Genomic DNA, 72089 nt, shown 5'->3' on the forward strand with positions numbered 1-72089 from the left:
AGCTTTGTTTTCCCCAATGTCTGTTGCTTGACCTTGTTCTTATGAACCGCCATCTTTGAAATTTTCAGGAAGGAAGCAACCTGACCCTCACTGTATCCCTCTGCCAGTAAAGCCAGAATTAAACCCTTCTTTTCCTCACTCAAAGCTTTTTCTTTTCAACTCTTTTGTCATTCTGAATAGTCATTTTTTTAATACCTTTAATACCTTTAATACCTTTAGTACCTTTGAGGTACTACTTGCACTGTTTTTGCCATCCAGCTGGTCCTATTGCAAGAGGATAGTGATGACCAAAGCAGTGGTTTTTATACTTTTCCTCATTAAATTAGATGTGGTTGAGGTAATCACCTAATCAGTACCTAATTAAGTAAAATGAGGTGTGCCCGTGTGTGCTCCTAGGGGCAGAGTTGAAGTGTAAATCTAGAAAATAGCCCTTCATCAATGAGAAGCAAAGAGCCAGGGTGGAGTTTGAAAAAGACCATAAGGATTGGACCGTAGAGGAATGGAGTAAGGTCAGCTTCTCAGACTACCTGGTCATCTAATGGTTAGACGGAGATCTTGAGAGACCTACAAGCCACAGTGTCTCACACCCACTGTGAAATTTGGTGGAGGATCGTGATGATCTGGGGATGCTTCAGCAAGGCTGGAATCGGGCAGATTTGTCTTTGTGAAGGACGCATGAATCAAGCCAAGTACAAGGTTATCCTGGAAGAACACCTGCTTCCTTCTGCTCTGACAATGTTCCCCAACTTTTCCCGAACTGGTTTTTCCAGCAGGACAATGCTCCATGCCATATAGCCAGGTTAATCAAGGTGTGGATGAAGGACAACCAGATCAAGACCCTGTCATAGCCAGCCCAATCTCAAGATCTGAACCCCATTGAAAACCTCTGGAATATGATCAAGAGAAAGATGGATGGTCATAAGCCATCAAATAAATATGAGCTATTTGAATTTTTGTGCCAGGATTGGCATAAAGTCACCCAACAGAAATGTGACTGACTGGAGGAGAGCATGCCAAGACGCATGAAATGATTAATATAAAATCTGGGTTATTCCTCCAAATATTGATTTCTGAACTCTTCCTAAGTTAAAACATTTGTATTTTGTTTTTGAAAAATGAATCTAAATGTGTTTTCTTTTGATTCATGGGGTTATTCTGAATAAGTATTTTAAATACTTTAAATTACAATATTTTTATTTGGAATTTGGAACTAATATTGTCTGTTCATTTTACTCAAACCAATACCTATGAATAGCAAAACCAGAGAAACTGAGAATTTTGCAGTGGTCTTTTATTTCTTTCCAGAGCTGTATGTCTGGGGTTCAACTGGGGAATAAAACTGCATCCATAACTGGGTAATAAGTGTGAATGTGCATCATTATGGCGAGTGAAAGGGAAGGTTCTCTAGTGACTGGCAGGATTCGTTTTTTCATAGTTTGATTTAGTATGAATATCTGTAGAGAATCTGGACTATCCAAATTAAGTGTAACCATCATTTGTTTTATTGTAGATCTTTAGCATACAGGTTGATGAGAATGGTGAAGGTTGATGAGATTGCTTTCCAGTTCAGCACCATCTATTATATTAAAGTATATTAAAATATGAGCCGTTGTCCAGGTCAGCACATAAAACAAACTTCCGCGACACATGTGCTACATAGACAAATACAAAAAGGTTTTATGAAAATAGAATAGCTAATATCAACTTATTTGTTATGTTAAATGTTTGTCCAGGGTTTTCGTTTTGGCTACCTGGAGCACGTGAAAATCGGCTCGCGCTAGGTATGCATGAATTAAATAGACTTTTACATTGAAATCTTGCAGGATCTCCATTTACGGTTCCCTGACTTCCTGTTGTTCATACTGCCTATGCCTGTTGTAGCACTCCTGGAAAGTTTCGGTACATTTCTTGAGAGGAACTAAACTGTACGAAAACTCCATACAGCGATGTTGTACTTCAGATTTCTTGCAAGCAAAAAAGATTAGTCTGTCATCGTAACAGGATGTTTATACGTTCATAGATCTAATTTCACGCTTACTTTTCATGTTTCACGTATGACCTTTTTACAATCACCAATTAAGGTATTGGTTTTCTTGCGATCCTAACAATACGTAGCCTACGGTTAACCTTTCGGCAGATATCTAACTCCTCACGTAACATCACTACTGGGCGCGCCAAGGAGACTTGGAGTACAGGAATTGAGCCGTTCAAATTGAATGACGAGGCAGGGCTGAAACTACATCAGAAAACGTCGAGGTAAGCCGAGTCAATGATCCCATTTTCAGACATGAAGGCAAGCTGCTCTGTAATGACGAATACATATCATGCAACTGGTAGAACGATGAATGTTATGTAGATTATATCATGCGTCATTACAATGAATGGTTTTCGATTGAGCTGCCAAAGTCATGCACTCCAACACTAAGTCAGACTGTCTTTTAGGCAAATTAGGAATAAATACACTGTTTCAATTTAAAATGTTAAAGCATTGCACTTTTTAAATGAAACTACAATCTAAGTGATCCAAGGAAGTTTCGGAAAACCAAGGCTTTATTTTTCTTAAACGGTTTTTTCCCCTATGCGTTTTGGTCTTTGGTCCACACGCAAATTGCATTTTAGGTCACTGAAAACGGACCTTTTGAAAAACTCGTTCCAGGGTGAAGATATTCAGGAGCTCGGTTTTCAGTGTTGACGTGCAGGGACAACTGAGTTTTTGGCTTGTAACGGTAGTGTGTGCGCCGTTATCGCCTTTGTTTTACGTCAGGGTGTGCGCCGTTATCTCCTTTGTTGTTGTTTTTTTAATGCTTTGCCAAAATGTACAGAGAAGGCAATCCACCATTACAATGTTATTACATAAAACAGTACAACCTAAGCATTAAAAAACCCAGAAAAAAGAGAGAGAACAATTATTGTATATAGATGCTACGGGTTCTCATTAAGGTTGTGAGTGTTAATCAACTCTAAGAGCTCTTTTGCCTACTTGCTTTTCATGTATTTTAGTGTGGAAAAATAATATAACAGTTCCCTGCGAAAGGCACAGAATACAGGTTGAGTTTTCAAAATCGAATCTTGTGAATAAAGAATTTGCCCAGTGTGATTAATAAATTAAATAAGTATTTTCAGAAGTCAAAGATGAAATTTTCCCTGGACAATGGCTCAAGTTGTAAATTTTTACTTCAGCAGCCAATCATTAACATCATCCCAAACGGCCTAGGGAAAATGTGGAGGATTTTATTTCTATTTGATTGCAGAGGATACGAGCCATTACAAAGGCAATCAAGGATTGTTTGATTTGAAAGTTTGTCGCTAACAGAATCATTACCCTCAACCCCTCTACATCCCACATCCTCCCCTCTATAACCTTCTCATACAACCTCTCCCTGTCAATCATCCCACATCCTCCCCTCTATAACCTTCTCATACAACCTCTCCCTGTCAATCATCCCACATCCTCCCCTCTATAACCTTCTCATACAACCTCTCCCTGTCAATCATCCCACATCCTCCCCTCTATAACCTTCTCATACAACCTCTCCCTGTCAACATCATACTGTTCACAATACATCAACACATGTTCAACCGTTTCCTCCACTCAACACCCATCACACAGCCCTGTTTCATGTTCACCTATGACCTTCAATGAAGCGTTCTGTCCTGTATGCCCTAACCGTAGTCGACACCAATCAATCAATCAAATTTATTTATAAAGCCCTTTTTACAACATCAGTTGTCACAAAGTGCTTTTACAGAGACACCCGGCCTTAAACCCCAAGGAGCAAACAACAATAGTGTTGGATTTCATTGGCTAGGAAAAACTCCCTAAGAAGGCCGAATTTTAGGAAGAAACCTAGAGAGGACCCAGGCTCAGAGGGGTGACCAGTCCTCTTCTGGCTGTGCCGGGTGAGATATTAAGAGTCCAATTGGAATAATAAATACATTTATCTGGGCTAAATCCAGAGTGTATTTGATTTTAGACTAGGTCAGAAGTATGACCAGGTGGACAAGGGCCCCCAAACCAGGTACTCCGCAGGTGTGGACCAGGACCTCATCTCCTCCTAAAATGTAAAGGAGACTGAAAAAAAGTTAGTTGTGCATTCCTCATATCCCCCAGCACAATAATATAGCAGTGTAACACCTTGGAACTGAGACGGGGGGGTCCGGTGACACTGTGGCCCTACCCGGGGGAGGCCCCGGACAGGGCCCAACAGGCAGGAAATCAATCCACCCACATTGCCAGGCATCAACCAAAGGGCCACCCACCAACCGCAACCCCCTTGAATGAGGGCCGAGTATTGCCAGCAGCCCACCACATCACCTCTTCCCTCCTAAACCCCATATTCCTCACCTCAACCCTCACTGTCCGCTGCACCCCATAATACCCTCTCCCCTTCCTGCTACCATCCCACGTCCTCTACCTACAGTCAACACTTACCCCCTTTATCAACGTTTTAATTAAAACAGTGCTTGTATGGAAGGGATTTAAAAAACTAAAAAAATTGTATATATGTGTAGATATGTCAGTTCCGGCAGCTCCTCTGTCAGATGAGTCAGTTCTTCATCGGACATGTGGTATGGCAGCTCTGGGAGGTGATATGGCAGGTACATTGCTGCTAAAAAAACGGCCCAGTGGCCGAAAATGACGCGTCTTGCTGAGCGACAAATGGACCGCCGGAGTCTTGCCCGAGGGCTGAACAGAGCAGGCCCGGCGCTGGAACAAACGTGTTGGACAGGTATTTTATATACATGGGAGGGCATATTTTTCAGATTTACCTATATTGATTAGTAACTTCGGCACGAGGGACGCCAAGCAAATCATTTTTGCATGCATGGCTTACTAAGGCTTCTGAATAGCAAAATACACAGCTGTCGATCCAATTCAAAAGCTTTTACTAAATACAGTAGTTACACATTATTTGTAGATAAGTGCTCACATCACTTATAAAGCACATCTTTGATCGCATTTGCAGATCAAAACTGTGTCCTCTACTCCAGGTTTGTTAGTGAGTTCTCACGGAAACGTAATGAAGCATAATAAACTAAATAAACAATTCAGGAAATCAATATAATATACAGATCAAAAGTTTGCATACCCTTGGAGAATTGGTAAATATGTACCATTTGTAAAGAAAACATGAGTGAGAAGGCAAAACACATCTTTTATTTCTTATGGGATTCACATTCAAATGTAGGTCATAACAGAATGTCACAATCCTAAAACAAAACATGGCAACAAAGAAAAAAATTAACTGACCCCTGTTCAAAAGTCTGCATACCCTTAGTTCTTAATACGGTGTATTGCCCCATTTAGCATTAATGACAGCGTTCAGTCTTTTGTAAAAGTTGTCTATGAGTCCCTGAAATCTTGCAGATGGTATAGCTGCCCATTTGTCTTGGCTAAATGCACCCAGGTCATGCAAAGTCTTTGGTTGTCTTGTATGAACTGGACATTTGAGATCTCCCCAGAGTGGCTGTGGTGGCCACTCCAGATCCTTCACCTTTTTCTGCTGTGACCACTGGAGGGTCAACTTGGCCCTGTGCTTAGGGTCATTGTTGTGCTGGAAAGTCCAAGAGCGTCCCATGCACAGTTTTAATGCAGAAGAATGCAAATTGTCTCTCCAGTATTTTCTGATAACATGCTGCATTCATCTTGCCATACATTTTCACACGATTCCCCATGCCTTTAGAACATCAGTTCTAAAAACATCAGTGATCCACCACCATGCTTCACAGTGGGGATGGTATTCTGTTCACTATAGGCCTTGTTGACCCCTCTCAAAACATAGCTCTTATGGTTGTGACCATGAAGCTCTATTTTGGTCTTGTCACTCCAAATTGCAGTGTGCCAGAAGCTATGAGGCGTGTCAAGGTGTTGTCGGGCATATTGTAACCAGGCATTTTTTGTGGCATTGGTGCAGTAAAGTCTTCTTTCTGGACCAAGTACATCATTTTTGTTCAAGTATCGTCGTATTGTGCTCCTTGAAACAACCAAGGGTCTTTTTCCAGGTGACCTGTGGGACTTTCTTTGTATCCCGAACAATTCTTCTGGCAGTTTTGGCTGAAATCTTCCTTGGTCTAACTGACCTTGGCTTAGTATCAAGAGATCCCTGAATTTTCCACTTTTTAAAAAGTGATTGAACAGTACATTTTAAAATGGATTGAACAGATATATTAAACAATTATAGGCCAATATCGAACCTCTCGTTCCTCTCATAAATCTCAGAAAAATGTGTTTCCCAACAGCTGAATGCCTTCCTGAAGACAAATAACATTTAAGAAATGCTTTAGTCTGGTTTCAGACCCCATCATAACACTGAGATTGCACTGGTGAAGGTAACAAATGACCTTCTAATGGCCTCAGACAAAGGTTCCGCAGCCGTTCTGTTGCTTCTTGATCTTAGTGCTGCCTTTGACACTATTGATCACTCCCTTCTCTCATATTGCGCTATGCGGACACATTCTAGCCTGGTTTAAATCTTATATATCTGAAAAATATCAGTTGGTATGTGGGGATGGCACGTCCTCTGACAAATAAAAGGTATGTTTTGGTGTCCCTCATGGTTGGGATTTGTGCCCATTATTGTTTTCACTATGTATGCTGCCTGTGGGTGATGTCATCCGGAATCACAATGTCAATTTTCACTGCTATGCTGATGACACACAGTTGGATTGGGTTTTATAATGACTCTGCTTTTATTTATTACTACAATTCTTACATCTTTAAATGTTCACCCGGTATAGCCAGAATAGGATTGGTCACCCCTCCGAGCCTGTTTCCTCTCTAGGTTTCTTCCTACATTTTGGGCCCATTTACAGAGTTTTGTTGTTGCTTGCTCCTTGGGATTTCAGGCTGGGTGTTTTGTAAAAGCACATTGTGACAGCTGCTGATCAGGTAAAAAGCCCTCTAAATAGGGCTTTATAAATACATTTATAAAGCCAACCCCCACTTGCCTGACTGGTAAATCATCAAGATGCATCCTCTCACCAATGAATGACATGACCTCATGCATATCTTTTGTTGTGTTTTTGTAAGAAATCCAGAGCATGTAGTACACAGCTACCAGAAACCTCTGAAAGACTTCAACCAGAATCATAAATAAACAGAGGTAGGTACAGTTAAGTGGAAATCCATGCAAACACTCTAACATGAAATATGTGTTTGTTTTTATCTCGCCTAGTTTGCAATTATTATTAAATGTTTAATTAATTATTAATGTATGCTGCCTTCAGTCAGTTAATGCTAATAACAATGTTATTACTGTGAATTTTTACAATAAAATAATATAACACATACATTTATTAATGTATGCTGCCTCAGTCAGTTAATGCTAATAACAATGTTATTACTGGGGATATTTACACTACAAGATGTAAAAAAACCCATTTGTACACACTGGTGTCATCATAATCAAATGTAAAATATAATTTAAATAACATTTGAGCAGACAAAAACATGTTATTGTCCAGTAATTGTTTACTAAGCAACGCTTTTTACTGAAATTCTCTGTACAGGTCGAGATCTCTTCCGAGGGAGAAGACATTGGGTCTCCTCCTCTGTACCGAGCTGGTTAAACTGAATTTTAGCACACATTTTGGATATGAAGAGGACCTCTAAATTGCTTCCAATATAAAATCAATAAATAAAAAATATACACTTCTCAAAAAAATTAAGGGAACACATAATCATCACATTATGACACCAAGTCAGTTGAACTTCAGGGATGTCAATCTGTACATTTGGGAATCATAAGCGATTGTGAATCAATGTCACCTGTTTTGGTGCAAATGAAAGTGACAACAGGTGCACTGGAGAGGCAACAGCAAGACAACCCCCAAAAAGGGAATGGTTTTGCTGGTGGTGGCCAATGACAATTGCTCTCTCCTTATCCTTCCTGACTGATTCTGCTCTAGTTTTGCATTTTACTAATGTCCTTATCACTAGTGGAAGTATGAGGCGGTACCTGCAGCCCATTCAAGTTGCACAGGCTGTCCAGCTCCTCCAGGATGGCACATCCATACGTGACGTCGCAAGAAGGTTTGTTGTGTCTCCCAGTACAGTCTCAAGAGCATGGAGGAGATACCAGGAGACGGGCCGTTACACAAGGAGAGCTGGACAGGGCCGTAGAAGGGCATCAACCCAGCAGCAGGACCTGCAAAATGAACTCCAGCTGGCTACTGGTGTGCATGTTTCTGATCAAACTGTCAGGAACAGACTCAGTGAGGGTGGCATGAGGGCTCTACTGGAACCTGTGCTCAAAGCCCAGCACCGTGCAGCTAGATTGGCATTCGCCAAAGAACACCAGAATTGGCAGGTCTTCCATTGGCGTCCCGTTCTCTTCACAGATGAGAGCAGATTTACACTGAGCACATGTGACAGACGTGAAAGAGTCTGGAGACGCCGTGGTGAACATTATGCTGCCTGCAACATCATCCAGCATGACTGTTCTGGCGGTGGGTCAGTGATGGTCTGGGGAGGCATATCCTTGGAGGGTCGCACAGACCTCCACGTGCTAGCCAACAGTACCCTGACTGCTGTTAGGTACCGGGATGAAATCCTCAGACCCATTGTCAGACCTTACGCTGGTGCAGTGGGCCCTGGGTTCCTCCTGGTCCAGGACAATGCCCGGCCTCATGTGGCCAAAGTGTGTAGGCAGTTCCTGGATGATGAAGGCATTGATGTCATTGACTGGCCTTTAGGTTCCCCAGACCTGAATCCAATTGAGAAGCTCTGGGACGTTATGTATCAGTGCGTCCAACACCGCCAAGTAGCGCCACAGACTGTCCAGGAGCTCACTGATGCCCTGATCCAGGCCTGGGAGGAGACCCCCCAGGACACCATCCATCGTCTCATCAGCAGCATGCCCAGACGATGTCAGGAGTGCATACAGGCATGTGGGGGCCATACACACAGTACTGAGTCACATTATGAGTTCACGCAAGCTGAATGAATAACCTTGTAACTACACTGTAAATATGTGGGAACAGACACCGCTTCAAATCACAGCCCTCTTTCATAGTACTTACACCGTAAGTGTGCTTGGTACCATATAAGGACTCGTTTAAGATGATGGACTTACTAGGAACGTACATGGTAAGTAAGGGTGAAGTTCACAAGGTATAGGAAAGAATATGCAGATGGCATGAAGGTATGTTTTGGAGTATTAGCATTAACAAAATATTTCCACAGTAAAATGTATTGATCTGGTTATAACCCACATGTAACAAGTGTGTAGTCACTAATTTAAAAGTACATTTTTGCATGGTTGTATGTTTAGTGTAGTCAGGAAAAGTCAACATTGTATGGCAATTTTATTAAAATTTAAAAGGTTTTTGGCCATATCTTGGGTTTGGAAAAATATACAGGTAAGATACTTCAGTTACTACTTCAGGACTAGCCCCCAGTTGACATATCCAAAGCAGAAGTCTCAAATCCCAAGCTTTCGTATTTCACACAGAGGACAGGGGTTGTTTCATAAGATCAAATTGAAGTCTATGAGGGTTATATTGCAGGATCAATAACTAAAGAATTCCACAGTAAAAGTGTCTGATCTGATTACAACAAATGTGTTGTTGCTAATTTAGAAGTCCCCAAATGTTATCTAATGTTATTTTAGCATGTTTAGTGCAGTCACAAATAGTCAATATTGTATGGTGATTTCGATAAGACTTTTATAGATTGTTTCCCATATCTTGGGTTTGGAACAAGATAAGACTAAGCCACTTCACCTATTACTTCAGGAGTAGCCCCCAGTTGACATATCCAAAGCACAAGTCTCAACTCCAAAACCTTCATATTTTACACAGAGGTCACACCATAAGGATGCTTTGACGGTTAAAGGATCAATAACTAAAGTGTTCCACAGTAATTGTCTGTTCTGGTTACATCCTATACATAAGTGTGTATTTGCCATATTAAAATGTGTGACGGTGAGGCGACGGTCAGCCCCGTATTCCCCCGGTTTCCCATGGTTCATGAACTCACCCCAGACTCCTTCATTTGTCTTGTCTCCAATTGTCACTCACACCCGGTCCCAATTAAACAATCAATCAAATGTATTTGGAAAGCTCTTTTTACAGCAGCAGTTGTCACAAAGTGCTTTTACAAAAATTAAGTCATCAGTATGTGTTTACATGTTTCTCCTCTGCTCCCCTCATTTGTCGGTCATTGTTCCTCGTCTCTGCGTGTTTCGTGTATGTGGTTAGTGTTTAGTTTTCGTTCTGTTTAAGTCTTTATTTTCGATTCAGTTTGTGTCTGTGCTCGGGGTTATTCTCCATTAAAATGACAACATCAACTGCCACTCTGCCTGCGCCTGGTTCCTCCTCTCCACCACAACGCCATTGTGACACAACGTTACCTAGTTGTATCTTTTAGTGCAGACACGGATAGTCAGAATCTTATGACGATTTTGACAATATGCTTATTGTAATCAGAGTTATTTATGCTTAAGGTTAAGAGAGGTCTGTAAAAGGGCCTATTGGAATGTTAAGTCATGGTTGTCTAACAACAATAAAGACAATAAACAAACAATGAACAAAGCTTTTCTGTACGCCGCAGTGAATGTATTGTAGGAAATGTTGTGAAGACTGTATAGTGTGAAAATATGCTGGAAAATCAAGGGGAACTATGTAATTGCAAGGCAGTGTGTAATTGCAATTGATGCTGGTGAGTTTCCTTTAACTGTAACGCTGTCTGCTACATGGGGCGCCAAAAACAGGATTAGTTGACTGAAGAGAATATCAAGCAATGACGTGTCTGTATTTTGTCTAAGCTGAAAATGTGAGTTGAAGTAATGCTCATTGTGTGAGATGCTGTTTTTGCACATGTCACATCTATCAGTATGCATTGCACTGACCATTGTTATGGTACCCAACTGCTGTAACCAGGGGAGTTATTGATATATAAAATCTAGCAGGTCTTTATGCTGACCTAATTTCAATGATGGAATGGTGTGGTTTATCTCCATCAAAACTTGTTCTAATACACAATGACTAACTTTGTGTCCAGGCCTCTGAACTGCAGACAACAAGGGAGCAGACTAGTTCTCTTTAATATCTGAACCTTCTGTAATGGATACAGGACACATGGTTCAGGGTATTTTAATATTGATAGTGGGCTTAACAGTAATAGAATATTCTGATATATGATATAAAGTGACCAGACGTCCGAAATAATTGTAATTAAAAGAACACCAACCCTACCTGACACTCTGATTGGAGTGATCTTGGCTGAACCTGCAGGTGATCACATAACGCTGAACTTTGAGCAGTTCAGGAATCATCAGCATCAACGTATCGATATTGATGACAAATCCGATGACCGAAGTACCTGCAAAAGAAAAAAAAGTTGTATTATTCTGATCATGGCAAAAAAAGACCCCAAGAAAGCCCCATGTGATTTTGTTAATTCAAAGCAGTAGAGTGAATTTTTCATCACATCCATGTGTAATGTGTAATCACCCAGTCTTGAGTGCCTATCACAGGGGTGCAAACTCACAAAGAATAAAAATGGTAAACAGCTACTAGGGCAGATAGATTATTAGTTTGCATCCATGTTTTTAGGAATGGGATCAGTTTCTTCTTTACCTTATACAGTATACTTGTAGACAAAGGAACATTAATTTGGAACAATGTAATTGCAGAACTGGGATAACTTGAAACCAACACATACAATACTTACCATTCTGACACCTACATGTACTTGATGTTGTGTATAACATACCATTTAGAAGACATACACATATATACACTCACCTAAAGGATTATTAGGAACACCTGTTCAATTTCTCTTTAATGCAATTATCTAATCAACCAATCACATGGCAGTTGCTTCAATGCATTTAGGGGTGTGGTCCTGGTCAACACAATCTCCTGAACTCCAAACTGAATGTCAGAATGGGAAAGAAAGGTGATTTAAGCAATTGTGAGTGTGGCATGGTTGTTGGTGCCAGACGGGCCGGTCTGAGTATTTCACAACCTGTTCAGTTACTGGGATTTTCACGCACAACCATATTTAGGTTTTACAAAGAATGGTGTTTAAATGGAAAAACATCCAGTATGCGGCAGTCCTGTGGGCGAAAATGCCTTGTTGATGCTTGAGGTCAGAGAAGAATGGGCCGACTGATTCAAGCTGATAGAAGAGCAACTTTGACTGAAATAACCACTCGTTACAACCGAGGTATACAGCAAAGCATTTATGAAGCCACAACACGCACAACCTTGAGGTCGGATGGGCTACAACAGCAGAAGAGCCCACCGGGTACCACTCATCTCCACTACAAATAGGAAAAAGAGGCTACAATTTGCACGAGCTCACCAAAATTGGACAGTTGAAGACTGGAAGAATGTTGCCTGGTCTGATGAGTCTCGATTTCTGTTGAGACATTCAGATGGTAGAGTCAGAATTTGGCGTAAACAGAATGAGAACATGGATCCATCATGCCTTGTTACCACTGTGCAGGCTGGTGGTGGTGGTGTAATGGTGTGGGGGATGTTTTCTTGGCACACTTTAGGCCCCTTAGTGCCAATTGGGCTAAAGTGTGCCCAATTTAAATGCCACGGCCTACCTGAGCATTGTTTCTGACCATGTACATCCCTTAATGACCACCATGTACCCATCCTCTGATGGCTACTTCCAACAGGATAATGCACCATGTCACAAAGCTCGAATCATTTCAAATTGGTTTCTTGAACATGACAATGAGTTCACTGTACTGAAATGGCCCCCACAGTCACCAGATCTCAACCCAATAGAGCATCTTTGGGATGTGGTGGAACGGGAGCTTCGTGCCCTGGATGTGCATCCCACAAATCTCCATCAACTGCAAGATGCTATCCTATCAATATGGGCCAACATTTCTAAAGAATGCTTTCAGCACCTTGTTGAATCAATGCCCCGTAGAATTAAGGCAGTTCTGACGGCAAAAGAGGGTCAAACACAGTATTAGTATGGTGTTCCAAATAATCCTTTAGGTGAGTGTGAGTATATGATACAGTCTGTGCCACTTGTGTAAAATTAGCTGGCCAATGTTATACCAGTAATATATTTTATTTCTACAATAGCATTCTTGTGTCAGATATAATTTAAATCAGTGTTATGGAATATGACTTACCAAGTCTCAGTTCATAGCTGGGTGAAAACTGGCTGGTGCAGTAAACATAGCCTAGCTAGCTGGCTACGATTTCAGTACAGTAATATCCTTGCTCCTTCTCAACTCTCTGGTAATATTCTAGTCACAAAATACAACCAATAGTACGGTAATGTTAAATCTTACTTTTAAAGTAATCCCCCGAGCCCTGCTTTCAATGGTCTGCCGATTTGAGCAGGAATATGCTGCACAGTGCCCTGGCATGGTTGCTTCTGCTGCTACGCAACTAGGAGTATGACCGGTCCAAGATGACGGCTGTATTTCTCGCGCACAGCAGCCAATGCGGCGTCTACTCTTTATTATGTCTATACCAGAGCCGTTTTCAACGGCTCTGGTCTATACTGTCATAGACATCATATATAAAGGCTAGATGTGGCTCAGTCACTTCCGGCATCACCGGCGGCCATCTTGTCACAGGCAGGCTTTCTGGCGTGCTCTGTTATACCTGATGTAAGGTGAGTGATCAGTACGAACACAAATACTCTTATCTCGCTGAAACCTTGACGGATTTACAAACAGTTTGGTTTCTTACAAACGTTATTAATCGACTTAATCGTGCAGCATAGTTGTGTATCACGGCTACTTGCGCAAGTTATCAAGGCAGATATCACAATCGAGCTGTTCGATTATAAAGGTCTTACCGACACCAATAACGATTTTCTGACAACTAATCTTTTTTTTGACAACTAAATTACAATATTTGTGGATGTGGTTGTAGTTATTTGCTGGCTAATAACATATAAGCTTTGAGTGAGACCTATAGCAGCTAAAGTTACAGTTTAGCTGCTAACCAGTAAAGTTGCACATGATTCTGCATTGAGTTCATTAGATGCTCTTTTCTGTCTATGTCAAGTTCATGGTGTGGTACGTATTATTATTATTATTATACTATCTTGCTCTAATTGTTTGCTGTCTGCAAATGTTTCAGTTCCAATTCTCTTGTATTCACTTTTTTCCTCCCCACATGCTGGTGTCAAAATGTATTGGATGGTCTGCATGTTATGTTGTCAATTGATTCAAGAAGGTTTAGTGTCCTAAAATTATTTTTAAGGGTCCTAAACCTCACACTGATTATACTTTTAAGGTCAGGGATGCAAACTAGTCAGCTTTACTAGTCACCCTATACCATTAGTTTGCATTCCTGCCTTCTTGCGTCCTGTTTTGGCAGGATCATCATAGTAATAAAGTATTTGCTTTTGAAGGTTCCTCTCTGTCCTGGGCTTCATCATAAACATTGACACGTTGATGTCGATGGTTCCTGTGCTGCTTGGAGGACAGCGATATGTCCTGACCTACAGGTTCAGCCAGGACCACTTGGAGCTTCTCTTCAACTCCATCAGAGCATCTGGTAGGGTTCATAATTTATATTTACCAGCCGCAACACTAAGTGACACAGTGTCAGCAAATGCTTGTATTGTTTTCAATTTGTCGGTCCGCATGTTTTTTTTGTTTTTTTTAAAATTTTGGTTAAATGTGTTTTCTGAAGACATACACCCTAAGACATACACAATACCTGGAAGTGTCACAAACCATTTTGAGTATTTAGAAAAATGTCTGTGTTTGACTTTGTTTGCAGAATTTATCATCACTGATACAATCTGAATTGTATGATAATGTCATTCAACTGACTTTATGTGGAAAGATAATTCAGTGGTGGCTAGTTCAAATTATTATTATTTATTTTTTTATAAGCATAAAACATTTTAAAGCATGTATTGAATAGCTGTACTATACTCGTATATCTTGTTTTTTCGTTTACGGTCGCTGGAATAACAACCCTAATGCCAGCCAGTTCAAGTACATCTTTAGGAAACTGATGGTCCGGTGTGGGGTTATTAAACCATGCAGAGGCAATGTGACGGCACAGGATGACAGAGTCCCTACCAGCTGTCATCGACACCTCTACAAGCCTGTCAAATATGTCCTCTGCAGCAGGAGATCTTCAATTCCCATTTGCTGATATTTCCATATGAAAATATCCTTGAACAGAACCAGATAGGTGTAATGAATATACAAACACAAGGTATTTATGTTAAATCAATAAATATGCTACAGAATGGCAACAAGACATATACACTTTTATACTATTATAATAAAATTACTATTATAAAATAATCTAAATTACTACATGTTTTTTCTTTATGCCGGATAACAAGCATCTCTGAACTGACCACATTTCAGCCCTCTAGGTCACTTGATATTACTTTAGAAACACAACTGAGCCCTAGCACCAGGTCTTGTGACGCTGTGTGCAAAAGCAGATCAATATAGAATGAAATTGAGTACTTTTGACCATTATTTGGTATGGTCATGCGTATAGTAAAATGCCCTATGGAAACTCCCCATAGGACTTTGTCAGACAAAATGCTGACAATAAAATGCTTACTGTGTGGCAACTTCTTCGTGTAGAAGCATAATGAAATGAAATGAAATGAAAAGTAACACTGATGTTACTTGTAGACTATTTGGATTGTATGTCAGGGGTTCTGATATAGAATGACTACAAAAAATATGGAATCATTACACAAGTCTCTATTTTTAAACTATTATAAAAGTGACATTTATTTGCACACAAAAAAAATAGGTACATGATTCCCCTTCACAAATATCCAAAAAAGGACAGTTTTATTAGGTTTCTGTTGCATGTTGTTGCTCTGTAAGCTGAGGATTGTAATTCTGGCGATGTGGTGCAGCCTTACTTAAAAAACAGGGACAGAATTATTTTTAACAGCCTATAGTGGTGGCTGTCTATCACAACACAAACATCCTCTGAACTGATCCTTTTTCAGACAATGTAAACAACCTCAGGCAGTTTGATGGGCTGTGATCGTCTGGTACTGCCTGATGACTGCCGAATGACTCACTGTGCTGCCCTGATGACACTCACCGTTCCCTCTGATGGAATCACCAGACCTCCATTGTTTTTTAAAGTCAGCAGGTGGTAGCTCTGGTCCTTGATGGCAGATGCAGCATCTGTCACCAGGCTGGCACGGCAGACATCACACGACAGCAGAGATGGGGACAAGTCACACATGGTCAAGTCCAAGCAAGTCTCAAGTCTTAACCATCAAGTCTCGAGTCAAGTCTCAAGTCACAGTTCAGATAAATCAAGCAAGTCAAGTCAAGGGTTCACCCTAAGCAAGTCAAGTCGAGTCCTTATAAGTTTCAAGTCAAGTCAAGTCACAGTACTAAAGAGATGAACACACACACACTGTCCTCTGTTTCTGACGTGCGCTCGGTGCGAAGCTCGATTTCAAAATCAAATATTTTTCTCCTCCGCGGTACAATTTTTTGGGGGAGGTACTTGAACTGGCTGGAATTAGGGTTGTTATTCCAGCCATCATTTAAAAAATAAATAAATAAAGATATACAAGTATAGTACACAGATATTCAATACATGCTTTAAAATGTTTTATGCTTAAAACATTTTTACAAAAAAAGACTAATTAGAACTAGCCACCCCTGAATGATCTTTCAACATAAAATAGGTTGAATGGCATTATCATACAATTCAGACTGTATCAGTGATGATAAGTTCTGCAAACAAATTGTCAAACACAGGCATTTTTCTAAATACTCAAAATGGTTTGTGACACTTCCAGGTATTGTGTATGTCTTAGGGTGTATGTCTTCAGAAAACACATTTAACCAAAATTAAAAAAAAAACAAAAAAAACATGCGGACCGACAAATTGAAAACAATACAAGCATTTGCTGACACTGTGTCACTTAGTGTTGCGGCTGGTAAATATAAATTATGAACCCTACCAGATGCTCTGATGGAGTTGAAGAGAAGCTCCAAGTGGTCCTGGCTGAACCTGTAGGTCAGGACATATTGCTGTCCTTCAAGCAGCACAGGAACCAACTGGATTGAAAATCATGTGCAACTTTGCTAGTTAGCAGCTAAACTGTAACGTTAGCTGCCATAGGTCTCACTCAAAGCTTATTGTTATTAGCCAGCAAATAACTACAACCACAAATAATGTAATTTAGACAAAAGGCTAGTTGTCATAAATTCGTTATTGGTGTCAGTAAAACCTTTATAATCGAACAGCTCGTTTGTGATATCTGCCTTGATTACTTGCGCAAGTAGCCATGATCCAACAATGCTGCACGATTTAGAAGTTTAGAAAAGAAAAGCTGCAATTTCAACATTTTCAGGCATTCAGAATTATAGCCACGTTAATAACGTTTGTAGGAAACCAAACCGTTTGTAAATCCGTCAAGGTTTCAGCGAGATAAGAGTATTTGTGTTAGTGCTGATCACTCACCTTACATCAGGCACAACAGAGCCCGCCAGGAAGCCTGCCTGTGACAAGATGGCCACCGGTGATGCCGGAAGTGACTACGGCCATGAGACGTCTAGCCTTTATATATGATGTCTATGGTAAATCCCCACAGAAGAATTGAAAGTGAAACTTATGAGAATCGGTAAGGAAGGTAAGGAATCATAGGTTTTTAAACAAATAATAATGTAAAAACCGAAATATTTGTGTCTGTCACGCATTTTTTATTAGACAATTGTATCGACAAATTGTGATTGTGAATTATGGCTGTGTAATAGCATGTTTTATACTATATGGCACAGCCCATAAGGAAAATACATTTTGAAATGCAAAATATATGTAGAATATATTATGAGTGTCGAATACATTTAACTTAATTCAAAATATCAAAATGTATTTAACCTTTTACTCCGTGTTACAGCTATCTAACATATTTGGCTAATCTTCTAAACAATTCCTGTCTGAGTTGTTCAGTTCAACAATTCCTGTTATTTTTCGTTGCAATTGAAAAATATACCTTCAAACCTGAAAAAAAACGTCTCCTATCATTGTTCTCAAAAAGATGCATTGATAGGTTATAACTAAATCACATCTTACATGGGTCGGCTAATATTAAACTGTTTAATTAAACATTAAAGAAACACTTCCTGGTCAAAATTTGAGATAAATTGAGTTCATTAATTGTTTAAGAAAATGTACCTCTCAAAACATTGAAAACAATTCAAATATGATCATATTTAAGAGTAATTTCGATAAAAAGTAGGTATTAAAACCGTTCCACGGGTAGAATTCTGACAATGCCAATGACTGAATATGAAATATATATTGACTCATACAGAAAAAACTGTTCTATACGCCGCAGTGAATGTATTTTAGGAAATGTTCAGAAGACTATAGAGTTATTATGTGCAAAAAAATCAAGGGGCACTGTTACATTGTGGCCAATTGGGTGGGCGGAGTAAAACAGCAGCAACAATCGCAAAAACACAGTGCCCCTTGATTTTCTTGCATATAATCACTGTATAGAGTCTCCTGAACATTTCCTACAATACATTCACTGCGGCATATAGAACAGTTTTTTTTATAGCCCAATATATATTTCATATGCATTGAGTTACATTGTGGCCAATAGGATCTAGGATGGGTGGAGTAAAATGCCAGCAACAATTGCAAATACACAGTGCCCCTTGATTTCTTTGCATATAATTATTCTATCCACTCTCCTGAACATTTCCTACAATACATTTTACAATATAAACTAAGCAAAGTGTCAAAAACGATACATTTAATATTATTAAAATCGCACTTTACCGCGGACTTTTATTTTGAAGGCAAAATCCGAAAACCGGAAGTCTTATTGTTGCTACGGAATCTTTAATGTTGCCAGCATGACGCTAATTACTTTCTTATTTTGTCCAGCCTCAGCTCTTTGTTTGATAAGTCAAACGCATCACTTCCTGTGCGCAGGATAACATATCCCGCCACTGCGAGAGCCGACCACTTTTTTCCTTAGGAGCGGCACACGTTCTACAGAGGTTTTTCAGATGCGGGTCTGGGAACATCTGATATAGTAGGAATTCATCCACCATCCAGATTAGGAGAACAGCGATGTGTCAATGCAAAAATTTTTACGTCAGCTTTAACTGGTAAAAAATGACAAGTTTAGTGCAAGGTATAACCTTTTACTCTTTGTCGCAGCCATGTACAGCAATCAACCATTAGTGCCTGGTAACAATAAAATACAAGGTTATCAGGTCAATTAACTCAGTTCATCGCGAAAATATTTCAAAACGTTTTATAGCCGATTGAACATGGGACAATTCAACTTTAAGCAATTTGAAGATGTATGAAAGCTAGTTTTTTGTCGCAATTACCTTTTATTCAGTAACAGGAGTGGTTCTGCAATCATCAAACTCTTGGCAGTATTCTTTGAGAATCTTTGCCAATCCTTTACTACAGACATATTGAGCTATTGCTTGTTTTGGGGGGGTTACTGACTTCTGTCTCCTCTTCAGTTAGTAAAATGCATGTTGAATCAGATTTAAATCTACCTGAACTCCTTGGTTGCATTGGCATTAGGTTCCTCTAATTAAATTCCTTTTTTTTTTAAGCATCCCATTGCTTGTTTCCTTTAGTAATAAAGGATGTTTGTATGACAAGACAACATTTTTAATTTGGGAATTTTGAAAATGACAGGAGATAATAATGGAAATTATACAGGATCTTTAGAATTGTCTTTTTTGGCAGGCCTAATTGCCACTGGCCTCTGGGGAATAAAAGCTGTGCTTCCCCACCGGAAACCTGTCTCCATTGGTTGAATCGATGAGGCTTTCCAGCCAATTGAGTTGCAAAAAGGCTTTTTCGAGGCCTCATTCACGTGGTGTACACTGATGGAACCTGGATGGAATAATTCACAGCAGCCAAATTATCATTGGCTCAAAATGAAGCGTCACAATCGCCAACCTCAAGAAGGTCACCCATGTCAATTGCATCAATCGCAGCGGCCTAACGTCACAATCATTACTATAGCCTATCTTAGATAATGTCTGTTTTAGTGTTCATTAAAACAAAAAACTGTCCATAGTTTGTTTAGGCTCACGCAATAAAGTTATTTACATGGGAGTAAATTAATTCTCTACAGTTTGCTCACTTCACATCTATCCTCCTCCAAAACTTTGTAGCTGGAATGCATAATAGAAAAATATGTACCACTCAATTTTCATTCCCAGTTTTTTGTCCCAACCCCACTTTGAAATAAGACACGAGTTTGACGTTAGTCAGAGAGATAGAAGGGTTGTCTGACAAATTAACGCTGACCAAGGTTGACTTTTGCCAAATGAACACCACAAGTACTGTATGATCAAGTGTTGTCTGTTTGACACCACCACACTGGGAAGACATAAGCTTTAGAATTACACAACTGTCAATATGTGACTTATATGTAGCTAACCTTTTGTATGAATTATAGTATCTAACCGGAGAGAGTGAAGTCTTTGGTTTCCTGGTGTCCATGAATTGACCAACTCACGATGCCAACATTACACGTTAAAGATCTCAGGTGTGTATTTTGAAATGAAGAGCTTTGCCAAATGCACCAATATAGTGAAACATTTATTAATTTAATCTAGAATCTATACTATGATATAACATGTCTTATTTACAGGATGAAATGGGAGAGAATTGCATCTCCTCCTTCCAGCAGTGAAAGGTCAGTGGGAATCCCCCCCCCATTCAAGAGAGACACCTGGACCCCTGAACTTGGAGGGTATGGCAGTGAACTATCTAAAGACTTGTGACTGGAAATTGGAAACATTCAGTACTTGACCCCGTTCATATTGTCCTTGATATGTGGAGCTCACATGAGGGATGTGTATATAAATGTGTATATTAATTATAAATTATAAAGACAGATGTCTCATTTCATAAGTGATTTATGTAAAATCTTCAGGAACCCACCAGTTTACAATGAACATTCAGGACACTAGTGTATCACTAATAAAATCAAACCATATAGTATTGGTGTGATACAATAGAGAACATTGACTGACAAAGGGGTACATTGACAAGCACTACAACCAACCCCCCCTTAAAGACCAGTTGTAGGATCTATTCTCATTCACTAGAGTTTACTCATAAATCCTGTTGAAACCCAAACATTTTGTGGAATATTGAAACTATTTAATCTGAATTACAGGATCAAAATGGAGAGAATGGTGTCTCCTGCTCCCAGCTGTCTGTCAATGAAGAGTGACAAATCAATGGGAATCCCCCCCCAATTCAACAGACACACCTTGACCCCTGACCTGAGAGGGTACGGCAGTGAACTATCTAAAGTCCTTCTGACTTGAAATTGGAAACATTGGAACAGTACTTGACCCTGTCCATACTTGTCCGATGGTTACTTTCATAACTCCAGTTCTATGAGTGGAGCGTCGCCCATAGGGGCTTTTTGTTCCTATTGGTTTACCCCTCTGCCAATAGGCAGGCACAGAAAATGTAAATATGAAAATCACACCTCTCATGGCTATAAAAGAGGTCGTCATACTCTGTTCTGTCTCCCGACATATCTTTCTTCACAAGAAAAGCAGTCAGGGACCGGTCAGGGTGTGAACCCTATGGGCGACGCTCCACTCATTGAACTGGAGTTACAAAAGTAACCATCGTTCTATATCGTGAAGCTTTGCCCACAGGGGCTTCGCTCGCCATGTCACGCAAGTAAAAACGGACAAAAGGCGACGGCGTCCCCCAAGACGCGGCAGCACAAATGTCCTCCACCCCCACGCCCCTAAACAGAGCGGCCGAGGCTGCAACCCCACGCGTGGAGTCGTCCCCAAACCCCCTGGGCGTAGGAGTGGGCCCCAAACCCCCTGGGCGTAGGAGTGGGCCCCAAACCCCCTGGGCGTAGGAGTGGGCCCCAAACCCCCTAGGTGTAGGAGTGTGCCCCAAATCCCCTGGGCGTAGGAGTGGGCCCCAAACCCCCTGGGCGTAGGAGTGGGCCCCAAACCCCCTGGGCGTAGGAGTGGGCCCCAAACCCCCTGGGCGTAGGAGTGGGTCCTAAACCCCCTGGGCGTAGGAGTGGGTCCCAAACCCCCTGGGCATAGGAGTGGGCCCCAAACCCCCTAGGCGTAGGAGTGGGCCCCAAACCCCCTGGGCGTAGGAGTGGGCCCCAAACCCCCTAGGTGTAGGAGTGTGCCCCAAATCCCCTGGGCGTAGGAGTGGGCCCCAAACCCCCTGGGCGTAGGAGTGGGCCCCAAACCCCCTGGGCGTAGGAGTGGGTCCTAAACCCCCTGGGCGTAGGAGTGGGTCCCAAACCCCCTGGGCGTAGGAGTGGGCCCCAAACCCCCTAGGCGTAGGAGTGGGCCCCAAACCCCCTGGGCGTAGGAGTGGGCCCCAAACCCCCTGGGCGTAGGAGTGGGTCCTAAACCCCCTGGGCGTAGGAGTGGGTCCCAAACCCCCTGGGCGTAGGAGTGGGCCCCAAATCCCCTGGGCGTAGGAGTGGGCCCCAAAAGTAACCATCGTTCTATATCGTGAAGCTTTGCCCACAGGGGCTTCGCTCGCCATGTCACGCAAGTAAAAACGGACAAAAGGCGACGGCGTCCCCCAAGACGCGGCAGCACAAATGTCCTCCACCCCCACTCCCCTAAACAGAGCGGCCGAGGCTGCAACCCCACGCGTGGAGTCGTCCCCAAACCCCCTGGGCGTAGGAGTGGGCCCCAAACCCCCTGGGCGTAGGAGTGGGCCCCAAACCCCCTGGGCGTAGGAGTGGGCCCCAAACCCCCTAGGTGTAGGAGTGTGCCCCAAATCCCCTGGGCGTAGGAGTGGGCCCCAAACCCCCTGGGCGTAGGAGTGGGCCCCAAACCCCCTGGGCGTAGGAGTGGGTCCTAAACCCCCTGGGCGTAGGAGTGGGTCCCAAACCCCCTGGGCGTAGGAGTGGGCCCCAAACCCCCTAGGCGTAGGAGTGGGTCCCAAACCCCCTGGGCGTAGGAGTGGGCCCCAAACCCCCTGGGCGTAGGAGTGGGCCCCAAACCCCCTGGGCGTAGGAGTGGGCCCCAAACCCCCTAGGTGTAGGAGTGGGCCCCAAACCCCCTAGGTGTAGGAGTGTGCCCCAAATCCCCTGGGCGTAGGAGTGGGCCCCAAACCCCCTGGGCGTAGGAGTGGGCCCCAAACCCCCTGGGCGTAGGAGTGGGTCCTAAACCCCCTGGGCGTAGGAGTGGGTCCCAAACCCCCTGGGCGTAGGAGTGGGCCCCAAACCCCCTAGGCGTAGGAGTGGGTCCCAAACCCCCTAGGCGTAGGAGTGGGTCCCAAACCCCCTAAATCCTGTTGAAACCCAAGCATTTTGTGGAATATTGAAACTATTTAATCTGAATTACAGGATAAAACAGGAGAGAGCAGATTCTCCTGCTCCCAGCTGTCTGTCAATGAAGAGTGACAAATCAATGGGAATCCCCCCCCAATTCAACAGAGACACCTGGACCCCTGACCTGAGGTGAGATGGTATTTATTTGGAGTCATGATAGACTAGTTATTGATTAGGACAACGTCTACATAGTTAACATTGTCTCTGGCTCTCCTTCTCCCTCTATTTGTCTTTCTCTCCATCAGTCCCAGTCTGCTGACTAAGCATCAGTTCGGGTGTTCTGTGTGTTCAGAGGTTCTGAGGGACCCGGTCTCTATTCCCTGTGGACACAGTTACTGCAGGCAGTGCATCAGTACATACTGGGCCCATCCTGGTCCTGCAGGAGACTATATGTGTCCCCAGTGCAGTAGGAGATCCAGAACCCGACCTGAACTCTACACCAACTCAGCCTTGGCCAGGGTGATCCAGAAGCTCCAGAGAACAGGTTTCAGTCCAGCCCTCCCTGCCCTGGTATATGCTGGGCCTGGGGACTTGGCTTGTGATATCTGCTCTGGAAAGAAGCTCAGAGCCGTCAAGTCCTGTCTGACCTGCACTGCCTCCTACTGTGAGAGCCACATCAGACAGCATTACACGGTCCCAGCACTGCAGAACCACACACTGGCAGAGGTCACTGGAGGTCACTACAGTGGCAAAACTGGGAAGACCAAGAGGATCAAAGAGGTAATGGAGTTGATAATATCTGATACATGTGAAACATATGTGTTGTATCTGATTTCAGGGAACATAACTGTGTCTGTTTCTGGTGATCTCTTCAGGAGGGTGAGACTGAGGATGATGAAGACAAGGAGAATGTTTGTAAAAAAATAAAGATGGCTGTTAAGGAGGAGGATGTGAAGATTGCTGATCTAATGAGGATAATCCGTGAGCTTAAGGAAAATAACTTGGAACTGAAGAACATTTCAGAACACCTGGAGCAGGAGAACTCTGTACTGAAGAAGAACTTTATAGACCTGGAGCAAGAGAACTCTGTACTGAAGAAGAACTATATAGACCTGGAGCAGGAGAACTCTGTACTGAAGAAGAACTATATAGACCTGGAGCAGGAGAACTCTGTACTGAAGAAGAACTTTATAGACCTGAAACAGGAGAACTTTGTACTGAAGAGGATCTCTATAGACCTGGAGCAGGGGAACTCTGTTCTGAAGAAGATCTCTAAAGACCTGGAGCAGGAGATCTCTGTACTGAAGAAGAACTCTATAGACCTGAAACAGGAGAATTCTTTACTGAAGAGGATCTCGAAAGACCTGGAGCTGGTGAACTCTGTACTGAAGAAATTCTGTTATAACCTGGAACAATGTTGCCTTGAATTATACTTAAACATCGAGCAGGAGAATTCTAACCTCAAACATCAGAACAGTAATCTGATTAAAGAGGTTGCTGAGTCCACAATCAATATAAACCTAATGCATTTCAGAACTACTGACCTGTTATCTGCACTTAGAGCAGACCTGGGCCACATCTGGCCCTTTGTACATCCCTCGTATTACGTGGGATAACTGCAGACTTTCAAATCACGGAGGAGTTGGCAGCCATGCAGTCAATGAAAGGGACAACCACTGGTAATGACTTGTTCCCCTTAGGTAAATGCATGTTAGGACTGAAATGGGACAAGCTGGCAGGTGTGACAACAGACGGTTGTCCAAATCTGACTGGGAAAAATGTTGGACTTTTAAAGAGAATGCAGGATAAAGTGACAGAAATGAACCCTTTGCAGAAATTGACATTTTTGCATTGTATTATAGATCAGGAAGTGTTATGTAAGACAATGTTAAAAATGAACCATGTTGTTGATGCTGTAACTTAAACAGTTAACTTCATCTGAGCGAAGTTCAGGTCAGTCTCACTTCAGGTCAGTCTCACTGCTGGACTTTTACTCCTTCCTCAAAGAGGAGAACTTTCCACACCTGAGGAGGCATGCTCAGAGGATTCTAGTCCTCTTTGGATCTACCTATATATGTGAACAGACATTTTCAGTGATGAAGTTCAACAAATCCAAACACAGATCCTCTATCACTGATGACCACCTTTCAGCTGTCCTTCGCATAGCCACCTCAGACATTCAGCCAGATTTCAATGCCCTTGTTCAAGCCCAGAACAGACTGGATTATTCTCACTGAAGAGGTAAATTGAGGTGGAAAACATTACAAGTTATTGTTTGTTGTATTGCTGTATTTCTATAAACTTGTTAAGTTGTTTGTTGTTTTTCATTGTTTGTGGAGATTAACAAGTAAAAAAAAAATTGCACTGATTCAATAATTGCTTTTGTTTTCTTATTTGACCTACACACCACAATTTCACATTTCCTAATATAAATATTTACAGAATAGTTTTATTCTTCTGATTATCAGTACCAGCTATTCAAAATATATAATTTAGTGCATTTTACAATGGAAGAAAGTTGAGCAGAATTGAGTTCAAGTTATCGTTGGTGTGGCCCTCTGCCACAATTCAGGTTTCTCATGTGGCCCCTTGTAAAAATTAATTGCCCACCCCTGACTTAGAGAGTGGATGATAGGTGTGTGGTCAGCCCACCCTTTGGATAAAACCTATGTGACAAGACAGCTGGGCAGTAACTTACTCTTTTAACTGTAATAAATACAGACTGTTCATGTATTTTCCTCAGAGATTCCTCACAGACCTGTTATAATATACTTAGGACGCATCTCTCTATTTGCAAATATAAAATAATCTTTTAATTGTGCCAAGAGAATTTTGTCTCTGTACTTAATTCCATTAAGAGTTCCTATCGATGGAATTACCATCACACAACACCCCTGAATCACTAATCAAGTGCTTGACTATCAGCTGATGAAGTCCAGTCCGGCATGTTGTAGAATAGGTCAAATACATGGAATGGCTGCTGGTCCCAGAGGACTGTTTGATTTTGAAAATATGACTGATCATGCAAAAGAAAACTGTCCTTTATTTAAAGATAGTGATCAAATGAAGACATGTATTATCACATAGTCGTCTAGCTCCTTTTTAAATGATAATGATAACAGAAATCACCCAAATGACCCTGATCAAAAGTTTACATACCCTTGAATGTTTGGCCTTGTTACAGACACAGAGCGTGACACACAGAGGTGAACATTTCTATTTAAGATGACTTTCCAACACCTGTGGATTTCAAAATTTCAAATAGTGTCAGTGTATAAATAGTCAATGTAACTATCTGAGGGAGTGTTTCTGAGATTTCATGTTTAGTCTATATATTTGATAATTTAATTAGTGTTTAAATTCATACAGTAATTAAAAACATTAAAAAAATGTAATAAGAGTTTAAAAAGGGGTGTTTGATCTAAAATGTTACTAAAATATTTGACCTTAAAAATATTTGTTGTTTACATTTTGTCCTTCTTTATTACAAATGCCATTTTTTTATGTTGAGGTTAAAGGTCAAATTACCATAGTGTAGCAAAGGCCACACCTGTTGCATTGTGGGTAAAAGGAATACTGAGAGAGCCAACGTGGCTGCAGAGAAAAAATTTACATCCTCAAACAAATATTTAGCACGGTCCAAGAGGCGCACACGGAAATTGTGCTTTTCTATTTCAGCCTTATATGTCTGTTGTAATTTCTTAGCATTTATTGCACCTTCTGTACTGTTGTGACGCTAACATTGTGGGGAACGTCTTGTTAAGGAATGTGTTTAAGAGACTTTAAAATGACTGAAAGAGGTATATTTGACTCATTGTATCTTGTGTGTGTTTTTGTTTTTGTAGTTTTCACGGTGTCTTATGATGAAAATGTGGATATAAATGATCAAAAGACATCTGTATGATGCGTGGCCTTATTTAATTAGACCAGTGTAATAGACTCTGTGCACCAGCGTAGTGAGGAACTTCTGCTTTTGTCTAGAAGTCGGTATTGCAGTTTCCGGTTTACTTACTAATACTCATCCGCATTAGTAAACACCTAAACTCACAACAAGATGAGTGGTGCTGTTGTACGGGGAAAAAAAGAAATATAATGTACGTGACTCATTTAAGTTTCAAGGTACAAGTGGGGCATCATTTTAATTAGGAGAATGTCCTCTTTTTAATAGAATATGGCTTGCGCCATTCAATGACTTCAAACGCTAGACTAGAAATAGTCAGAAAAGGCGATTATTTTATATACTTCCACGTAACGCAGGTTTAAGCGCAATTAATACCATATAGGACCAGATATTTACTTACTATGCCAGTTGTTATTTTTCACTTTCGTTGTGAAATGAGGTAACAGTAGTAAAATAAAAGAGGAGACCTGTTTTGGTGCTTTTTTGAGGCTATGGAATTTTAAGCTTCATTCAGGTTAGAAGAAGATGAACGAAGGTTTGTTTCAATTCACTTGCTATGGGGACGCGCTAGCGTTCCAGCTCAGCCAGCATTCTTTTGGCGTTTTTGAGGCTAGGGTGAATTTTTATGTGTTCTATTGTCCTGCCTAATACTACACTAAAAAGGAACACGTCGCTAACTAGCTTAGCCGATAGCCGGCCGGCACACCACAGTAAACTACTTACCCTCGTAGTTGTGCAGATAACTCGATACGTAGAGTTTGAATCCCTTGTTCTGCTTGCTTGTTGGAGCAGGAGAGCAGGCATCAACAATTCAATGGACATCACTAATGCTTATTTTAGGCAGGTCTTGGAGACATCTACTAAAAACTGAAATTTTGGGCGACGCAGGTGATCGCCTTAAGTTAACCGGAAAATGATATGCCGACATTTGGCTAAAGCGGAAGTTCGTCCATACGCTTGTGCACAGAGCCTATTACAGTCAATGAGTTTGTTAGCTCACATGTGAATGCACTGAGCAGGCTAGATACTGAGCCATGGGGAGCAGAAAATAACTGTCAAAAGACCTGCGTAACAAGGTAATTGAACTTTATAAGGATGGAAAAGGAATTTATCCAAAGCCTTGCAAATGCCAGTCAGTACTGTTCAATCACTTATTAAAAAGTGGAAGATTCGGGGGTCTCTTGATACCAAGTCAAGGTCAGGTAGACCAAGAAAGATTTCAGCCAAAACTGCTAGAATAGTTTGTGATAAAAAGAAAACCCACAGGTAACCTTTTTGTTTGTTGCCATGTTTTGTTTTATGATTGTGCCGTTCTGTTATGACCTTCAGTTGAATGTGAATCCCATAAGAAATAAAAGATGTGTTTTGCCTGCTTCACTCTTGTTTTCTTTACAAATGGTACATATTTAGCAATTCTCCAAGGGTATGTGATATTTTGAGCACATCTGTAGATTATATTGATTTCCTGAATGGTTTATTTCAAAAACCCCTTAATGATGATAAATAATTTGTGTCCTGTGACGTCGCCCGGCATGGCGTAGCCGGGGCCCCACCCTGGAGCCAGGCCCGGGGTTGGGGCTCGTTCGCGAGCACCTGGTGGCCGGGCCTTTCCCCATGGGGCCCGGCCGGGCCCAGCCCGAACGAGCGACATGGGGCCGCCCTCCCGTGGGCTCACCACCCACAGGAGGGACCATAAGGGGCCGGTGCAGAGAGGATCGGGCGGCAGTCGAAGGCTGGGGCCTAGACAACCCGATCCCTGGACACGGAAACTAGCTCTAGGGACGTGGAACGTCACCTCGCTGGCGGGGAAGGAGCCTGAGATTGTGCGTGAGGTTGAGAGGTTCCGACTAGAGGTAGTCGGGATCACCTCTACGCACGGCTTGGGCTCCGGAACCACACTCCTTGAGAGAGGATGGACTTTTTACCACTCTGGAGTTGCCCATGGTGAGAGGTGGCGGGCTGGTGTGGGTTTGCTTATAGCTCCCCAGCTCTGCCGCCATGTGTTGGAGTTTGCCCCGGTGAACGAGAGGGTCGTTTCCCTGCGCCTACGGGTTGGGGATAGGTCTCTCACTGTTGTTTGTGCCTACGGGCCGAACGGCAGTGCAGAGTACCCGACCTTCTTGGAGTCTCTGGGAGGGGTGCTGAAAAGTGCTCCGACTGGGGACTCTATCGTTCTACTGGGGGACTTCAACACCCACGTGGGCAACGACAGTGACACCTGGAGGGGCGTGATTGGGAGGAACGGCCCCCCTGATCTGAACCCGAGCGGTGTTCAGTTCTTGGACTTCTGTGCTAGTCACAGTTTGTCCATAACAAACACCATGTTCAAGCATAAGGGTGTCCATCAGTGCACGTGGCACCAGGACACCCTAGGCCGCAGGTCGATGATCGACTTTGTTGTCGTTTCATCTGACCTGCGGCCGTATGTCTTGGACACTCAGGTGAAGAGAGGGGCGGAGCTGTCAACTGATCACCACCTGGTTGTGAGTTGGATCCGATGGCGGGGGAGGAAGCTGGACAGACTCGGCAGACCCAAGCGTACTGTAAGGGTCTGCTGGGAACGTCTGGCAGAGTCTCCTGTCAGAGAGATCTTTAACTCCCACCTCCGGCAGAGCTTCGACTGGATCCCAAGGGAGGCTGGAGATATTGAGTCCGAGTGGACCATGTTCTCCACCTCCATTGTCGAAGCGGCCGCTCGGTCTCCGGTGCCTGTCGAGGCGGCAATCCCCGAACCCGGTGGTGGACACCGGAAGTAAGGGATGTCGTCAAGCTGAAGAAGGAGTCCTATCAGGCCTGGTTGGCTTGTGGGACTCCTGAGGCAGCTGACGGGTACCGACAGGCCAAGCGGACTGCAGCCCGGGTGGTTGTGGAGGCAAAAACTCGGGCCTGGGAGGAGTTCGGTGAGGCCATGGAGAAGGACTATCGGCTGGCCTCGAAGAGATTCTGGCAAACCATCCGGCGCCTCAGGAGAGGGAAACAGTGCCCTACCAACGCTGTTTACAGTAGAGGTGGGCAGCTGTTGACCTCAACTGGGGATGTCGTCGGGCGGTGGACGGAGTACTTCGAGGATCTCCTCAATCCCGCCGTCACGTCTTCCATTGAGGAAGCAGAGGATGAGGGCTCAGAGGTGGACTCGTCCATCACCCGGGCTGAAGTCACAGAGGTGGTTAAGAAACTCCTCTGTGGCAAGGCACCGGGGGTGGATGAGATCCGCCCTGAGTACCTCAAGTCTCTGGATGTTGTGGGGCTGTCTTGGCTGACACGCCTGTGCAACATCGCGTGGCAGTCGGGGACAGTGCCTCTGGGATGGCAGACCGGGTTGGTGGTCCCTCTTTTTAAGAAGGGGGACCGGAGGGTGTGTTCCAACTATAGGGGGATCACACTTCTCAGCCTCCCTGGGAAAGTCTATGCCAGGGGTCTGGAGAGGAGAATACAGCCGATAGTAGAACTTCGTATTCAGGAGGAACAGTGTGGTTTTTGTCCAGGCCGTGGAACACTGGACCAGCTCTATACCCTCTACAGGGTGATGGAGGGTTCATGGGAGTTTGCCCAACAAATCCACATGTGTTTTGTGGATTTGGAGAAGGCATTCGACTGTGTCCCTCGTGGCATCCTGTGGAGGGTGCTTCGGGAATATGGGGTCCTGGGTCCCTTGCTAAGGGCTGTCAGGTCCCTGTACGACCGAAGCAGGAGCTTGGTCCGCATTGCCGGCAGTAAGTCAGACTTGTTCCCTGTGCATGTTGGACTCCGGCAGGGCTGCCCTTTGTCACCGGTTCTGTTCGTAATTTTTATGGACAGAATTTCTAGGCGCAGCCAGGGGCCGGAGGGTGTCAGGTTTGGGGACCACACGATTTTGTCTCTGCTCTTTGCGGATGATGTTGTCGTGTTGGCCCCTTCAAGCCAGGACCTTCAGCATGCACTTGGACGGTTTGCAGCCGAGTGTGAAGCGGTGGGGATGAAAATCAGTACCTCCAAATCCGAGGCCATGGTCCTCAGTCGGAAAAGGGTGGCTTGCCCTCTTCAGGTTGGTGGAGAGTTCCTGCCTCAAGTGGAGGAGTTTAAGTATCTAGGGGTCTTGTTCACGAGTGAGGGAAGGATGGAACGGGAGATTGACAGACGGATCGGTGCAGCTTCTGCAGTAATGCCGTCGATGTATCGGTCTGTCGTGGTGAAGAAAGAGCTGAGCCGCAAGGCGAAGCTCTCGATTTACCAGTCAATCTACGTTCCTACTCTCACCTATGGTCATGAGCTTTGGGTCATGACCGAAAGGACAAGATCCCGGATACAGGCGGCCGAAATGAGCTTTCTCCGCAGGGTGGCCGGGCGATCCCTTAGAGATAGGGTGAGAAGCTCGGTCACCCGGGAGGAGCTCAGAGTAGAGCCGCTGCTCCTCCACATCGAGAGGGGTCAGCTGAGGTGGCTTGGGCATCTTTTTCGGATGCCTCCGGAACGCCTTCCTGGGAAGGTGTTCCGGTCCCGTCCCACCGGGAGGAGACCCCGGGGAAGACCTAGGACACGCTGGAGGGACTATGTCTCCCGGCTGGCCTGGGAACGCCTCGGTGTCCCCCCGGAAGAGCTGGAGGAAGTGTCTGGGGAGAGGGAAGTCTGGGCATCCCTGCTTAGACTGCTGCCCCCGCGACCCGGCCCCGGATAAGTGGAAGAAGATGGTATGGTGGTATGGTTTATTTAGTTATGCTTTATTAGCCTAAACTGGTGAAACTAAGTTTGTTTTGTGTCTGTAGCTCGAATGGTTCAAAAGATACAGCCTAATAGTTAATTAACACTAATTAGCATATGTAAAGTCAATACATTTTTCATAATAAGTGGGGATAGCTAAACTGCTGAAACAATGTTGGTTTCCTGTCTGTAGCTTGTGCGGGTCTGAAGATACAGCCTGATAGTTAAATAATGCTAGTGGTCATTAGAGATCGCAACTAGTTTCATTGTCAGCCCTGTTCAGTATGGCCTAGAGTCTGGAAATATACTGGTGAGTAAATCCAATGTACGGTTCAGGAGAAAAAGAGTTAGCATTAGCTTGTCTTGAAAATGGAACATTCTGTCAGCTGCCATTTTGCCATCTTATGAGATATCAACAAACAATTGTACATGGGTTTTATATGGGGGTGGTATCTGGATGCACAGTGAATATGAAGTGCATAGGTTGTTGTTCCAATCAAGAATTGCACCCATGCACATTGTGCATACATAGATTGTACTGTAATCAGACATTTTGTCCAGCATTTTGCCAGGTATCTCTTATTACTGAAGAGATTTTCGGGAGGCGTGTATAAGACACCTGCATGCCAAAGGACAAGTCAGTTGGATTCACGGTTCATGAGAAGAAGACTAGTAGTTTTGGACACATTTTCATTGTGCAGTAAAATCCATCATGGTGGACTTTATGGGTTCTTGAGGCTTTTTGTTCATCATGAGAAATGAGGCAGGTACAGAGAGTCAGCACTGTAGGTCAAATGGTGGAAATGGCATAATTTGCAATTAGCGCCCCTGGTGGAGGAATCGGGGCGGGGCTCTATATGGTTGTAACCAAGCGTGCCGCACAAGCCCTGAAAAGTGAAGCCAAAACGTCTCGATCGCCCCCTGGTGAGTGGTCCCAGTATAGGTCATAAACCCCGCCCTCCCCATGTTATTCAATGGGATGCGAGACCAACTAAACAATTAAATTACCCTTCAAATATATTTTTTCCGAAGCTGGTTTCTGTCATTTACTGTAGTTTGTATCACGCTAATGTAAATTCAAGAGTTTGTTTTTAAAATAAGTTTGTTTTTAGTTAGTTATTTAATGCTCTAAAAACGGTGGTGTGACGTTTTGATTCACAGCTGTGATTGACAGCTATCTGAGCCGAGGAGCCACTGAATCTTCGGAGGACTGAGGAGATTGGAACTTTACATTTAATCTCTAAATTTCTATAATTGATATAATTTCACACGGACATAATGGGTTGTTCTGCAGTACATTGTCCTAAACGATCTGGCATTTCCAATCGATCTTTGAATTTTTTTCGGTAAGTTAAATTTATAAGCTATTTAATTAGTAAATAAATGTAATGGGCTAGCTAACGTTAGCTAAAAGACAACAAGCCTCGTTAATAGCCATGTTAATAGCTAGCAGGTGATCGTTAGCTAGAAGTTACCAATTATTTTTGTATTAGGCCTATTCTAAATTAAGGTTAAACATGATGTAAGTTAGGCTATAACATATCGTCTAGGTTTAACAAGCAAAGGTTGTACTGTACTTGGACTTGCGATTGATTTCGGTATACGCATTCTGCGAGGGAGAGTGAGGGCGGGGCACAGGGGTGGGGCCGTTGATTTCGCGGCTTTACGGCTTTACTTCCTTCTCGCTACTGCGCATAACTACTGCGCAGAACTGGTCCCAAGATCGCTATCTGCGCAGACGCAAGTCCAAGATGTCAGCGCCGTATCAGCGAAAGGGCGTCGTCCATTATTTTTACAGTCTATGGTTGTAACACGTGAACTATTTTGACTATGCAGGTTTATATCATTTTTTATCATGGACTTTTTGAGTCATTAAGCATATTAGGCACCAATTATACTAACAATAACAATAGGGTTTCTCCCACCAGATGTCCCCTAGTAATAGTGGGAAAAAATATTTGAGAGATTTGAACTAGGATTATAAAATAATGAAGAAATATTGTAAATATTTAATTATTTAGTTGCAGATATTTCACACAACTTGATGAATAGCACCCGGGAACATGGAAAAAATGCATACATGTACATCCACTGAAAAATACCCTTACCAAAAATACGTTTATTCCAGTGTGCTATTAGTATACTTCTTTTAAACTAAAAATAAGAGATATAAACTAAAAATAAGAGATATATTTTTATATTAAGTATATCAGAGATATACTTAACTAAATTATACTAATGTGTACTTGGCTTATACTGACAAGTATACTGAAAAAGTCTAAGTATATTTGGCATATACTTGTACTCAATTTATTGGTTGAGATATCCTTAAGAAAAGTATAATCAAGAATTCTTGATACAAGAAGTTTAAGTATACTTGGCTTGTAGTTCTGCTTATTTCTTTTCACACATATTGGATTTTTGAGGTAGTATTCCAGCATAGCCTATGTTTTACATACCACCTTATAAACATACATGTTCAAGTTTATGGTAAAGTCAGCTATGGGGTGGAATAGCTTCTGGAGTAAATAGTACATGGGTGGAAGTGAACCTGATCGTTTTTGTAGTGTTATTAACCCACACAGAAACAGATAAACATTTAGCTGATTTTATATACAATTTGTCCAAGGTTTGAGTATTGTACAGACTTGATTCATACTGGATGCTATTATAAGCCATAACCAGAACATGAAATATACATGTATTTAAATCTCATCAAAAAACATCAAGGAGCAAGTCTCTTTATGTAATACGTAAATCATTGGCTACAACCCTGGACAACAACTGAATGTTTTAGTCCCGTTCATATGGATTTGGCAAAGGTGTAATGTACAACTTATCAGCTGTTTCAACAACAACACATTTCATCTTTATCATATCAGGCCAGATGGCACTGAAGTCTCCAGTCTTCCTAACCTCATGTACAAAAGTACTACGTAAATTTATTTGTGAATCTTTACATAAAGGCCTGCTAGATTTAGCAAGTACCTCAACTAAAACACAGCAATGTTTGGTACATACACAACATGCAGGGCTTTGATGTGCACACTTTTGTTTAAAAATGACTAAGTCATTAATTAAACAGTGTATCATCTTTCAAGCATACAGCACTGTTGTGTCTTTTCTTTAGTCTGTCATATTTTTGACTGTGATACACAACTCCATCAACCAAAAAAAGGTTGTAAGACCAGTAGCAGTTACCTAGATTTCTACATAACTTGGCAATGGCAAGCCTGTATGAAGTTATAATATTTTCTTGCAAAGGTGGATGCCCAAAACCCTTGACACTTTCATTTAGTATCTCACATTTTTCAGTTTTACGCTTATTAAAATAAAGTTCTTCAACAAATGACTGAACCTTTACACAGGTGATAGTTTGCTTGGCCTTTTCTGGCAATTCTCTCCACAATAGAAAATGTCTAGCTATTTGTGAAGGGACATACTGTGTTCCATGAAAATACTTCAATAAAGTGCCCATATTGGATTCAAATGCAAAGGTTGACGTAGCCCATAATGGCCCCCAGTGTTTCACACTTTGTGTGCTGTGTGTGAGCAAGTGTATGTTAAAAGTCATGTTGTCTTTTCCATAAAGTCTTTGAAAATCAATGACACATTTTTTAAGAGCCAGTTCTGACATCAAGATGCTTCTATATGTAAAAACCTATTGACTGTCCTCAAAGTCCTCATTGCCCACATTTTATAGATTACATGATTAATTGACAATGCCAAAAAGGTGTTGCAGCCCTTGTGTCACCCTCCAATAAGCATCCCTCATACTGACCACATTTAGGAAACTGTCTTCATCATCGTAAATATTTGCATTGGTAGCCTATGGGGATTTCGGACGGATTTCACTACTTGGACATTTTGGGTCCTAGATTAATTTCTGTAACAGATACCACCTATTATGATGTATCCTGGTAATAACAACCCCTCTGGCTACAATAAAAACACATACAAACTGACTTCTGGGTCACTATTTATAAAACTCATCTGTTTGAAAGGCATTTCAGCATCAAGATTTTTTTTTTAAAGCATTATGAGGTTTTATGTCAATGGTATTTCCTCATACTTTCATGCCTTTACTATCAAATTACACTGTAATTGGGTTGGAAATAATGACATAATTAAATAATAGAAGGTAAAAAATATAGGCACCCCTAAAAAATGGTTCTTCTACCTAGAAATAAAACATTATGAAATAAATAAGATTGAATGTATAGCACTTCTTTTTGCATGTAATGACGCAAAACGGCCAGCACTAGATCGCTAGTTACGTTTGGACTTATATATTTTATAAACTCAGAAAAATTACCAACTTCTTCCCAAAAACTCAAGAACACCCCCATACTATGTAGACTAAATATTTATTTTTATATCATATTTATAATACAAACGATGTATTATGGTTCAAAACATCATATAAAGTGATGTACACCCTTGTAATCCCTATTCTTGTCTACACATTAGCCTGTCTAAGATGCATGGTCAATGTCGTTGTCTGGTGAAAAGTCCCCATAAGCAACCCAAACAATACACAAACAACCCAAATTATACACGGACAACCCAAATTATACACGGAACGCTTCACGAAAGTGGCTACAAATAATATCATTGGAATCGGACGATTGTGGCGATTCTATTTTTCTGAATATTTATGCAAATGAGCACTGTCCGCGGAACCGCGGATGTCGACTTTGTTAACCTGCAATCTTCTTGCCTTCTCTGCATTTAGAGAGACATTGAGACTTTTTAGTCATATACATTGGATATAAAAAGACTACACCCCTGTTAAAATGCCAGGTTCTTGTGAGAATGAGACAAAGATAAATCATGTTAGAACTTCTTCCACCTTTAATGTGACCTATAGCGTGAAGAATTCAATTGAAAAACAAGGTTTTTATTTTCCCCCCTCAAAATTTCTGTTTGTTTTTCAATTGAATTGTTCACATTATAGGTCACATTAAAAGTGAAAAAGATCTGACGATTTATGTTTGTCTCATTCTTTTACATCACAAGAACCTGCCATTTTATCAGGGATGCAGACTTTTTATATCTACTGTAGCTATTGTACTGTTTGTAGACATAAAATGAAGCCTCATATGACTAGAAGCAAAGTTCTCCTGAAGCAGTTTCTTCTGATAGACGACCACTACATTAACGCTATGCTGTTTGAGCCTGTGGTATTCTGACTTTGAACAGAAATAAAAGCAGTGGTGATGTGAACAGAACAATTACTTTGCAATCTAAGCGTCACCAAAGTTACTTCTTTTTGCATTCCATCTGAACGTTGTTCTCTTCGGAATTACTTCTGTGTCGTGCAAGCATCTTTTGTAAGGTCCAACCTTTATTTACAGTCTATGGGTCCAACACGTTTCGCCATCACTTGGCCATGTTACACACAACTATCAACCACGAGCAACCTGTCGCGATAGTATCCGTTCGCGCCACTGCTTGTGTTTGAAATCTGCTTTGACGTGGATCGCGTGTATCTCTCCAGAGACGGTTCAGCATCTTTGGTCTCACATTGCGGTTACAGGTTGTTTGACACAGTATATAGAACAAATAAAAAAACATATTTGTCAGTGATAACAATATTTATCCATCACAATGGTATTTGCCATATATTATTTCAAGGACAAGACCGTGGATGTAGGAAGAATTGATTTGATGAGTATTGAAGACCAGCAAAAATCTTCAAAGATTATCACACGATGTACCAGTCTCGAGGATGAAGATGGGTGGATTAATGTTAAATGGGACAAAGGCAGAAAAAAGAAAGATGGTCCAGCCTTTTTTCCTGCTAAGCTTTTAATGCTCAGTGGTAAGTCTATAAATTCGCTAGCAATGTACTTAATCTGTCACCTAGCTAGATAGTTATCCTCAAGCGTTAGCATAATTTGACAGTATGTTCTGTGTTATTTTAAATATTGTGTTATTTAACAACGTTAAGTTACCAACAATATGTCTGTTAGGGATAGTTCAGGTATCCCACATAGCCAGAGGACCCAGTCGGAATTTTAATTTGCTCAAAACTTTGTCAAATAGACAATTCCAGGGATCTTTGCAAGAAGAGGGACGGATTCATAAAGGGTGAAGACATCTGGAAACAAACACTCAAGAGGAAGACAAAGCCAAACAGTAGGTGGATGAAGGATGTGGACGAGGAGGATGAAAGGCCAACAAAAAAGGTAATTACATAATAAATAGTATGGAGAGGATTCTATGGCAGTGATTCTAGCAGAAAAAAAACTGAAACTGAAAAGCAGAACCTTCCTTGCCATTGTTCTTACAAATCTCCAAAAAAACATCAATAGGGAATAGTTTTTTAAGAATTAAATACTGAATTTGTGTCAGAAATTAATGTAATCTACTTTGAAATGCAATCCACATAGCTTCATTGTTTCAAAATGTGCATTTCTTCATATTTGAAATAAGTTGTCCCTTTATTTCCATTAAGAGTGTGAGAGTCGTGCCACATTGAAAAGTAATCCCTGTCAAACGTTTTTCAATGAAGACATGAAGTGACTTCAGAACAACGGAATGAAGGATTTGCATCTTAGTTTGGCGTGCTATGTAATGGCCTTTCGCTGAGTCTCTGTGAGCCTAATGGATAGGAAGATATACTAAATATTCAGGTAGCAGTGGGGATACCAAAGCAGATAGTTAAATAAATAAAATAATTAGCGATGTCCCCAGATTTCACAATTGTCAAACAGAAAATCATAATTTTGGGTTATTTTAGTAAAATATGGAGCTAGGTCAGAACTATCTGTGGTACATTTGATTCTAAAAACAACAACACAGTTATTAGAATCATTGTTATTGGACATCCCTGCTATTGAAATACTTACAATTGTCATTTTAACAGCAAAACAGCAAAAAGGAAGTCTGTACCCCAAAAGATGCAGCAAACCAAATGATTGAAGGCCTGAAGAAGGAGCTGATGGCAAAGCAAGCATCTTTAGAGGTAAATTATTTAAGTGAGTCATTTTGAGTTGAAGTAATAACTTTTATGTGACTTTTGCTGCCACAGAGGATGCAGATTATTTTATCTTGTGTTTGACACAGTATAATTTTTAATAATTTTGTTTTGGTGTAGTCAACTACCGAAAAGGAAGAGTCATCAGATGAGGACCTACTGCCCAGAAACTGGAGTAAGGCGCAGCTGCAAATAAAGGAACTTAAAATAGAGAACAAGAGACTGAAAGAAAACAATGTTGAAGAGATACTAGAAGCCATGAGAGGTAATCTTATGAATTAAAGTTTTATGAAATAAAGTAAAACAAATACTTTGCCCTTGTGTAGACAAGATCACACAAAAATGCAGAGAATATAAAGCAACATCAAATTTGTTAAGGAACAGTACACCCAAAATTAAAATAATTATTGTCTCCCATCACCTAATGTAATGGAGTTGAATGGGTACGTGTTTGTGGAGGAATATATTTGAAACACAGCAACCAAAGTATACAAGCCAAGTAGAGACAGTTGGCCAGTGATACCATTCCATGGTATCCGTTATATTTGGGTGACAGCAGACAGTGAATGTCGCATAAACATCCAACCCCTACCAAGTCACACTGAAACTATCTGGACTGATTAATTGCAGTGCAATAAAGTTAAGAAATCTTTGCCCCACTCAAAGATAGTGCGTTAGAATGGCAGTTTTGGTTGGTCCGTCTGTCTGTCTATTCAACACTTAACTTCAAGACATCATATCTTGATACCGATTTTAAAGATTCAGTTTAAATGAAAACACATTCATTCTGCCTAGAGGATGAACCCTGACAACTTTGGTGACCTCATGACCTTTCCTCTAGTGCCACCTTCAGGCCAGAATGTTCCAACCCTGTTCACCCACTGCCTGCATTCTCCCAGCATCCACCAAGAGAGCAGGGCACCAGTGATGGAGGGGTACTGGTATTTTTGGTGAACTACTCCTCAAAGGACTTAAAGTATTGGTTCCATAAAAAAAATCCAGCTGCTTTCATTTGCCTTAGCTTTTGAATTTTTCTCTAATGACATTTCATTTCCAGATTGAGACTTGCTGGCCAGAGTTTTAAAAATGTCATAATTTAAACTGGAAGATTTCCCTGGGTCCTTAAATAGTATTAATGAGAGCCTAGGAAAAGGCCAAAAATTTGGCACTAAATTGTCAAAAGTTGGTCTTATATTGAATGTCAGTTAGCATTAAAAAGTCTTAAAATGTCTTATGAAAAAATTTTTTCTCTTCAAGTGACTATTGTGATGTTTGGTTTTTGTCTCAAAATGCAGTCATGAGACTAAAAGCTTTTACACCCTTGTCTTATAATCATCTATATCTTCATTCTCAGAGTTCCGGTAGTAGTGACAAAGTTGAAAGAAGTAATTGATAAAGTCACCATCCAAACCTCAACGCCTGCATCCACCTGGTCAACACCCACAACATCTGTAGACTTACCAGCTTCTGCATGTGTTTCTCCTCAGGTTGTGTCTGATGATATGGTAAAAACCTTGCATGCATAGACGTTTACAGTCCGCGTGGGAACATTTTGATTATTTGCTGTAAATCTGTAAATTAACCAATGCGGCGGTTACTATACACATTACATGTACCTAGAAAATCTGCATATTCAACTGTAAGGTGAATTTGCAAGTTAACTAGTTAACTAGTTATTAAATCAAGCTCAAGTTGAATTGCACATCCCAACATGCTGCTTTGACTGTTTTATCATGTTAATTCTGGATGGTGAATTTTAGCTTGGGAAAAAAACGCTAAAGTAATGTTTTGTTTTGTTTGTGTCTGTGTGTGTGTGTGTTTTAACTCACAGGCCATGCTCTGTAAACATTCCCTAATATCAGCATTCAGGATGTGAGACGTATCATGAGAAACAATGGAAGCTAGAACAAACAAACCACTGACAAGAAGATATGAAAATAATTTTTGCTTCCGGTTTGTTGATCATCTTTGGGTTGGATTTGTGGTTCCTCTGCAGCAGGATGGCCATTTAATAAGGAAGTACAACAGTTTTGTAGCCATCCAGTGACTGATTTCAGAGAGGCTCTTGCATGACATATTCTAATATTAACCTACCCTAAAGACTGTTTATACTGTGTGTTTATTATGTTTTGAACTGGGATGTCGATTTGAGTTTTCATTGTTATGTTTTGGCGTCCAATACAATATTTGTTTGAAAATTCTGATTTATGTGAATTTTTATGTGTATTGTCCACTGGTAGTGGTACAAGTGAATTAACTTCAAGTCCACTTCAAGTACAGTTAAAGGTATATTTCAAGCGTGAAAAATAATACCTAGATAGAAACCTAGTAGTATACTTTAAAGTTAAAAAAGAATGTATAAATAGTAAACTATAAATATGATGTTAACTTACTACAGTAATATACTTGCAGTGTAAAAACTATCAAACTAGTAGTTTACTGAGAGTACACTTAAGTGTATTTTCATAACGAAAAAGTTGGCTAGAAGTATATGACTAGTAAACTAAAGTTATACTTATAAATTCACTTAAAGACAACTTACTAGTATACTTGAAGTATAAAAACTATTAAACTAGTAGTTTACTGAGAGTATACTTATAAATGTATATTCATAAACAATAAAGTGCCCTAGAAATGAATTAATAGTAAACTACCAGTATACCTATAAGTTCACTTGTAGTATAGTTGCAGTACAAAATAAAACTTAGATGTAAACTAGTTCTTTACTCAAACTGTACTACTCTTACACTTCAAGTATACTTAAAAGTATACTTTTATCAACTAAAAAGAGTGCCAATTTAGTCCCAAGAAGTATTAAAATTGTACACTTACAAGTATACTAATAGTACATTGATATTAGTATACTTACTACATCCAGTATACTTGGGAAATATACTTGAACGTTACTCTCACTGGGCAATCAGGTACAACTTGCAAACAACACCTGTGGTTGTTGGTTTAATACCTGTACATGTAGTAGACCTAGATATAAATGTCGTAGTTTAGTATTTGAGGGACCAGGACTGACAACTTTATTCTTTTATTCTGGGAACCCCTGTAGGTGCGTTACCTGAAAGGAGCATCTGACCGTGAAGGCAGAAAAAGCCGCACAGCTGAGAAGGACCCACAGCCGACCCCTTAAACCTTGGCTGACTACTGACACCCCAGCATCACTGAACTGGAACACTTTCTTTATCCTGCAGTCAGTAACATCAAGAAGCCAGAAGTGCCAGACTACACTCACCAAATCCACCCTGTTTCTTTATTTCAACTTTAGTATTGGCTTATTTCATTCCGTCTTAACGATTCTATTATAGTTTGTAAATCCGATTTCATACCTGTTACTTGATATTGCACATTAACTAGTACCAAAATTCTACTTTCATTTCATCACTGTGCTTAACTGTTATTCAATTATTAATAGCTTGGAAATACTATTTCGTACCTCTGATACTTGATATTGCACATTACCTGGTACCAAATATTCTACTTACTCTGGTTTTAACATCAGCATTTTTCATTCCATCACAGTGCTCAACTGTTATTCTATTGTTAAATATAGCTTGTAAATCCTTGTGCCACAGGTCAGCATTGCAGTTATAATGGTCTGTTCTACTACTGTTTTTACCTCCGTATTTTTATGTAAATATATATGTCAAGTTTTGTTTATCACAGATACAAGAGACACAGATCTTATTGCAGAACGGTGTAAATCTTGTGCTCCAGGTCAGCAATGCCATTATAATGGTCTATTCTACTCTAGAGCTTTACTCTAAATTATTACCACTTTTCCTATTGTTAGAAATGGCTTGAAAATGTGATGTTATACCTCGATTTAATTGATATCCTGCACATTCTTTGGTACCAAATATCCTCATTACTTATGTTTACTGGTAATTATTTTCATCCCAGAGCTGACCTCTTTATATTATTAACAATTATTGTGTTTGTGTTATAATTTGCTTGTATGGCTGTTTTTTTTTGTAACCAAAATTTTATTGGAAACCTGCATGTTCTGTAGTGTGTATTTATATGTATATTTTTTTCTGCCTGTTATTTATTTCAGTGATCTGACACATCTTCTTTGAATGACAGTTACTGTACTTTGAAATGTGGAATTAAAACACCAAATGGAAATTTGTCTGGTTTGATCAATCATTATTCTCAAAAAACTGCATGCTATAAATATTAAATATATATAATATATAAAAGCGGCAGATCGCTCGAAAATAGCGTTTGCCGCGGAAGGTCCGCTTTTTAAAAAGCGGCTGCTGCGGGCGGTGAGCCGGCAAACGCGTTTACAATTTAGACATCCTGACGCTTCTACTGTCTCTGGAGGACCGCCTCCGGTCTGCCGACTCATTGCTATCATGGGGAAAAACAACACTAGGGAAGTGAATCGCTATAAAACCCCACAGAAGAATTGAAAGTGAAACTTATGAGAATCGGTAAGGAAGGTAAGGAATCATAGGTTTTTAAACAAATAATAATGTAAAAACCGAAATATTTGTGTCTGTCACGCATTTTTTATTAGACAATTGTATCGACAAATTGTGATTGTGAATTATGGCTGTGTAATAGCATGTTTTATACTATATGGCACAGCCCATATGGAAAATACATTTTGAAATGCAAAATATATGTAGAATATATTATGAGTATGTCGAATACATTTAACTTAATTCAAAATACATTTCAGGTATTCAAAATACATTTCAGGTTTCAAGGTATACCTTGAAACCTGAAAAAAAACGTCTCCTATCATTGTTCTCAAAAATATGCATTGATAGGTTATAACTAAATCACATCTTATATGAGTCGGCTAATATTAAACTCTGTTTAATTAAACATTAAAGAAACACTTCCTGGTCAAAATTTGAGATAAATTGAGTTCATTAATTGTTTAAGAAAATGTACCTCTCAAAACATTGAAAACAATTCAAATATGATCATATTTAAGAGTAATTTCGATAAAAAGTAGGTATTAAAACCGTTCCATGGGCAGAATTCTGACAATGCCAATGACTGAATATGGAATATATATTGCCTCATAGCTCATTAACTATTGAATATTCCACAGAGAAAGCAATTTAGGAAATGTTCAGGAGAATGTGTAGAGTAAGACATACCTGTCTAATCATGGGGAATGGTGTGCTACATCTAGCAACACAATATTTCCACACCCTGTTTTTCCACAATGTAGCTCAATGGATATGAAATACATATTGACTCATACAGAAAAAACTATTCTATATGCCGCAGTGAATGTATTGTAGGAAATGTGAAGGAAGGTGGATAGAGTAATTATATGCAAAAAAATCAAGGGGCACTGTGTATTTGCAATTGTTGCTGGTGTTTTACTCTGCCCACCCCATTGGCCACAATGTAACTCAATGGATATGAAATATATATAGACTCATACAGAAAAAACTGTTCTATATGCCACACTGAATGTATTGTAGAAAATGTTCAGAAGACTCTATAGAGTTATTATGTGCAAAAAAGTCAAGGGGCACTGTTACATTGTGGCCAATGGGGTGGGTAAAACAGCAGCAACAATTGCAAATACACAGTGCCCCTTGATTTCTTTGCATATAATCACTGTATAGAGTCTCCTGAACATTTCCTGCAATACATTCACTGCGGCATAAAGAACAGAATTTTTTTTATAGCCTAATATATATTTCATATCCATTGAGTTACATTGTGGCCAATAGGATCTAGGATGGGTGGAGTAAAATGCCAGCAACAATTGCAAGTACACAGTGCCCCTTGATTTCTTTGCATATAATTATTCGATCCACTCTCCTGAACATTTCCTACAATACATTTTTACCATATAAACTAAACGAAGTGTCAAAAACGATACATTTAATATTATTAAAATTGCACTTTACCGCAGACTTTTATTTTGAAGGCAAAATCTGAAAACCGGAAGTCTTATTGTTGCTACGGAATCTCTTATTTTGCCAGCATGACGCTAATCACTTTCTTATTTTGTCCAGCCTCAGCTCTTTGTTTGATAAGTCAAAGGCATCACTTCCTGTACGCAGGATAACATATCCCGCCACTGCGAGAGCCGACCACTTTTTTCCTTAGGAGCAGCACACGTTCTACAGAGGTTTTTCAGATGCGGGTCTGGGAACATCTGATATAGTAGGAATTCATCCACCATCCAGATTAGGAGAACAGCGATATGTCAATGCAAAAAAACTTAACTTCAGCTTTAAGTGGTAAAAAATGACAAGTTCAGTGCAAGGTATAACCTTTTAATCTTTGTCGCAGCCATGTACAGCAATCAACCATTAGTGCCTGGTGACAATAAAATACAAGGATATCAGGTCAATTAACTCAGTTCATGGCGAAAATATTTCAAAACGTTTTATAGCCGATTGAACATGGGACAATTCAACTTGAAGCAATTTTAAGAAGTATGAAAGCTAGTTTTTTGTCGCAATTCCCTTTTATTCAGTAACAGGAGTGGTTCTGCAATCATCAAACTCTTGGCAGTATTCTTTGAGAATCTTTGCCAATCCTTTACTACAGACATTGTGAGCTATTGCTTGTTTTGGGGGGTTACTGACTTCTGTCTCCTCTTCAGTTAGTAAAATGCATGTTGAATCGGATGTAAATCTACCTGAACTCCTTGGTTGCATTGGCATTAAGTTCCTCTAATTAAATTCCTTTTTTCTTTTAGCATCCCATTGCTTGTTTCCTTTAGTATTAAAGGATGTTTGTATGACAAGACAAAATTTTTTATTTGGGAATTTTGAAAATGACAGGAGATTATAATGGAAATTATACAGGATCGTTGGAATTGTCTTTTTTGGCAGCAGCCAAAATTATCATTGGCTCAAAATGAAGCGTCACAATCGCCAACCTCAAGAAGGTCACCCATGTCAATTGCATCAATCGCAGCGGCCTAACGTCACAATCATTACTATAGCCTATGATGGCTATCTTAGATAATGTCTGTTTTAGTGTTCATTAAAACAAAAAACTGTCCATAGTTTGTTTAGGCTCACGCAATAAAGTTATTTACATGGGAGTAAATTAATTCTCTACAGTTTGCTCACTTCACATCTATCCGCCTCCAAAACCTTGTAGCTGGAATGCATAATAGAAAAATATGTACCACTCAATTTTCATTCCCAGTTTTTTGTCCCAACCCCACTTTGAAATAAGACACAAGTTTGACGTTAGTCAGAGAGATAGAAGGGTTGTCTGACAAATTAACGCTGACCAAGGTTGACTTTTGCCAAATGAACACCACAAGTACTGTATGATCAAGTGTTGTCTGTTTGATACCACCACACTGGGAAGACATAAGCTTTAGAATTACACAACTGTCAATATGTGACTTATATGTAGCTAACCTTTTGTATGAATTATAGTATCTAACCGGAGAGAGTGAAGTCTTTGGTTTCCTGGTGTCCATGAATTGACCAACTCAAGATGCCAACATTACACTTGAATTATCTCAGGTGTGTATTTTGAAATGAAGAGCTTTGCCAAATGCACCAAGATAGTGAAACATTTATTAATTTAATCTAAAATCTATACTATGATATAACATGTCTTATTTACAGGATGAAATGGGAGAGAATTGCATCTCTTGCTTCCAGCAGTGAAAAGTCAGTGGGAATCCCCCCCCCATTCAAGAGAGACACCTGGACCCCTGACTTTGGAGGGTATGGCAGTGAACTATCTAAAGACTTCTGACTGGATATTGGAAACATTCAGTACTTGACCCCGTTCATATTGTCCTTGATAGGTGGAGCTCAAATGAGGGATGTGTATATAAATGTGTATATTAATTATAAATTGTGATTTATGTAAAATCTTCAGGAACCCACCAGTTTACAATGAACATTCAGGACACTAGTGTATCACTAATAGAATCAAACCATATAGTATTGGTGTGATACAATAGAGAACATTGACTGACAAAGGGGTACATTGACAAGCACTACAACCAACCCACCCGTAAAGACCAGTTCTAGGATGTATTCTCATTCACTAGAGTTTACTCATAAATCCTGTTGAAACCCAAACATTTTGTGGAATATTGAAACTATTTAATCTGAATTACAGGATCAAAAAGGAGAGAATGGTGTCTCCTGCTCCCAGCTGTCTGTCAATGAAGAGTGACAAATCAATGGGAATCCCCCCCCAATTCAACAGACACACCTTGACCCCTGACCTGAGAGGGTACAGCAGTGAACTATCTAAAGTCCTTCTGACTTGAAATTGGAAACATTGGAACAGTACTTGACCCTGTTCATACTTGTCCGATGGTTACTTTCATAACTCCAGTTCTATGAGTGGAGCGTCGCCCATAGGGGCTTCGCTCCTATTGGTTTACCTCTCTGCCAATAGGCAGGCAGAGAAAATGTAAATATGCAAATCACACCTCTCATGGCTATAAAAGAGGTCGTCATACTCTGTTCTGTCTCCCGACATACCTTTCTTCATGAGAAAAGCAGTCAGTGACCGGTCAGGGTATGAACCCTATGGGCGACGCTCCACTCATAGAACTGGAGTTACAAAAGTAACCATCGTTCTATATTGTGAAGCTTTGCCCATAGGGGCTTCGCTCGCCATGTCACGCAAGTAAAAACGGCGACGGCGTCCCCCAAGACGCGGCAGCACAAATGTCCTCCACCCCCACGCCCCTAAACAAAGCGGCCGAGGCTGCAACCCCACGCGCGGAGTGGGTCCCAAACCTCCTGGGCGTAGGAGTGGGTCCCAAACCCCCTGGGCGTAGGAGTGGGTCCCAAACCCCCTGGGCGTAGGAGTGGGTCCCAAACCCCCTGGGCGTAGGAGTGGGTCCCAAACCCCCTAGGCGTAGGAGTGGGTCCCAAACCCCCTAGGCGTAGGAGTGGGTCCCAAACCCCCTAGGCGTAGGTGTGGGTCCCAAACCCCCTGGGCGTAGGAGTGGGTCCCAAACCCCCTGGGCGTAGGAGTGGGTCCCAAACCCCCTGAGCGTAAAGGTGGGTCCCAAACCCCCTAGGCGTAGGAGTGGGTCCCAAACCCCCTGGGCGTAGGAGTGGGTCCCAAACCCCCTGGGCGTAGGAGTGGGTCCCAAACCCCTGGGCGTAGGAGTGGGTCCCAAACCCCCTGGGCGTAGGAGTGGGTCCCAAACCCCCTAGATGTAGGAGTGCCACGTGACTTGTAGGCCAGATCTATCGCCTCACACAACCAGTGAGACAGACGCTGTTTCGACAACGGCTGGCCCGCCTTGTGGCCACCGTGACACACAAAGAGCTGGGGCGCGGTCTGCACCGCGGCCGTGCGCTGCACATACTGTGCCAAAGCACGCACCGGACACAAATGATGCAACCTCTCTTCCCTCACTCCCGCATGGGGAGGAGAAACCGCCCCCAACACCATCTACATGGAAAGAAACAACGCCTTGATCACCTTGGGCAGAAAAGGCTGTAGTCGGCGTCGGGCGGCGAGCTCCTGTCCAGCAGGGGGCCTCAAAGAGGTCTTCCCTTCCTCTGGCAGCAGGGAAGAAGTCCTTTTTCACTGCCGGGGGGGTCGACACTCCTGTCCTTGGGGGGCGCGACCTCCTCCGAACAGGAAGAGCTGGAACAACTCCGCACCCGCTCAGCCGAGTGGGGGAGAACAGTCCCTGAGGTGGGCGGAGCCAAAACCGGGCCGGTCCCCTCAGCCTCCGACCCCGACTCCTGGAAGGAGTCCTCCTCGGGGAGGAGAGAGAGGACGTCGGCGAGAGGGACCTCCTCTGCAAAGTACGCCAGCCTGTCCATCCTCACCTGCAAAGGGAGGGCTGCGCAGACGGTGCACACTGGCTCCTCGATGGCGCCGTCGCGAGCATGCAGCGGTCCCAGACACGCACAGTGCAGTGTGTGTGTGTGTGTCGACCGCCGGGTCCAGCACGTTACACCGGCAGGCTGACAGTAAAGTTGGCGGCCGGGGCGCCGGGCTAGAAGAAGCCGGTCCAGCGGCTGAAGTAGGTGAAGCCATCCTTGGCTTGTTGAAACTCACCGAAGATTGCATACTCAAACTTTCTCGTGAAGAAAGAAGGGAGACAGAATGGGGTATGACGACCTCTTTTATAGCCATGGGGCAGATGGCCATGAGAGGTGTGATTTGCATATTTAGATTTTCAGTGCCTGCCTATTGGCAGAGGGGTAAACCAATGGGAGTGAAGCCCCTATGGGCAAAGCTTCACGATATAGAACTTAATGTGTGGGAACTTTGCCTGTTAATGATAAAGACTATTGTTTCTGGTCAGTCAAATGTCTCATTTCATAAGTGATTTATGTAAAATCTTCAGAAACCCAGCAGTTTATAATGAACATTCAGGACACAATAAAGTGTATCACTAATAAAATCAAACCATATAGTAATGGTGTGATACAATAGAGAACATTGACTGACAAAGAGGTACATTGACAAGCACTACAACCAACCCACCCTTAAAGACTTGTTGATATAATCAGCAGTTCTAGGATCTATTCTCATTCACTAGAGTTTACTCACAACTACCAGTCTCTCAGAGATATGGTCATTGATTTGGCCCAGAAGATCCAGTGGGAGACCTCCTAAGTCCTGTTGAAACCCAAGCATTTTGTGGAATATTGAAACTATTTAATCTGAATTACAGGATAAAACAGGAGAGAGCAGATTCTCCTGCTCCCAGCTGTCTGTCAATGAAGAGTGACAAATCAATGGGAATCCCCCCCCAATTCAACAGAGACACCTGGACCCCTGACCTGAGGTGAGATGGTATTTATTTGGAGTCATGATAGACTAGTTATTGATTAGGACAACGTCTACATAGTTAACATTGTCTCTGGCTCTCCTTCTCCCTCTATTTGTCTTTCTCTCCATCAGTCCCAGTCTGCTGACTGAGCATCAGTTCAGGTGTTCTGTGTGTTCAGAGGTTCTGAGGGACCCGGTCTCTATTCCTTGTGGACACAGTTACTGCAGGCAGTGCATCAGTACATACTGGGCCCAGCCTGGTCCTGCAGGAGACTATATGTGTCCCCAGTGCAGTAGGAGATCCAGAACCCGACCTGAACTCTACACCAACTCAGCCTTGGCCAGGGTGATCCAGAAGCTCCAGAGAACAGGTTTCAGTCCAGCCCTCCCTGCCCTGGTCTATGCTGGGCCTGGGGACTTGGCTTGTGATATCTGCTCTGGAAAGAAGCTCAGAGCCGTCAAGTCCTGTCTGACCTGCACTGCCTCCTACTGTGAGAGCCACATCAGACAGCATTACACAGTCCCAGCACTGCAGAGACACACACTGGCAGAGGTCACTGGAGGTCACTACAGTGGCAAAACTGGGAAGACCAAGAGGATCAAAGAGGTAATGGAGTTGATAATATCTGATACATTTGAAACATATGTGTTGTATCTGATTTCAGGGAACATAACTGTGTCTGTTTCTGGTGATCTCTTCAGGAGGGTGAGACTGAGGATGATGAAGACAAGGAGAATGTTTGTAAAAAAATAAAGATGGCTGTTAAGGAGGAGGATGTGAAGATTGCTGATCTAATGAGGATAATCCGTGAGCTTAAGGAAAATAACTTGGAACTGAAGAACATTTCAGAACACCTGGAGCAGGAGAACTCTGTACTGAAGAAGAACTTTATAGACCTGAAACAGGAGAACTCTGTACTGAAGAGGATCTCTATAGACCTGGAGCAGGGGAACTCTGTTCTGAAGAAGATCTCTAAAGACCTGGAGCAGGAGAATTCTGTACTGAAGAGGATCTCTAAAGACCTGGAGCAGGAGAACTCTGTACTTAAGAAATTCTGTTATAACCTGGAACATTGTTGCCTTGAATTATACTTAAACATCAAGCAGGAGAATTCTAACCTCAAACATCAGAACAGTAATCTGATTAAAGAGGTTGCTGAGTCCACAATCAATATAAACATAATGCATTTCAGAACTACTGACCTGTTATCTGCACTTAGAGAGTGGATGAGAGGTGTGTGGTCAGCCCGCCCTTTGGGTAAAACCTATGTGACAAGACAGCTGGGCAGTAGCTTACCACACCTCTTTTAACTGTAATAAATACAGACTGTTCATGTATTTGTGTTTCACAAATACAGAGATTCATCACAGACCTGTTATAATATGCTTAGGACGCATCTCTCTATTTGCAAATATAAAATAATCTTTTAATTGTCCCAAGAGAATTTTGTCTCTGTACTTAATTCCATTAAGAGTTCCTATCGATGGAATTACCATCACACGACACCCCTGAATCACTAATCAAGTGCTTGACTATCAGCTGATGAAGTCCAGTCCGGCATGTTGTAGAATAGGTCAAATACATGGAATGGCTGCTGGTCCCAGAGGACTGTTTGATTTTGAAAATTTGACGGATCATGCAAAATAAAACTGTCCTTTATTTAAAGATAGTGATCAAATGAAGACATTTATTATCACATAGTTGTTTGGCTCCTTTTTAAATGATAATGATAACAGAAATCACCCAAATGGCCCTGATCAAAAGTTTACATACCCTTGAATGTTTGGCCTTGTTACAGACACAGAGCGTGACACACAGAGGTGAACATTTCAATTTAAGATGACTTTCCAACACCTGTGGATTTCAAATAGTGTCGGTGTATAAATAGTCAATGTAACTATCTGAGGGAGTGTTTCTGGGATTTAATGTTTAGTCTATATATTTGATAATTTCATTAGTGTTTCAATTCATACAGTAATTAAAAACATTAAAACAATGTAATAAGAGTTTAAAAAGGGGTGTTTGATCTAAAATGTTACTAAAATATTTGACCTTAAAAATATTTTTTGTTTACATTTTGTCGTTCTTTATTACAAATGCAATTTTTTTTATGTTGAGGTTAAAGGTCAAATTACGAAGGCTACACCTATTGCATTGCGGGTAAAGGGATACTGAGAGAGCCAACGTGGCTGCAGAGAAAAAATTTACGGCCTCAAACAAATATTTACCACGTCCAAGAGCGCACATGGAAATTGTGCTTTTGTATTTCAGCCTCATCATATTTGTTGTAATTTCTTTGCATTAAATGCACTTTCTGTACTGTTGTGACGCTAACATTGTGGGGAACGTCTTGTTAAGGAATGTGTTTAAGAGACTGTAAAATGACTGAAAGAGGTATATTTGACTCATTGTATCTTGTGTGTGTTATTTTTTTTTAGTTTTCACTGTGTCCTACGACGATAATTTGGAAATAAATTATCAAAAGACATCTGTATGACGCGTGGCCTTATTTAATTGTGTAATAGACTCTGTGCACCAGCGTAGTGACAAACTTCCGCTTTTGTCTAGAAGTCTGCATTGCAGTTTCCGGTTTATTTACTAATACTCATCCGCATTAGTAAACACAGAAAACAGGAAAATGATATGCCGACATCTGGCTAAAGCGGAAGTTCGTCCATACGCTTGTGCACAGAGCCTATTACAGTCAATGAGTTTGTTAGTTCACATGTGAATGCACTGAGCAGGCTAGATACTGAGCCATGGAGAGCAGAAAAGAACTGTCAAAAGACCTGCGTAACAAGGTAATTGAACTTTTTAAGGATGGAAAAGGATATACAAATATATCCAAAGCCTTGCAAATGCCAGTCAGTACTGTTCAATCACTTATTAAAAAGTGGAAAATTCGGGGGTCTCTTGATACCAAGTCAAGGTCAGGTAGACCAAGAAAGATTTCAGCCAAAACTGCTAGAAGAATTGTTTGTGATAAATTGAAAACCCACAGGTAACCTTTTTGTTTGTTGCCATGTTTTGTTTTATGATTGTGCCGTTCTGTTATGACCTTCAGTTGAATGTGAATCCCATAAGAAATAAAAGACGTGTTTTCCCTGCTCACTCATGTTTTCTTTACAAATGGTACATATTTAGCAATTCTCCAAGGGTATGTGATATTTTGAGCACATCTGTAGATTATATTGATTTCCTGAATAGTCTATTTAGTTATGCTTTATTAGCCTAAACTGCTGAAACAAAGTTGGTTTCCTGTCTGTAGCTTGTGCGGGTCTGAAGATACAGCCTGATAGTTAAATAATGCTAGTGGTCATTAGAGATCGCAACTAGTTTCATTGTCAGCCCTGTTCAGTATGGCCTAGAGTCTGGAAATATACTGGTGAGTAAATCCAATGTACGGTTCAGGAGAAAAACAGTTAGCATTAGCTTGTCTTGAAAATGGAACATTCTGTCAGCTGCCATTTTGCCATCTTATTGAGATATCAACAAACAATTGTACATGGGTTTTATATGGGGGTGGTATCTAGATGGACAGTGAATATGAAGTGCATAGGTTGTTGTTCCAATCAAGAATTGCACCCATGCACATTGTGCATACATAGATTGTACTGTAATCAGACATTTTGTCCAGCATTTTGCAAGGGATCTCAAATTCCTGAAGAGATTTTCGGGAGGCGTGTATAAGACACCTGCATGCCAAAGGACAAGTAAGTTGGATTCATGGTTCATGAGAAGAAGACTAGTAGTTTTGGACAAATTTTCATTGTGCAGTAAAATCCATCATGGTGGACTTTATGGGTTCTTGAGGCTTTTTGTTCATCATGAGAAATGAGGCAGGTACAGAGAATCAGCACTGTAGGTCAAATGGTGGAAATGGCATAATTTGCAATTGGCGCCCCTGGTGGAGGAATCGGGGCAGGGCTCTATATGGTTGTAACATGTGAACTATTTTGACTATGCAGGTTTATATCATTTTTTATCATGGACTTTTTGAGTCATTAAGCCTTTTAGGCACCAATTATACTAACAATAACAATAGGGTTTCTCCCACCAGATGTCCCCAAGTAATAGTGGGAAAAAATATTTGAGAGATTTGAACTAGGATTATAAAATAATGAAGAAATATTGTAAATATTTAATTATTTAGTTGCAGATATTTCACACAACTTGATGAATAGCACCCGGGAACATGGAAAAAATGCATACATGTACATCCACTGAAAAATAGTGTTGAAAAACCATATAATTCCCTTTCAAAATTAATATGTATGTGTTTTTAAGGTAAGTGAGACCTGCCTTTCTATATAAAAACCTTTTTCAATCCACGTAACAATAATTTACACCAGTTAAGAAGTGATATTTCCTGCGGACAGAAATGACACCGCATTGCAGGAACCCATTTACCCAAAAAGCTTGCGCGGTTGCATTTAGACAGGAATCCACCGAAAATTGTAAACCACACGCGTACTTTTGGCATGCTGTTGTCCTATTGTTTGGGACAGAGTAATATTAATCTGATGTACTCTGTTGTATGGATAGTATGCGGATTGAGACAGACCCCAGTCGAGGTAATGTTTACCTCAGTGGTCAAAAGGTACTCTGCTGACACCTGCTGCTCAGATCCAGTACTGCATCAGATTATTATTTACCGTCAAACTCATTCTGAAAGTGAAAGTTTTGAGAAACCAACGCACGAGGTAAGGAATCTTAGGATTTGAAATAAATAATAATGTAAAAACCAAAATGTTTGTTGCTGTCCTCCATATTTGATGAAACAAAGTTATCAGCAAATGTCAGCAGTTGTGGATTGGCTTCATTTGCTGCGCAATTTGCTGCCTGTTTTCATGTACAATTTGGCGCAGATATCGAACCGATTCCACCATGGGCCTAGTTTTTGCTGCTTTGGGGGGTTTCTTTCAATTGATGCCTAATAATGAACAAGGCTAACAGGTAGATCCCAACTAATTAGTGATCTAATTAATCCATCTAGTACAAGGTAAAAGTCAAAACCTACAGAGCCTCAGCCCTCCGTGGGTTCGGTTTGACACCTGTGCTGTTAGCCGATATTAGTGTGGTGATAGCATGCAGCAGGATGTGCCTCGGTTAAGAACTGGAAGTGTAAACAAACTAGTAGTCTATGTGAAAACAAATTTAAGAACAACGTTTACCTGCAGACAGAAAAATGCTAACTTGGGGAAAGGTGTGTGGGTGATGATGAGGCTTAAACAAATAAACTGTAAATGAGCTAAATAGATGCAGTTAATACCTTTTTATACTGCGTGCACGATTATTAGGCAAGTGAGTATTCTGATCGTATCATTATTTATATGCACATTTTCCAACTCCAAACCATATAAACTTGAATGCTCATTGGATTGAATCATTTTCAGGTGATATGTATTTGTGTATTAAGGGAGGGTGTGGCGAAAGTTTATTACACCTTATATCTAGGTGTGCATAACTATTAGGCAGCTTCATGACCTCAGGTAAAATGGGCCAAAAAGAGATTTAACTGACACAGAAAAGTCAAACATTTTAAAATGCGTTTCAGGCGGATGCAACACTCTTGAAATACCTAAACTATTGGTGCATGGCCACCAGAAAATCAAAGGTTTTTTTACAAATTGTCAACTATGGCGAAAAAAATGCATCAGTTATTTTTGTCATTTAGTTGCCTAATAATTCTGCACACCAATTGTTGCCTAATAATTGTGCACATTATATATTCCCCTGAGAAAGTTCAAAACTCACTTTTCCTTTGTTAAACATTCAGGTTTGAGGTTCAAAGGTATTTTGGATTGACATAAAGCATTGTGTTTGTTCAACAATAAAAGATCTTGAGAAATATGATGTGCCTAATAATTGTGCATACAGTGTATAAATGGTTTAAACAGCGATGTTAAAATTTGACTTTAATGTACAAAATTGAATGTACGAAATACACACAATTTCAATATAAAGCAGGAGAGAGTGGGGTCTTTGGTTTCCTGGTGTGGGTCTGAGAGGAGTTACCAGCACAATACACTTTAAAAGATCCCAGTTGTTGAAATGAAAAGCTTTAATAAAATAAAAAATTGTGAAACATTTAGTCATGCAACAGACATTTTCATCCACATACATGTAGTATGAAATAACATGTCGGATTTACAGGTTCAGAAAAGAGAGAATGGCGTCTCCTGATACCAGCAGTCACAAGTCAATGGGAAATCCCCCTCAAAGTGACACCTGGACCCCTGACCTTGGAGGGTATGAACCTTCTAAAGACCTTCTGACTGGAAATTGGAAACATTGTGTACTTGACCCAGTTCATACTGTCCTTGATATGTGCCACTCAAATAAGGGATGCGTGGGAACTTTATTTTATTAATTAAAAATACTATTGTTTCTGATCAGTCAAATGTCTCATTTCATAAATTATTCAAATAAAATCTTCAGGAACTCAGTTTGAATTGAACATTCAGGACACAACAAAGTGTATCACTAATAAAAGCAAACCATATAGTATTGGTGTGATACAATAGAGAACATTGACTGACAGAGGGGTACATTGACAAGCACTACAACCAACCCCCCCTTAAAGACCTGTTGATATAATCAGCAGTTCTAGGATCTATTCTCTTTCACTAGAGTTTACTCACAACTACCAGTCTCTCAGAGATATGGTCATTGATTTGGCCCAGAAGATCCAGTGGGAGACCTCCTAAGTCCTGTTGAAACCCAAGCATATTGTGGAATATTGTAACTATTTAATCTGAATTACAGGATAAAACAGGAGAGAGCAGATTCTCCTGCTTCCAGCTGTCTGTCTGTGCAGAGTGACTGGTCAATGGAAATCCCCCCCCAATTCACCTGGACCCCTGATCTGAGGTGAGATGGTATTTATTTAGAGTCATGATAGACTAGTTATTGATTAGGACAAAGTCTACATAGTTAACATTGTCTCTGGCTCTCCTTCTCCCTCTATTTGTCTTTCTCTCCATCAGTCCCAGTCTGCTGACTAAGCATCAGTTCAGGTGTTCTGTGTGTTCAGAGGTTCTGAGGGACCCGGTCTCTATTCCTTGTGGACACAGTTACTGCAGGCAGTGCATCAGTACATACTGGGCCCATCCTGGTCCTGCAAGAGACTATATGTGTCCCCAGTGCAGTAGGAGATCCAGAACCCGACCTGAACTCTACCCCAACTCAGCCTTGGCCTGGATGATCCAGAAGCTCCAGAGGACAGGTTTCAGTCCAGCCCTCCCTGCCCTGGTCTATGCTGGGCCTGGGGACGTGGCTTGTGATATCTGCTCTGGAAAGAAGCTCAGAGCCGTCAAGTCCTGTTTGACCTGCACTGCCTCCTACTGTGAGAGCCACATCAGACAGCATTACACGGTCCCAGCACTGCAGAGACACACACTGGCAGAGGTCACTGGAGATGGGGGACATGAAGACTACAGTGGCAAAACTGGAAGGACAAAAAAGATCAAAGAGGTAATGGATTTGACAATATCTGATATAAACATGAAATGTATTTAATGTATCTGATTTCAGGGAACTGAATTCTGTCTGTTTCTGGTGATCTCTTCAGGAGGGTGTGACTGAGGATGTTGAAGACAAGGAGAATGTCTGTCCAAAAAAAAAAAGCATTAATAAGGAGGAACATGTGAATATAGCTGAACCAAAGAGGAAAATTGGTGAGTTTCAGCAAAATACTTTTGAGCTAAAGAACATATCTGAAGACCTGGAGCAGAAAATCCAACCTTGTATGCATATATGGTCATTTTGGACCTATTCAAGTGTGTGTGTGTTAGCGTATTGATATACCATATGTGTGCACCTACAGCTCCTGAAAAATGTTTGAGACCAGTGCAACTTTTTCTTTCCTTTCCAAAAAAGTTGAAAAGGAAAGTTTTGAATGAGGAACAGAAGCGTTCAATTTGAAGTTGTCTCTTAATTTGAACCCTTCTGTTCCTCATTCAAAACCTTCTTTTACGACTTTTTTGGAATGTGAAAAAAAAGGAGCTGTGGTCTCTTAATAAATTTTTTCCAGAGCTGTATACAAAGAGAATTATTTATTTCAGCTTTTGTTTCTTTCAAAACATTACCAGTGGGTCAAAAGTTTACATTTTTATTATTTGGTAGCAATGTCTTTGAATTGTTTAACTTTGGTCAAACATTTCGGGTAGCCTTTCACAAACTTCTCACAATAAGTTAGGTGAACTTTGTCCCATTCCTCCTGACAGAAATGGTGTAACTGGATCAGGTTTGTAGGCCTCCTTGCTCGCAGACGCTTTTTCAGTTCTGCCCAAAAACGTTCTCTAGGATTGAGGTCATGGCTTTGTGATGGCTACTCCAATACCTTGACTTTCTTGTTCTTAAGTCATTTTGCCATAACTTTGGAAGTATGCTTGTTGTCATTGTCCATTTGAAAGACCAATTTGCGACCAAGTTTTAACTTCCTGACAGATTTCTTGACATTTTGCATCAATATAGCATCCCGGAGTCGCCGCTTTACTGTTGACGTTGAGACTAGTGTTTTGTGGGTACTAATTAATGAAGCTGCCATTTGAGGACCTAAGAGGCGTCTGTTTCTCAAACTAGACACTAATGTCATGGAGCATTTTCCTGCTGAAAAGAACATTCTCATAGTTGGGGAACATTGTTAGAGCAGAAGGAAGCAGGTGTTCTTCCAGGATAATATTGTACTTGGCTTGATTCATGCGTCCTTCACAAAGACAAATCTGTCCGATTCCAGCCTTGCTAAAGCACCCCCAGATCATCACCGATCCTCCACCAAATTTCACAGTGGGTGTGAGACACTGTGGCTTGTAGGCCTCTCCAGGTCTCCGTCCAACCATTAGATGACCAGGTGTTGGGCATATGTTAAGACATTTACATCACCAGAATAGTCTTTTTTTCATTTCCTAAAATTACTAAAATTTTGGTCTTTCGATGATTGTCCAACAGGCAAACAAAAACGAAAGAGACACTCTCGTCTGTCTCTTCCGTCCACTGTGAGGGAGATTACCATCGGCAGCCCCCCGTCTGTGAGGATAGGCTCTAGTCTACAGGTACATTAGGCCTCTAAACACCTATAAAACATGTCTGTCTGTGTACCGTTTCAGATTAACCGTCGCATTTGATTTAGATTTTGCCATCCAATTAAGACGACGTAGGACAGATGAATCCCTGTAACAACTGTCCTTTGTCACATTCCACTCCAGATTTCTCACAGATTTAATACACTAGCTTGACCATGCTGAGCAGCACACCCCCACCTCCATGACCCCCACCTCCGTGACCCTCAACTCTGAGGCCTCCACCTCTGCGCAGACCCAGCAGCCTTCACCTGGAGGCTCTCCAGGGACCCAACTGCAGCTGTGTGTGTGGGAAAGGGAGCCCCTGGTGGTGAAGCAACATGAGACCCTGTCAGACAATCACAATGGAGCACTGCCACTGCATTCCTACCTACCCTCTAACCTCCACCAGAGGAAGGTCATCTCTTGGTATAGGCCTTTCTGTTAAACTAAAGAAATACCCCTGAATGAGGAAGTTCCCAAACGTTTTGACTGGTTGTGGGTCCGTGTGTACATATGCATGTACTGTATATCTATATCCAGTTATAGACTTTGTGGAATCTGAGCATTAACAATTACAATATGAATGTTCATTTCATTGGAAGTGAATGTGCCTAGATAATGAGAACAACAGAAACATCTCTATTTAGATTATCTCTCTGTAGGTTGTGCTCTGATAACCCCAGGAATGTTCACATTGACCATTGATTTGTCATGGGGGTTACTGTCTTGGAGACCTGACCTTTGCTATGTAGAAACGCCCTTAATGTATAGGCTAGCTGGTAACCAACATTACAGTGAGAAGATAATGGAACGTTCACTGAATGACATCTGTGCTGCAATTTTCCAATTAACTTGAGCAAACTTCTCCCTCGATTTGATACGGGTTCTACATTATTTGACCAATATACGAAACTGCCGATTTCTAACAACTTCTTACATTTTCATATAATTCTTACATTTGTCCCAATACTTGTTGCACCAACGCCCAGAACAAATTCCTTGTTTGTTGTGAAATTTATTTGGCAATAAAACTCTTTCTAATATTTATGGTCACATTAAATGGATGGATGGTATTTAATGTACTTTTGAAGCATATTAATCTTTTAATGGAATTTATAATGCCTTGAGTGTACAGCAAAAATAGCTATTTTGACTTTACTGTGCCAACACTTATGGAGGACACTATATTATTATTATTATTATTATTATTCTATATTTCATATCTGAGTATTCATATCTGTTTATTTGTACTGCATTTGCTCCTCCCCCTCCCAGTTCAAACCAACTGTTTATTGGTGCTTCATTTGCTCCTCCCCCTCCCTGCTCAATCCCAATTTTTATTGGTGCGTTCCAGTTCCTTCTTTAGGCAAAACAGGAAGCCTTAATAACTGATTTTGATTCCCCATGTCTTTAGTGACATATAACAGTGTTTTAAGGTCAAACGAATCAATAAAAATATTAAACAGTGCCTCTTCACTGTTGTCATTGTGACTGGTGTTTAGTGGGTACTATTTAATGAAGCTGCCAGTTGAGGACCTGTGAGGCGTCTGTTTCTCAAACTAGACACTCTAATGTATTTTTCCTCTTGCTCAGTTGTGCACCAGGGCCTCCCACTCCTCTTTCTACTGAGGTTAGAGATGGTTTGTATTGTTCTGTTTCTTGGCAATTTCTCGCATGGACTAACCTTAATTTCACAGAACAAGAAATGTCTGACGAGTTTCAGAGGAAAGTTCTTTGTTTCTGGCCATTTTGAGACTGCAATCGGACCCACAATTGCTGAAGTTTCAGATACTCAACTAGTCTAAAGGCCATTTACATTGTTTTACTACTTTTATTGATTAGTTTGACCCTAAAACACTTATATGTCACTAAAGTCATGGGGAATCTAAATCGGTCATTGAAACAAAACTTCATTATGGTTTACATCTTTTCTTTAATCATACATATCCAAAAAAGGTACTTGTCTTTTCAACACATGGACTGTCATATAAGTGTCTCAGAAGTTTGTTGTGATGTGGTTTTAATTGTAGCTGAGAGTGTTCTGATTTCAACGATATGAAACACTTTATGATACCTTTTACAGAAATGCCTGTAGGAGTGAAATGTCAAAGTAGTGAAATATGGCAGAGAATCCCTGAGACCTCAGAGGATTGATGGGTAAATGAACACAGACACTGGACAGCGGTAGATCGGGAAAAAAATGCCAGCATCCCAGAGTCGCCTGTTCACAGCCTATTATCGAACCCACAAATGCTGATGCTTCAGATACTGTACTAGTCTAAAGCAGGTCAGTTTTATTGCTTCTTTAATCAGCACAAAAATCTTCAGCTGTGCTAAAATAATTGCCAAATATTTTTTTAATGGTCACATAGCCTTTTGAAATGATAAACTTGGATTAGCAAACACAATGTGCCATTGGAACAGAGAAGTGATTTGGCAGTTCCTGCACTTAAGTTAGCCCAAGTCAAGCGCTCATCCCTCTTATCAGCCGGACTGGTGGCCAAGGTCTGGGACATTCATGTAGTCAAAGTCCTTTAAAGTTGTTCCAGAAGTGACACCAGACTTCCTGGTTTCTGACCAAGTCTGTGGTCTGCTGAACATGCATGATAAGAGAGGTTAGCTATCTGCTTCACCAGGTGTGTGTGTGTGTGTGTGCGTCTGTTTACACGGTCAAACTGCACTTCAGCATGGCGATGGGATTCCTTAATGAGGACGGTCACCATGGTAGCAGTATTTTAATCCGGTCCCTGGTGATATCTCTCCAGACCAGAGGACCGTCTTCTAGAAGCCGTGTGACGCCATCATCACAGAGGGGAATTCTGCACACACACACAGATATTTAATCAGACTTCAGGGGAACTTTTGTTCCAATTTATTAAGTGAGACCCAACCATACACACACCCTTCCTTGTCTTCTCTCTGTTCTCTCTCTTTTGATTTTCAATCTTAAAATTTTTCTCACAGTCTCACTGATAGTGGAGACAGTCACCACTTGATGGCAGTGTTCATCCAGGAATGATGATTAAAACAACAGCACAACGTCCGCAGCACTGAGGAAGTACAGCGATGAAAGACAGAGAGAGAAAGAAGCGGGGGTGGTAAGAATAAAATAGAGACCAAGAAAGATTGAGAGATAAACAAAAGAAAGAGAAAGGGAGTTTAAACAGATCCACAAAGTAAGAGAAAAAGATGAACAGTGAGAGAAAGAAAAAGATGAACAGAGAGTGAAAGAAACCGAGAATAACAAATAAAATGGGGAGAAACAGGAAAACCGAGAGATGGATGAATGGGGAGAAAGTGAGAGAAACAGGGAGAGAAAGGAAGAACAATGAACAGAGACAAATTGAGAGGTAAAGAAAGCAGGATGGAGGGAAAAGGGAGAGTGTAGGTGTTTTTATAGAAGGTAATTGGGGGCCTTTGAGAGCTGAAAAGGTGGCGGCATCACTGATTCTTTGAGATATGAGGCTCCTTAGAAGGAAGGAAAGCAGCCTTGCTGATCATTAAATGCATCTCCTTCTCCACCATGTTGGTAAAAGTGGGACAATGCACTTGCTGATCTGTAGTGCTTCAACTGATTGGAATTATTGAAAATTACTTCGGTTTATTAACAAAATTCCATTCAGTTTGTCTGTGGTATCAGTGTTATCGTCTATGCTGTGGTCTGTGGTATTAGTGTTATAGTCTATGCTGTGGTCTGTGGTATCCGTGTTATGGTCTGTGGTGTGGTCTGTGGTTTCCGTGTTATGGTCTGTGGTTTGGTCTGTGGTATCTGTGTTATGGTCTGTGGTGTGGTCTGTGGTATCAGGGTTATGGTCTGTGGTGTGGTCTGTGGTATCAGGGTTATGGTCTGTGGTGTGGTCTGTGGTATCCGTGTTATGGTCTGTGGTTTGGTCTGTGGTATCTGTGTTATGGTCTGTGGTGTGGTCTGTGGTATCAGGGTTATGGTCTGTGGTGTGGTCTGTGGTATCAGGGTTATGGTCTGTGGTGTGGTCTGTGGTATCAGGGTTATGGTCTGTGGTGTGGTCTGTGGTATCCGGGTTATGGTCTATGGTGTGGTCTGTGGTATCAGGGTTATGGTCTATGCTGATCCTGAAGTACCATTAAACTGTTAAGTGTTGTTTTTTTGCCGGACCGCGTAAGTGGAGCCGGCCTAGAAGAGTGTTTCTTAGACAATGAATGACTGACAAAGTGACTGACTGACTACCCATTGTTAATAGCATAGACTGCCATGCAGGCGACCAGTGTTCAACCCTGATAAAACAAATTAAGCGTTAGGATTTGTTCAGGATAGACTAAAACATATTTGTGGGGTAGTGGTTAAAGACACGGTCTTCCACACAGGAAACCCTGCCAGGGCAACAACATTCACCCATTGCAGGCTGGCAGAACTACGCTTGCCTAGTTCTTTTTATTGCAACTTCATACTCATCAAAATGTATGTTAAAAACAGCTTTTCGCTGATGCCAGAATCTCTCCTCAAAACACACTAGCTGAACGGACTGGGCGTGGGGATAACGTTATAAATATTTATGTTTCTTAGATCTAAATCTGATTATCACTGAGTGGAACTCACACTCAACTCTGGAACTCGAGTCTCCACTCCGGTCTTTCATTGCAGCCCTCTAACCAGGTACGTATTTAGATCTGGGAAATCAGGTGGGTGACGTTAAGGTTCAGGTATAACAGAGAATCAGCAGGCCTGACCCTTGTAGGCTAAGAGTTGCTTAGCTCTGTTCTGGAGGTTCACCTACTTCTTCCAGCCAATGCTGTTTATGGCTGATCACTTTGTTCAATACATGTGTCCATCTGTCCAGTTCATTACTTCCTCAGTTATTCCAAGAAACAACAAGATCCCTTTCATGTATTGCAAGCAAACCAGATACAAAGGCCTGTGCGTTATCTTTTTGTCAATTATCAAATTTCCTTTTCCACACCATGGATGTAGATTCAGACTGTTTTTTAGGGACCAAACACAGCATCGGGCTCGGTCAGGGCTCTGGGTTTCTCCTCTGGCTCCCAGCCCCCACATCATCTGATGGGCCAAGATGAGGGGTGAGGTCGAGGGGTGGGGCCGGCCCTCCCAACTACCTCTTGAATGTCCCTGGTTCCTCCGCTGTGTTTGCCCGACGCATTCTCTCCTTGTAATCCTCCCGACGAGGCTTTCCCTGTACTCCTCATGACGGGTTCTCCCCCTGTTTTCCTGCCAACAAGGCTCTCCCTGTACTCCTCCTGACGAGGCCCTCCCTGTACTCCTCCCAACAAGACTCTCCCTGTACTCCTCCTGACGGGTTCTCTCCCTGTACTCCTCCCGACGAGGCTCCAGCGTCCTGAACCTCTAGTGTGGCCTCGCTCGATGGGACGAAACGATGATGGCAGTGGCACACCGCACTGTACACATGGAGGGTTGTACACAGGGCGGGCAGAATCCTGGCACAGGAAGGTTGTTCTTGGTCCTAGACGGTTGCAACTTTAAAACTACCCACTAAGTGTAGAGGGGAACGTGTTCAGGGATTTATTTTCTATGTAAACACGGCTGTCTCAGTGTTTACCGTGTAAACATGGCTTTCTTAATGAGTCAGAAAACAATGCTGACTGGAGCTCTGTGGACTCTCCTCCTGTACATGACGCTGGACATGAATCAGTGATGTCAGAACTTGTGAACTGGTGTTCAACAGTACTCCGTCAGCCAATAGGAGGACATTGTGTGACTGGTGTTTAACAGTACTCCGTCAGCCAATAGGAGGGCACCGTGTGACTGGTGTTTAACAGTACTCTGTCAGCCAATAGGAGGACACCATGTGACTGGTGTTTAACAGTACTCCGTCAGCCAATAGGAGGACACCGTGTGACTGGTGTTTAACAGTACTCCGTCCGCCAATAGGAGGACACCGTGTGACTGGTGTTTAACAGTACTCCGTCAGCCAATAGGAGGACACCGTGTGACTGGTGTTTAACAGTACTCCGTCAGCCAATAGGAGGACACCGTGTGACTGGTGTTTAACAGTCACACAGTGTTGGCTTCAATCATCTGCATGCCCTGAGATCATCCACGGAATGTGTTGGCTTCATTTTACATTCCCCACGTGACTCAAAACTAATTATCATTCACCTCAACTTGAAAGGACATATCATTAAATATGGCTACACAATCATGTAACTATTAAACCTAATTATTGTTTCAGATGAATAGGTCTCATAGAGGCCATTAATGTAATAGGAACAGTTGTGGGTGGCAAGCTTGTATGATATACTGTAGTTAGAGCTCCTGATTCTCATTGAAGACAGGGTGTGTGTCTTTCTGTGTGTCTGTGTGAGCGTGTGTCTGTGTGCACCTGAATAATTAACACACCTGGTTGTTGCTTTAGTTTTAGTTGTTAAAATATTCAGTTCTCACATCTCCTCTCAGCCCAACTAGTTTTACAGAAGAGAGGAGATGGGGGGAGAGAGAGAAAGAGCCTCCACCTCCCCAGCCCCCACCTCCCCTGTCCTCATGTGTAATTAAGTCCTGTCCTAAAGTGAAAGTTTAGTCCTGTCCTCATTTGTAAGTTTAGTCCTCATGTGTAAGTTAAGTCCTGTCCTCATGTCTAAATTTAGTCCTGTCCTCATGTCTATGTTAAGTCCTCATATCCATGTTAAGTCTTAATGTCCAAATTAAGTCCTGTCCTCATGTCTATGTTAAGTCCTTTCCTCATGTCCAAATTAAGTCCTGTCCTCATGTCCATTTTAAGTCCTGTCCTCATGTCCATGTTAAGTCCTGTCCTCATGTCCATGTTAAGTCCTTTTCTCATGTCCAAATTAAGTCCTGTCCTCATGTCCATGTTAAGTCCTGTCCTCATGTCCATGTTAAGTCCTGTCCTCATGTCTATGTTAAGTCCTGTCCTCATATCTATGTTAAGTCCTGTCCTCAAGTCCATGTTAAGTCCTGTCCTCATGTCTATGTTAAGTCCTGTCCTCATGTCCATGTTAAGTCCTGTCTTCATGTCTATGTTAAGTCCTCATGTGTAAGTTAAGTCCTCATGTGTAACTTAAGTCCTGTCCTCATGTGTAAGTTTAGTCCTGTCCTCATGTCTTGTAAGTCATGCAGTCTCCTGTTCAGCAGGCCTGGAAGGGGGTCAGTAGAAACAGTGTGAAACTGCCCGGATAGAGGACATCTCCACTAAACCCAGGCCTCAGACACAGAGAGAGGAGGATGAGAAAGGGCACTGGTACGCCTGAGAGAGAAAGAGAGAGAAATAGAACAACTGGGAGAGAGACTGAGAAGAGAGAGAGAAACAGAATGACTGGGAGAGAGACAGAGAAGAGAGAGAGAAACAGAATGACTGGGAGAGAGACCAAGAAGAGAGAGAGAAACAGAATGACTGGGAGAGAGACAGAGAAGAGAGAGAGAAACAGAATGACTAGGAGAGAGACCGAGAAAAGAGAGAGAAAAGAGAGCGAAGAGGAGAGAAAGAAAGAGAAGAGGAAGATTAGCATATTTTTTTAATGGTTGGAGGAGAGAAAGATTGGACAGACAGAGACAGACAGACTCAGCCAGCCAGGCAGCCAGACAAAAAGAGCCAAACAGCCAGCCAGCCGGACAGAGACAGCTGGACAGACAGACAGACCGACAGTCAGAGAGACAAGACAGACAGAGAAAGACAGATAGCCAGACAGTCAGAGAGACAGAGAAAGACAGACAGACAGACATGGTCTAACAGAGAGACAGACAATCTGCCAGACTGTCAGACAGAGATAGAGAGTCAGAGAGACAGAGAAAGCCAGACAGACAGACAACTGTTCAGAGAGACAGACAGAGAAAGCCAGACAGACAGAGGTGGTTAATAATTAATGAATGCACCCCATTATTCAGCAGAAGTTATTCAGACAGGATGATGTTCTTCTTTTAATTTATTTCTTTATTTCTCTCTTTCCACTCTGACTTAGGGAGATAAAGGACCCCCTCATTGACTTGCATCCCCCCCCACACACACACATACACACACACACGCACACACCCACACACACACACACACGTACGCACACGTACACACCTACACCCACACACACACCCACACACACACACACACACACTAAACTGATGGTAGATAGGTCATCGGGAATTCCTCCCAAGTTCTGAGCATTGATTTTAGCTCCGTTCACATTAACCAGCTGCTGACAAGAAGCAGAGATGGTTAGATTGAGATTGAGGTCTGCATGCATGTGTTTATGTGTGTATATGTGTGTGTGTGTGTCTATTTGTGTACATTTTTGTGAGTGTATCTGTGTGTGTTTGTTGGTGTGAATGTATCTGAGTGTATGCATGTGTTTGTGTATGTATGTGATTCAATATATATATATATATATATATATGTGTGTGTGTGTGTTTGTGTGAATACATTAGAGTGTGTGTGTCTGTGTGTGTTTGTGTATGTATGTGATTGTATATATAAATATATGTATGTGTGTGTGTGTGTTTGTGTGAATACATTTGAGTGTGTGTGTCTGTGTGTGTTTGTGTATGTATGTGATTGTATATATAAATATATATATGTGTGTGTGTGTGTGTGTGTGTTTGTGTGAATACATTTGAGTGTGTGTGTCTGTGTGTGTGTGTTTGTGTATGCATGTGATTGTATATATAAATATATATATATGTGTGTGTGTGTGTTTGTGTGAATACTTTTGCGTGTGTGTGTGTACATTTGAGTGTGTGTGTCTGTGTGTGTGTATGTGTACATTTTGGAGTGAGAGTAACGAGGACCTTCGATGAGAGTGACACTGAGTCCTGATGATGTTGTCTGCTTGTTTGTTCACGCGGGAGGAGGGCCTTGGTCAGGGAGGTGACCACGACCCCAGTGGCCACTCTGTCAGAGCACCAGAGTTCCAGTGTGGAGATGGAAGAACCTTCTGGAAGGCTCTCCCCTCACCAGGCCAGCATGGGAGTAGTCAGATGAGAAACCACTCCTCAGTAAAAGGCACACGAGAGCCATTCCTCCCATCTCCCCCCCAGAACTCCAAGGGATTCTTGGTCACCTCCTCCCCCCTCGCCAGTGTGGCCAAGCAGTCAGCTCTAGGAAGTGTTGGTGGTTCCAAACATCATCCATTTAAGAATGATGGAGGCCACTGTGATCTTCAATGCTGCAGAAACGTTTTCGTGCCCTTCACCAGATCTGTGCCTTGACACGGTCTGTTTCTCGACACAGTCCGTTCTTCGACACAGTCCTATTTTCGTCACAGTCCGTTCTTGGACACAGTCCGTTCTTGGACACAGTCCGTTCTTGGACACAGTCCGTTCTTCAACACAGTCCTATTTTCGACACAGTCCGTTCTTCGACACAGTCTGTTTCTCGACACAGTCCGCTCTTCGACACATTCTGTGTCTTGACACAGTCCGTTCTTGGACACAGCCTGTGTCTCGGAGCTCTGAGAACCAATAATTTAACAACTTGGCTTGGTTGTTGCTCTGACACACACTGTCACCTGTGGGACCAGATATAGACAGGTGTGTGCCTTTCCAGATTATGTCCAATCAATTGAATCTACCTAAGATGGACTCCAATCGTGTTACAGAAATATCTCAAGGATGATCAATGGAAACAGGATGCACCTGAGCACAATTTTGGGCTGTGAGTACTGTGAATACCTATGTAAATGTTATTTATTTTATTACTAACTTTCAGTCTCTAGAGTGATAAAGAAAAAATAAATAAAATAAGACGTAGAAAAAGTAAAGGGGTCTGAATACTTTCCAAACCATTGCACTTGTTTTAACCCTTTTCCCCATTCCTGCTGTTTTAAATACATAAATGTTAAAACATTTTATGTTTTTATTTGAGTTTTCATCTTACTGTTTATTGTTTTCCTTTAAAAAAGTATTCATGACACGCTTGTAATGAAAATCTGTTCTCATTGTGTCTCCCTGAATAAATAAAATGCAATACATGTTGGAAAACCTCTGCCAGATGGTGAAGGGGCTCTGATTGTGTGTTTTGTTTTCATTAAGACACTCAGTTGAATTTCTGTCAGCCCAGTGACATGCTGACTTATCTCTCTCTAATCTCTCTGCTCATGTCACTGGAGAAAATGGCTATTTAACATTACTCTGAGGTAAGGTAACACACACACACACTCTGTCCAGACATGACACAACCTTTCACACATGAGTCATTTCCTAGTGAAGGAGATTATTTATGCATTTTATTTATTCATGTTATCATCTGTTATCCTCTGTTCTCATCAGCTATCATCTGTTATCATCTGCTGTGCTGTCCTGATTTCCGTCCTCGCTCTTTGTTTGGTCTGTAAGAGACTGTCAGCTAATTGTCTTCACAATATGACAAGCTTGTTAAGTTCACAGATGTAGACCCCTTAATTCACGCAAGTTTTCAGTGGGGGAGAAACCGACACTTGAACAGTTCTGTTCCGTATGTTGTGGCCCTTGGTAATCAGCTCCCAGCACCACAGAGGCTGAAAGGATTATGCTCCTAACCGGGGCCAGTTCCAGGCACGTGCTTAGGGCCCCAGACTGCTAGGGGCCCCCCTACCGCTTAGGACTGCAAGCAGAGGGGGACCCCAAAATGTCTATCTTATCACCCACTCTTTCCCCACACGTGGTCATATCCTATCGTACATACGTATATTTTGACTTAAGCAGATGTTGTGTCTCTGTCTCTGTACCTGTATGTCGGTATAAAAGACAGCTCTTTCGCCTCTTTCATAAAATACAGCTCCTTCATCGAATTCACTAAAGACAACTCTTTCATACAAAGCAGCTCTAGACCTCTAATGTAAAACACCTCTTTGACCTGTATCATAAAAATCATTAAACGCCACTATTCCATTTCTTTAATAAAACACAGCTCCTTCACACAGTCCATTCCATGTTAAGCTCCTTCACCTTAGTTTACCTGTAAGAGTTTCAGTGATCTCATTGTGATTCATCTGTTTAACCTCCTAAGACCTGAGCTTTGATAATGTATGCATTTTTAATTTGGGATTAGTAGGACCTGATAAGTATAATATAAAAGCCTGGTGCAGACAACTCTCCTTTAATAAGGACAATAGGTTAAAGTTATGCAGAATGAAGTACATGGTGCAGGAAAAATGTTGTCCTCATATGTGGTCACAGGTTCTCAGGAGGTTAAATAAAGTTTAATCAATAGAATAAACAAATAAACCATATCCGAAACAGGATGCCACATAAATGGGTCCAGCTGGGGTTTAAAGTGTTGAGTTTGCTAACTGTGCTGGCAGTGATTAATGTTTATTAATCATGATGACAATAGTCACTTTCTCTATTCCCACCTGCCCCCTCCTCGTATCGCCCCCCCCCCCCCCAATCTCAACCTCAGGGCTAACTCAGGGCAGGGAATGAGGTAATTATTTTTTAACAAAAGGGTGGGTAATCTATGAGAACACACTGAGGGATAGGGGTGTTTGTGTGCCTGTTCATGTTCACAATCAGTGAGAGTGTGTGTTAGTGTGTGTGTGTGTTACTTGAACAGGAGGTGATAGGTCTTCCAAGTATGTTCCGTGATTGTTGCACTGGCAGGTCTTTGGGGGGACCAGAGGACATTCATGGACGTTCATGTCACACCGTTCTTGGCTGAAACAGGAACCAATATGGACAACTCACTCTGGACGTCAATAATGTCCACTGGGTTGGGTTAATTTATAAATGCAATGGTTAGAGTTAGTAGAGACCAAGGCAATGTAACCTGATCACGGTTTGGTACTCTTCTAATCTTGTAAAATGTAAGCACAGCCCAAACTGTATTACTTTACCTCACAATGTGGTAAATAAAAGGTTGGTGTTCAATAACATTGTTTGAACTAAAGAGTAATATTAATAGTGCCATAATTTGGCTCCATAATCATCTGCCAGTTGACGTTAACTAAATAATGGTAATTCATGCTTTTTGATTGATTTTATTGAGGCTGATAATCCACATGCTAATTCCCATGTGAGGCTGATGGGGCTGGTGAGTCTGGTGGGGCTGGTGAGGCTGGTGAGGATGGTGGGGATGGTGGGGCTGGTGAGGCTGGTGGGGATGGTGAGGCTGGTGAGGCTGGTGGGGCTGGTAATGCTGGTGAGGCAGGTGGGGATGGTGGGGCTGGTGAGGCTGGTGGGGATGGTGGGGCTGGTGAGGCTGGTGAGGATGGTGGGGATGGTGAGGCTGATGGGGCTGGTGGGGCTGGTGAGACTGGTGAGGCTGGTGAGGATGGTGGGGATGGTGAGGCTGGTGGGGCTGGTGGGGATGGTGAGGCTGGTGAGGCTGGTGTGGCTGGTAATGCTGGTTGGGATGGTGGGGCTGGTGAGGCTGGTGAGGCTGGTGGGGATGGTGGGGCTGGTGAGGCTGTGACTCTGCAGTTTTTTGCTCTTTGGGCTTTCAGGCTGGATGTCTGTAAAAGCACTTTGTGACAAAGCCCTATGTTCACAAAATAGGCTTTGACAATTACATTTGCCTGAATTTAATTGGTTAAGTGGATCCCATGAAACAGGCAGGCAAGTCCAAGCACGATCAGCAGTGCTGGTACATTCTGGTCCTGTTAGGAAACGCCTGCCTGTGTGCAAGTGCAAGTTGGACATTCGGGAGGGGAAAACTGTGTTCAGATCTGTTAAGATCAGATTTGTCACAGATGAGAGAACTGGAAGGAGGTGGGCCCAGATCTACCTGACCCAGCAGCCCTCCTCCTGTCGCCACGGGAACCTGGAAATGACAACCTGATGCTCCACCTCGGCCGCGTTATCTGGCTCTCTGTCAGTCTGTGGGATCAGCCGGTTGGCCCATTTTACTCAGGTGTTGTGTGGTATTGTAGCCCGTGGCTCGGTGTAATCTCCCGCAGATGCCAACACGGGTCCTCCGTCTTCATTTCAATCCCCTCGTTATCGCACGCCCTGTTGATGTTTGTCTTGTCATGGTAGACTGGGCACATCGGCTCCAAACATGGTTGCAAAGGAAACTCTGCCGTCATGGAGTGGCGTGCCCTGATGGAGTGGCGTGCCCTGATGGAGTGGCGTGCCCTGATGGAGTGGCGTGCCTTGATGGAGTGGCGTGCCTTGATGGAATGGCGTGCCTTGATGGAAGGGCGTGCCTTGATGGAAGGGCGTGCCTTGATGGAAGGGCGTGCCTTGATGGAAGGGCGTGCCTTGAGTATCAGCATTAAGGGCCGCATGGGACGTTTGAGTGTGCTACGAAAAACATATTTGACGAAATCTGAAACAACATTTTTAACACAATGGATGAGTTTAGAAGGTGGATGACTCCATGTAAGCTGTGATCCAATGATCCCAGGTGATTTTCTTTGAGAAAAACAGGTTAAAGCAGAAAAATATTAGAGGTTATTTGCTTTGATAAACACATGCTAAAGCAGTAGAACATTCTAGGTGATTTTCATTGAGAAACACAGGTTAAAGCAGTAGAACATTCTAGGTGATTTTCTTTGATAAACACAGGCTCAAGCAGCAGAAGATTCTAGAGTGTGGTACTAGTCCTCAGATGGGTCAATCACTGATGTCTCTGCTAATC

At 41.8% G+C, this 72089-nt stretch overlaps 3 protein-coding genes across 10 annotated transcripts; all 3 read left to right on the forward strand.

Moving 5' to 3' along the window:
• Positions 1-1872: 1872 nt before the first annotated feature.
• LOC114840337 (E3 ubiquitin/ISG15 ligase TRIM25-like) lies at positions 1873-25401 on the forward strand. Of its 5 annotated transcripts, none has more exons than XM_034295223.1 (7): positions 1873-2256; positions 20396-20485; positions 20591-20692; positions 21122-21238; positions 23300-23413; positions 23530-24004; positions 24100-25401. In XM_034295223.1, the coding sequence occupies exons 2-7, from the start codon at positions 20457-20459 to the stop codon at positions 24838-24840; spliced, it is 1578 nt and encodes a 525-aa protein (XP_034151114.1). In that variant the 5' UTR covers positions 1873-2256; positions 20396-20456; the 3' UTR covers positions 24841-25401. The 5 variants fall into 5 exon arrangements, with proteins under 5 accessions (XP_034151114.1, XP_028979274.1, XP_028979277.1 ...); XM_029123441.2 differs by lacking the exon at positions 1873-2256 and adding an exon at positions 17519-17581; XM_029123444.2 differs by lacking the exon at positions 1873-2256 and adding an exon at positions 17519-17581 and having other exon boundaries at positions 20591-20635.
• Positions 25402-43163: 17762 nt separating this feature from the next.
• LOC105030340 (E3 ubiquitin/ISG15 ligase TRIM25) lies at positions 43164-51167 on the forward strand. Of its 4 annotated transcripts, none has more exons than XM_029123445.2 (7): positions 43164-43241; positions 46179-46268; positions 46374-46475; positions 46879-46995; positions 49418-49531; positions 49648-50122; positions 50218-51167. In XM_029123445.2, exons 2-7 carry the CDS (start codon positions 46240-46242, stop codon positions 50824-50826), a joined length of 1446 nt encoding a protein of 481 aa, XP_028979278.2. In that variant the 5' UTR covers positions 43164-43241; positions 46179-46239; the 3' UTR covers positions 50827-51167. The 4 variants fall into 4 exon arrangements, with proteins under 4 accessions (XP_028979278.2, XP_028979281.2, XP_028979280.2 ...); XM_029123448.2 differs by having other exon boundaries at positions 43191-43232; XM_029123447.2 differs by lacking the exon at positions 43164-43241 and adding an exon at positions 44744-45043.
• Positions 51168-54153: 2986 nt separating this feature from the next.
• On the forward strand, positions 54154-59164 carry LOC105030462 (E3 ubiquitin-protein ligase TRIM58-like). The gene is made up of 7 exons (XM_020050559.3): positions 54154-54219; positions 55673-55768; positions 56285-56389; positions 56506-56992; positions 57090-57195; positions 58469-58572; positions 58726-59164. The coding sequence occupies exons 2-7, from the start codon at positions 55689-55691 to the stop codon at positions 58753-58755; spliced, it is 912 nt and encodes a 303-aa protein (XP_019906118.2). The 5' UTR covers positions 54154-54219; positions 55673-55688; the 3' UTR covers positions 58756-59164.
• The last annotated feature ends 12925 nt before the right edge of the window (positions 59165-72089 follow it).

Source organism: Esox lucius, chromosome 11 (assembly GCF_011004845.1).
Source record: "Esox lucius isolate fEsoLuc1 chromosome 11, fEsoLuc1.pri, whole genome shotgun sequence".
Taxonomy (NCBI): domain Eukaryota; kingdom Metazoa; phylum Chordata; class Actinopteri; order Esociformes; family Esocidae; genus Esox; species Esox lucius.

What these genes read in the sequence shown, in the direction of transcription:
- LOC105030462 (XM_020050559.3), top strand. Translation starts at nt 55,689, where the DNA reads ATGGCGTCTCCTGATACCAGCAGTCACAAGTCAATGGGAAATCCCCCT. An exon ending in TGGACCCCTGACCTTGGAGG is followed by an intron (nt 55,769 to 56,284) that starts GTATGAACCTTC and finishes TCTGAATTACAG; the next exon opens with GATAAAACAGGAGAGAGCAG. An exon ending in TGAACCAAAGAGGAAAATTG is followed by an intron (nt 57,196 to 58,468) that starts GTGAGTTTCAGC and finishes ATTGTCCAACAG; the next exon opens with GCAAACAAAAACGAAAGAGA.
- LOC114840337 (XM_034295223.1), top strand. Translation starts at nt 20,457, where the DNA reads ATGCCAACATTACACGTTAAAGATCTCAG. An exon ending in TTACACGTTAAAGATCTCAG is followed by an intron (nt 20,486 to 20,590) that starts GTGTGTATTTTG and finishes TCTTATTTACAG; the next exon opens with GATGAAATGGGAGAGAATTG. An exon ending in TGGACCCCTGAACTTGGAGG is followed by an intron (nt 20,693 to 21,121) that starts GTATGGCAGTGA and finishes TCTGAATTACAG; the next exon opens with GATCAAAATGGAGAGAATGG.
- LOC105030340 (XM_029123445.2), top strand. Translation starts at nt 46,240, where the DNA reads ATGCCAACATTACACTTGAATTATCTCAG. An exon ending in TGGACCCCTGACTTTGGAGG is followed by an intron (nt 46,476 to 46,878) that starts GTATGGCAGTGA and finishes TCTGAATTACAG; the next exon opens with GATCAAAAAGGAGAGAATGG. An exon ending in TTGACCCCTGACCTGAGAGG is followed by an intron (nt 46,996 to 49,417) that starts GTACAGCAGTGA and finishes TCTGAATTACAG; the next exon opens with GATAAAACAGGAGAGAGCAG.